This window comes from Semicossyphus pulcher, unplaced genomic scaffold (assembly GCF_022749685.1).
Source record: "Semicossyphus pulcher isolate SPU_LCO1_2020_fin unplaced genomic scaffold, fSemPul1.0.p SCAF_27, whole genome shotgun sequence".
NCBI lineage: Eukaryota > Metazoa > Chordata > Actinopteri > Labriformes > Labridae > Semicossyphus > Semicossyphus pulcher.
The window spans coordinates 6,809,131-6,880,891 of record NW_027211701.1 but is presented as its reverse complement, the minus strand read 5'-3'; the positions used below and the strand labels follow the sequence as shown (position 1 = coordinate 6,880,891).

General features: G+C 40.4%; 4 protein-coding genes across 5 annotated transcripts; 1 reads left to right on the top strand and 3 right to left on the bottom strand.

Annotated features, from left to right (window-relative positions):
* Positions 1-39,114: 39,114 nt before the first annotated feature.
* Positions 39,115-43,727, bottom strand: LOC138605005 (uncharacterized). Its single transcript, XM_069677074.1, has 4 exons — positions 43,039-43,727; positions 42,825-42,964; positions 42,582-42,696; positions 39,115-40,564 (listed from the first exon to the last, which is right to left on the bottom strand). Exons 1-4 carry the CDS (start codon positions 43,328-43,330, stop codon positions 39,357-39,359), a joined length of 1,755 nt encoding a protein of 584 aa, XP_069533175.1. The 5' UTR covers positions 43,331-43,727; the 3' UTR covers positions 39,115-39,356.
* A 1,567-nt stretch (positions 43,728-45,294) lies between these two features.
* LOC138605006 (zinc finger protein 271) lies at positions 45,295-48,573 on the bottom strand. Of its 2 annotated transcripts, none has more exons than XM_069677075.1 (4): positions 47,896-48,573; positions 47,263-47,381; positions 46,893-46,992; positions 45,295-46,698 (listed from the first exon to the last, which is right to left on the bottom strand). In XM_069677075.1, exons 1-4 carry the CDS (start codon positions 48,158-48,160, stop codon positions 45,527-45,529), a joined length of 1,656 nt encoding a protein of 551 aa, XP_069533176.1. In that variant the 5' UTR covers positions 48,161-48,573; the 3' UTR covers positions 45,295-45,526. The 2 variants fall into 2 exon arrangements, with proteins under 2 accessions (XP_069533176.1, XP_069533177.1); XM_069677076.1 differs by having other exon boundaries at positions 45,295-46,692.
* A 328-nt stretch (positions 48,574-48,901) lies between these two features.
* On the top strand, positions 48,902-58,341 carry LOC138605008 (uncharacterized). Its single transcript, XM_069677079.1, has 5 exons — positions 48,902-49,263; positions 51,744-51,919; positions 52,002-52,083; positions 52,242-54,895; positions 55,450-58,341. The coding sequence occupies exons 1-5, from the start codon at positions 48,993-48,995 to the stop codon at positions 57,403-57,405; spliced, it is 5,139 nt and encodes a 1,712-aa protein (XP_069533180.1). The 5' UTR covers positions 48,902-48,992; the 3' UTR covers positions 57,406-58,341.
* A 1,262-nt stretch (positions 58,342-59,603) lies between these two features.
* LOC138604982 (von Willebrand factor A domain-containing protein 7-like) lies at positions 59,604-68,836 on the bottom strand. Its single transcript, XM_069677034.1, has 17 exons — positions 68,654-68,836; positions 67,556-67,692; positions 67,324-67,468; positions 67,030-67,123; positions 66,545-66,673; positions 65,548-65,734; positions 65,227-65,396; positions 64,866-64,978; positions 64,638-64,754; positions 64,379-64,552; positions 64,143-64,275; positions 63,897-64,049; positions 63,056-63,148; positions 61,198-61,469; positions 60,933-61,066; positions 60,170-60,329; positions 59,604-59,984 (listed from the first exon to the last, which is right to left on the bottom strand). Exons 1-17 carry the CDS (start codon positions 68,834-68,836, stop codon positions 59,604-59,606), a joined length of 2,775 nt encoding a protein of 924 aa, XP_069533135.1.
* Positions 68,837-71,761: the final 2,925 nt, after the last annotated feature.

The following is a 71,761-nucleotide window of genomic DNA, read 5'->3' as shown; positions in this document are numbered from 1 at the left end:
GCCCAGCTCTCTGTGTCTCTAACTCGCACTTGGTATCTTACACCTCAAATGGTGCAGACAGAGACTCACAGTTCACTTCATCTACTGTGCTCTCTGACAGAACAGACAGTTATTTGCCCTCACAGCACATGGTTATGGAAGCTGCTTGCATGTAACTTCCACACACACTCTGACAAACACAGAGATGTGCATGGCTATGCGAAAAGCATTTCACACGCACAGATACCCAGTAGTGGGATACAGTCACTCAGTGTGTCACACACATGCATGCATTCAGCGAACACACACACACACACACACATACAGATGAGTCATTTATATGGGCAGCCAAATGGACTACGGAGTGCTGCTTCACCTCCCATAAAGCTGCCATAAACCCTCTCCGCCTCTGACAGTTGACTGATTGGTGTTATAACAAGGCAGGTATGTGTGTGGCTGTGGTCCTGTATGTGTGTGTGTCTGCTCTGGGGTGGACAAATGACTCATGCTGCCAGCAGTGGATATAAAGAAGCAGAAATGTTCTAAAATGAAAGGTTCATAGTGCTATTATCTCGAACAGAGTGATGCCACGGCACAATATTAACACCTTAATTATTGATCTAAGATGAATATTTCAGCCCAGGAGAGCCACATACAGAACAATGACAGGTGACGGTTATGGTTTGTGTTATTAAAAGTGGTGTGTGTTGCTGGCTTTTGCTTAAAATAAGTTCCAAATATTTTCAGTCTTTTTCACAACAAGAATGTCGAGACTTTAGACGAAATCCTTAGAGGGGAATAAAGTTTCACTTATTTCTGTCTGCAGTCAAAGATCTGCATTACAATGTATTTGTCTGCTCCATCCACATACACAAAGTTTTTTAAAACATTGCTGCAGGAATTTGCATAACCACACTGAGGTCAGACACAGATGTCGGGCCATAAAGCCTGGCTTGTAGTTGGCCTCCCACTCATCCCGAAGATATTGGATTGGGTTCATGTCAGAAAGATAATTTTTGGCCCTTCTGTGTAATGTCATGGTGAAACAGGAAGTGAATTCCCAAAACTGTTTATCTCAAAATCAAAAGTACATTACTGTGTGAACATCATTGTAATCTGAAATATATATAATTACACTGATCCTGTACTGTTCTGCTCCTTATTCCGTATCCTATACTAGCTCCCTATTATTGCATTGTGACACAGTGTTCCTCAAATAAAACTGCCTATTGTTACACTGCTATCATTTTTGTTTGAGTCATGGTTACAATAATTAACAAGTGGTTGAACGATCATGATAATGCTTCAAAAACAATGTTGCTGTTGGTTGGAGATACAGAAAGTGATCTCTCATGTAAAAGTTGAATGCTTTCTTAAGCCCTCCATTGACCCCAAGGGTAAAAGATTAGGCATCATTAATTCCTGTGGAAGCTGGAAAAGCCTCAGTTGGCTTCTTCATGCTTGTGTGTATTTGGGCAAAGAGCATGTGCAGTAAAGTCTTTTCTCCAACTGAGCTGAGATTAGGTGTATCAGAACTTTCTCGCCAAGCTGTTTGGCTTCCAGATGACTCTGTGCACACAATTGTTAGAGAGTTAATCTTGAAGCATTATTTTCTATACTTTCCGAATGTTATTGGACCAAATGGATCATGTGCTGAAATGACAGAAAATACGTATTTATCCTTTTACTTTCTAAAGTCCTTCTTATCCACCCATAAACTCTGGTGCTCTTCGCTGCTCCGCTGCAGCACATCAAACAACACTGAAACTTTCTTGCAAATGGCCAGTTTACATGATGGTGTGGTCTTTATATTTTAATACTGCGGCTAACAAAGCACTGTCTGCCCATAACTATCGCCCGTATTTGCTTACTTTGCCTCTTTGCCAGATGCTGTCAAACAAATCAGCACACTGTCATGAACACACTGATTCAAAGGCTTAAAATTATTTTGCCTTACATTTTGAGAAGACTGATACGCAATTACTTTAATAATATTTTGACATCATGTTTGACCGACAAATGTGATAACTAAATGTGATGTTTGAACAAAATGGACACGTTCACATTCATCAGTCCACCACAAATGGAACAATACTTCTCTCTGCTTCATATTCTCTCCTTTTCTCCCATTTTAAACTGGTACACTCATTCTCACTGCCTCCCTGCCTCCCACTCGCTCTCTTTGCCTCTCTCTTTCTCATACACACACACACACACACACACACACAGAGGCACACACTGGCAGCGGCCCACAGCAGTTGCAGCTCTCCCCGGTGTGGACAGCTCCATCCATTGTGTGTGAATAATGTCCAAGGTCACTGTGTACTCAGAGGGTGATCATAAAAACCATACTGCTGCTAACCACAGGCCCAACCACTGAATTAGACAGATGCTGGGCGAGACAGGGGAGAAGAAAAAAAGAGGAAAGGAGGAGGTCAGTGCAGTGTGTGCATGTGTGTTTGTACGGCGCAGTGAGAGAAAAAAGAGAAGGGGGGGGGGGGGGGGGGGGTAGGTGACTAGTGATGGAGTGGAAAGAGGGGGGAGTAAGAGGGAATGGGTGAGGCTAAGTAAGTTTAGAAACCCACAGCTGTCTCTCTCTCTCTCTGATCAGTCAGATCACAGAGGGGATGGCAGACCTTTCGCACTCCTGTCGTCACTCCTAATTTCACTCTTGTTGGCTGCTGGCCATTTTGTGGGAACTCGTGCGTCTGGTTCTGTTATATGCCACATCTGGAGACCAAATCTGGACTTTGCACCAGTTGACCGGAGACAACTTCCCAAACCAGGGACACGATCTGTGTCCCAAATTTGATTTCACTGCGCTTTAACTCAGCACAACATAAGACAGCTACTGTGTTAATTGGGGTTATAGTTAAGGTCAGGCTAAGCCCTCTGGGAATGAACGGAAGTCAGTGCAATGGTTGCTAAACTGTGTGAGAATGTATGTGTGTTCCATCTCAGTGGACACTAATGGTGGTTCTGTTAACGAATTTGAACACACTGTTTTCTGTCTTCTAACTAGATTAGTAGATTCAGAATGAATAAAGTTTTCCATTCGCATTTTCCAAAGTTAAACCAAAGTTAGAGTTTGATTATACGTTTGTGACTTAGAAAAAAGTCAATAGAGGAGATGTGACTTTGCAGAGTTTTCTTTGAACTGCGACTTTTTTTGATATCCTGACTGGTTTTTTGCAGAGCTCTTCAGTTGAAACTTGGGTCATCGTCGTCTCCTGTCTCATGCGCCGTCATTCAACCACATCTTTATCGAAGTTGCCTTTTCACCCTCATCCAGGAAAAATATCATCATCTGCACCCAAACAACGCTCACAGTCATCAGCTTGGTCCATCTTTTGTGGATTAAAATAAAAAAAGTTTTTTTTTATGCAATTACTTTCATTCCTTCTATTTGCCTCTTTTCTAATAACATGGAGGGAAAAAGAGAGAGAAACACTTACAGTATGTAAAAAATGGTAAATCCACTTGGTGTTAATGTAACATATTTAAGACATTAGTACACACATTGTATACACCTGTACAATGACGTTAGACATTTTCTGTTCTATTCTACTATTTTATGGACATGCACATTTCTTTGGCTACTTCCTGGATTTATTGAAAGGTAATCTGGTAACTTGCATGCATTATGCATTATTTTCACCTATTATAGGTGCTATATGTAACTTTCAGAAAATCCTCATTCCTAGCTACACGGTCGGCCATTGAGGGAACTGCAGTCAACCTTCTTGTACGCACTCGCCTGGACACTCGCACGCATTAACGAGCATCTGAAAGACACTCGAAAGCGATCATGCTCAATCTCGGAACTCATCGGCTTGGTTTACTTTTCACTGACGAGTCGTGTTCATTGACTGGTATCTTCATATGGTATCTGTCATAATACAATCTGTCGTAAAAAAAGTTAAAATCATTGTAGGTGGCGAAGTTATTTGTCAAGCTAGACTGACAACACTGACATACACACTCGGATAGTATTTTGATTGTCATAACGTCAGCGAGCATGCTAAGGTTAGCTAACTACACCGCATGGATCTGGTATTGTGCTTCGTAACCAAACGGCAAATTACTCAATTACCATCCAGATCAGCTCCCGGGAGTCTGCGTGAGTAAGCTGATGTCATCTACTCGACGATGTTTTGCTACCTTGCCTAACTGGCAAATCGCCTGCGATAGCAGACAAGCTAACAGTAGCTTGTTGCCAACTTACAGCTGGCTGGCTAACCTTAGCCTAGGAAGGTATTGCAATGATATTGGCTAATAGAAAACAATCGGTAGTTATACACATTTGCTTTGTTCTGCTACATAATTTGCAAAATCAACACCGTTTGTCATGTTAGCTGGCGAAGTTATGTGTCAAGTTAGATAACTGACAGACACACTCAGATAGTATTTTGGTAGTCATAATGTTAGCGAGCATGCTAAGGTTAGCCAACTAGCTCTAACATAAATACACTGCATGACTCTGGCATTGGCAACCAAATGGCAAATCACGCCGGTGAACCAGCAAATCATCACAAGCATAAGCGAACATTAGCCAGGCGGGGCAGGGCAGCTGGAGAGAGCTGGGATGAAGCACTTGTGCTGTGAGAGAAAAAATGCTGCACCCGGTGAGAGAACGCTGCACGCAGGTTTTGTTTCTATGACAACAATAAGTACCAAATAAAAGTAATGGTCTCCATGATTCGCATGCCCTGCTGATGTTGACTATAGTTTTCCCCCTGACGTCGGTCACATTCCTGTTTGACCAGACCGGCTGTTTTTTATTCATGTGTGTAGTTTGTGTTGTTTTGGGTGCTGTCCTTTGTTGGCATCCATCTCCATTTCACAGCTTTCGTTGTCTCGTGTAGCACACTGTTGACTGTAGTGGCGTAGAATGCTTTCGGCAGAGGTACTCGCGAAACACGCAGATACGTCACATCCTCTTGTTTCGCGGAAAAACTGTCCCGAGTGCTTTACATAAAAATCAACCCACAGGCTGTTAGAGGCAATGGAGGAAGTTGGGGAAGGTCTCAATTTATCAGTTCCTCTACTATCCCTTCACACATTGGCAATAGAAAATTATATTTGATTTATGAATACATGTAAAATCTTACATATAGCCCCTATAACATACAGTTGACTCATTGTGAGATACCAACACCCTAAGGTTTTCCATTTATTTATAATTACATCTGTTTTTACATTGTTGTCCATAAGTTAGGATGAATGTTCATGTATAAAATCTCCTCATCATACTGCTGTTCATACTGAGACAAACTGCACTGTTTTTAATGTGACAGATGAAGGGAAGGTTACACAAACCTTTTTTCCCCACAATACAATATACTGTAACTATTCATCAACATCAAACTTACTGTAAGAATCCCTGAACAGAGACCTTGGATTAAAAATATTGGTGTGTTGAATTTAGCCTTGAGTGTGAGGGTTCATACTAGACCTTGAAAAAAGTTTGTTTGAAAAAGAAAACAATATAATATAAATATAGCCCAAATTGCGCCGGCGCTGGGGGTCGCCATGTTGGAAAAGCCAGAGCCGGCTAATCCAGAGACAGGCAAAGAGGCAGAGCGTAACCGAGTTAAAGCCTATGGCTGCGCTCTATGGGTGGGCCGCATGAATCAGCCAGTTACGGCTATGAAGCTAGTCTATGTGCTCCTCAGCGTCGCTAGCGGTTATTAGCCATAGACTGCATAAATAATGAATGAGCTAGTTTGACTTTGCCAGGAGGAGATTCTGCCAACACATGGGAAAAGCCAACAACTCCTGACTCCTATATACTGGCCGACGATTAAATAAATGTTTGATAAACACTGAACAGGCTAACAAGCAGCTAAAGTGAGCTCAGTATACCTGCTACTTAGTTCTAAAACTATATCAATACATAACACTAACATTTAACTCACCGAAAAGCTGGAGCTCAGACTTCTTGCACGGCCATAAAGTTCCATAAGTCCCACCCACAGAGAGAGATTATTTGTCCAAACTTTGAATGAAAAATCCCCAAAAGGCCCCAACAACACGAACAGGTGAAGTTAAGCTTAGTGACTGTGTGTCTGTGTTGACGTCCATCAGACAGCCAGCAGGATCCACCTGTCAATCAAGTGATCCGGCCCCTATGATTTAAGGCTTAATATAATTAAAATGGGTGAGTTATAAAAAAAATTCACCCCCCATACAGTTATCTTGAACAGTAAAATTAGCTATTTATAACAAAGCTGTTTTTTGTACCAGGCTGTAAACATGATTATTTCTGCTGTAGAAAAGGGCATTTTCCCACCTGCTGTAACACTGGAGGTTGCCGCTTGGATGTAACTGAGCAACTGAAAGCTGCAAAGAACACTTTTATAAGTAGAGCCGGAGTTAAATGATTTTGTTGGTTTCAACCGAGTAATGACAGCGGCTATATCACAGTTTGCTTGGCAGCAGGAAAGTATTTCTTCCAAAAATCTCTAGAAACCCACTGTAAGTTTTTCAGCACCAAATGACTGGTAGCCACTTTATCTGGTACACATTGTCGCATTTAGCAGCAGAAGCTGTTAGTCCATCTTATATGCACTTCTGTTATGTCAGTGTTGTAAAGGGTTGAACGAATGTTTAGTTATTTGGAAGATATTCGATTCTTACCTCCAACATGGCTCTGTAACAAGGCGTGCAGCTGCTTGCACCCCACAGATTTTTTCACATACTGAAGGTGACCAACTCAGTGTGTGCCTTTACACATGAATTCATACTGATTTCAGAGTTTTTTCAGAGAGTGTTTTGTGCCGCTGCATATTTTCACACAGGCAATGAGCCCACACAGCAGCAACATGATTCACTGCTGAACCGTGTTTTGTGTGTGATATTTGTGTGAAAAAAGAACTGTGTGACGAGCAGGTGTAGAGAATGAGGAGTCATTTAAAGTGAAGTGAATTTATTTGAAGTTCTGAGCGCTGCATTGGTAGTTTTAGACCACAGTTGGCCGCAAAGAATCAAATCAAAGAGGAACACCATGAACCATTGTTCTGTGAAGCTGTACGGCGCACTCTACATGTAACTGACAGCAGCTGGATTATTTGATTTCTGTGACAATTGTGCATCAGCATGTATTATACAGTAAGTGGGGTTTTTAAATTCATGGACTCTACAAAGTGTTTCACAAAAGCTGTTTAGGGAGAAGAATTGTAGCAAAAAGCAGAGAGAAAGACGCCTCTACAAAGGAATCAGCATTAGTAAAAGCCTTGAAGTGTGTGTACATGCGTGCATGCGTGTGTCCACTCACTTTAAAATAAGTAGTGTTTATGTAGTGTGCATCTAATATGCATGTAGTAGGTACATACTTATTTTATGTTTAGTTGGATTCTACAGTTTGTTTGTGTTGTTTTGTTTTTTCCACAGGGTGTTCCCTACCCTGGATGTTTTTTTTGAGAGTTACTGTATTTTTCTGGATGTTTTTGTGTGTGTCCGTGTGCGGCCCGCTTCCCTTTCGTAGCACCTACATAATTAGTGTGTTCTTGGTAATGTAGTCTAATGGCTTCACGGGAACACTCTGAAATGCTGATGAACATCTGTTTGGCAGAAAACTCAACAAACACACTTTAAGCTCTGCCTCTTGCGTCTCATTCCCTGACAGCAACACACACTTGGACAGTCTGCCGTCCAATCAGCGATGTGCCTTTTTGAATCTATGTGAAGAACATAAATGTTATGTACCTGCAAGAATAAATCCAGCCAAAACACTTCAACACCTGTAATTACGGACATAGTTTTGCATAACATCCTGCTTCACATGGCGGCGTCAATTAGCATTTTAGACAGTCGTGGGTTAACACAAGCACACACGCACAACAAAATTCTTCCAGCTGTTTATCTCTGTAGTGAAACCTGACAAGCAGGTAGAGTTGTTCTTTGTCCCTTTTAACACACACCAAAACACACACAAACAAACCAACCTGCTGAATTTATAACAGGTCAATGACAACATGGAGTACCATTTAGGTAGGAGCAGGTGGCTTGTTAGAGGTTGTGTGTTTCTGTGAGCTAGTGTGTATATTTGTGTGCGTCCTTGTTAGTGTTGTACAGTTTGCTGCCCCTACCAAGGTCACAGAATGTCTCAGTGCACCACAGGAGAAAAAGCCGGCCTGTATTTGTGTGTGTGTGTGTGTGTGTGTGTGTGTCCGCGCGTGCGTTTGTGCGTGTGTTGTGTGCACCCTAGCCAGCTGGCAAAGACCCAACCTGCTATCAGTGTCGCCCCCTCTCCTGCTGGAGACAGATCTACTGACTAGTTAAGAAGGTAAGCAGAGAACTCCTCTCACCCTTGCCTCTCGTCCTCCTCCTCTCTGTCTTCACTCTTTCTTGTTGTCCTCCTGTCATCCCCTCAAATGTCGGAAAGGAACAAGACTAAAAAGTGTACATGTGTGAGCAGGCAGCTCTGCATGTTTGCACTTTGATAAAATCGGCCATTGTCATGCCCAACAGTTCTGCACGAGGTCCAAATCCAACAGTTTGCACACCTGTAACCTGAGGTGCATCATTAGAGCCGCCAAAACATGCATTTACTGTGAAGATATTCATTGGTTTTCCTTCCTTACTGTCAGACTGCAAGGTGGACAGATGAAGGAATGATGGGATGGAGCGATGAAAGGGAAGAGAGTTACCAAGAGAGGGAACCATGTGACGACAGCAACTCAAACGAGCTGCCTAATTGGGCACAAGAGGCCTCACAAGTTTGGTGGCGGAACACTTCAAAAATACTTTTCTAATATAAACAGGTTCAGGGGAGGCACATGACGGGGCGCAGATAATTACACACGATTGAAAACACACTCACAGTTACAAATGCAAAGCAGAGATGGGGAAATGATGGAGTCTTAAACTGGATATAATGAATTCTGTCAGAAACACAGAAAGCAGCACACACACAACCCCATTAACAAAGAGTGTTCCAAAGCAGGGAGAAGGCGGGTTTGTGTCTTCTAATGACACATGTACATGAGTAAGCTTCTTAGCGCGCACACACACAGAGACACACATAAGCTTAATATAATAGGAGTCCCTCACATCTCAAAGCGGTTGCATTATTTAACAGCAGGACTAGGATAGCCTGCAGTGTGTGTATGTGTGTGTATGTGAGACAGACTCTCCGTTTCCAGCTATAAATACACCTGCATCTGAGAATCCCCCTGTTCTCTCACTGTTTTACTCTGTCTCCCCTCTGCTTCCCTCTCCGTCTCTCTCCATCTGCACTGGAACTGTCGTACTCCACTGTGATTCATCCACCATTTGAAATATTTCCCAACTTCTATCTAAATGGTACCTGGCTTGAAAGCACAGTTCGATATTATAGGCTATTACACGGAATAGAAGCCTGGTGTTACAGCCTGCTGTTTTTATCCTAAACCAGCCATCAAAGTGAAAAGTATGGTTTTCTCTCAGACGATGAGGTGTGATTTCACCTGGTTCCTGTGAAATTGATTGTTATCTCAGCATTACAAATGATTGAGTGGCTTCGAGACGCAAAGCTTTCATTGTCATTGATATGAGACTGCCGAAGACTGCAAAATGAAATGTCCCACCTACAGAGTGACATCCCTGCTACAATGTACTTATATCACCCAGCTTGTGAATCAAATTCTTGTATAGACCGTATACAGCAATTCAACCATGATTCAGCTATACACTTTCAACCCTAACTGAAGATATTAACACCTGTTGTTTCAGGATTTCTAAGTATAACGTACAGGCTTTATACAAATAACTCTCTCTTCAAAGTTTTATCCAACAGGCAACTGGGCTTGATTGAATCTTTTGGATTTAACTTTGAATCACCATGACCTGAGTGACTGAGAACCTTCACAGACAAGCTCTCTTTTCCCTCTCGCAAGCTTATAGCTGACAAGCATGTTAACTTCAGCACATGATTTACACATGCTCTCTAACTGGACAGTTATTTCCTCCCACTGCTGATATACGGATTAGGGATGCATCATATTATCGGCATGTTTTTCGGATCTGCAGATTACGGCTGGAAAATGACATCAGCATCGACAGATGTGTAATTTTTCTGTCGATATTTTCCGCTGATAAAACAATGCTTTAGTTATGCCTAAACGCTCGATGATTCCCTAAACAAGCTTGACGTAATACTACGACATCAACTCATAAAAATTTGCCCTAGTTGTGGCTATTGTCAGGATTGTCTCAGGGAGAGCATCATCTAGGCCTGTCGAAGTTGAATACATTTTACAGTTTTATTTGAAAGAAAATGTTACATACAAATAAATATGGCATTTTGTACATAACTTAAGTTTAAGTACTTTTCTTATATTGCCCTGTATCATGTTATTTCTGCATCTGCCAGTGGGCCACTACAGGGGAGACTTGATGTTTCTGCAATTAAGTGGAAAAAAACACGTGCCTTATATATCAGTATCTAAAAAGGCAAAAAGGGTTGGAAAATATCGGCATATCGGATATCAGCAAAAAATCCAATATCGTGCATCTGAAAAACAAAGTGCAACAAAGTAATTTATTTTCCACGGAAAGTGTTCTTACACATCTTTTTCAGGTCTCGGTACCTCATTTAAATTAGACCACGTTGAACGAGAAAATGTAACTGCGATGACTGTTTTTTTCTCTGTTTATAACTGGTTGAGATTTTAACTTAATCTACAAGCTGCCGATCTCCCCATCAGCTCTAATAAATGTGGTTTTACTTTTATGAATGATAGTGAACAATGATGACAGTATAAGAGTTACTCATCAGGTCTCAAAATGAGCAACTCACTACTTTTTTAACCTCTCTTCCTCCCAACTCTGCCAGTTTTAAAACAAAAGTTAACATGGAAAAAGTTGACTGGATAAACATGAGCTGCAAGCCTGAAGACACAAACAAGCAAGACATCCTCTGCTTCCATCTCTGCATCCGTGGAAACACCAGACTGTTCCTGGCCATATGGTTTTATTCTACCAAATATTGTGCTAGCCTACAGGCGTTGGATGGTGGAAGGACTCGTCTCCATGCCTACATCCAGTGGCATATCGGAACCTCTGATGTCCTATATTTTACCCGGGCTTGGCTAAATCACGGAATACCCCATCTAATTGCCTGTATCAGTTTCCATCAGGTTCTCAGGGACTGTGCAGTCCTTTGTTTTACAAGAACTTGGCTGTATCCTGGGATGCAGGGTCCAGCCTTTCAAAAGATGTGACAGTTTTTGTGTGAACATGTCTGAGAGAACAGACGACTGGCAGGAAAAAAGTAAAGGTCTCTCACCGGCCGGAAATCCTTGAACTTCTCCCAGCTCTCTTTTTTCTTTTCTTAAACAAATATTTCTTTCATTCATTTTTATTACTACCCGTCTCAAACATTAAATGCCTCCCAGGAGAAATAGTCAGAAAATATGCACTGTTTCCCATACACCCTCTCTCTATGATTGCTGTCATGTTAGCCCAGCTATCCTGAGATGTTTCACTGCCGATAACATGAAATGTCAGGGACTAATCAATGTCATTTTTATTCATCGTCTAGGCATCATAAATATCTACTGTATGTGGAAAATTTTAATGCATTTCACATATTTCAGTCTGGGCCAAAGTTGAGGACAGGCTGATATTCCCATCCATTGTGCCGCGCTGCTAACATCTAAAAGGTTTTCTTTTTTATGGTCTAATTTTGAGCTTAGAACTTCCTTCCATTTTCCCTTTATTCCCTAATAAATATGAATTACAATCACAAGGGTACTTAACCGGCTTCTCTTTCTAGTGGAACATTGCCAGTTCAGTTCAATTTAATTATATTATTCATAACCTAGTGAGGCTCATACTTTGTTTTGTTTAATATTCTCTGAAAATATCTTGTTAGAATCAGTTCACTATGTCAAACTGAGAGTGACAGATTCTCCACCCGGGTGATCTATACTTAATGCTGCAAAAGAAAAAAGGAACCATGCATCAGCATTGGAGGCCATGCTGCAATTACAGCTCAATGATTCAAATGGGCTATCTTACTGATATGTCTTTTTTCAACCAATCCTGATTTCGAAAGTTTAATGCTTTAACCGTCCTTCAGACTTGGATTCCATTTACATCTTCATTTCAGTTCAGTTCAATGAAACTTCCTCACATGGGAGGCAATTAAGATAATGGCAAGTAGTGTACTTTAAAAACGTCCAGAAACACATCCGGCTGAGTAGAACCATCTCTGCTGATGTCTCATCTGCTGCAGCTGAAGAGAGAGCGGCTACAGAACCGTTAAGCTTCAAATATGGACAGATACTGGTTTTCAATAGTCATCTATATTTAACTCTATTTTTCATTAATTCAGAGAAATTATTCCACACACAGCTTCCAATAAAATGGAGATCACTATGGTATCTCAGTTCCTTGTAACATTGTTTTGATGGATAAGAAGGAAAACAGGGGGTGAAAATATAGTATATTTTTAAATCATTGTCTATTTCGAATAACATTTAATTCAATATTTTAAATGATTAGAATGTAAATCATTTTCTATCTATTTTGTTGATTACATCATTGACAACCACAGGAAAATCTATCATGAGTCCCTGTGGGTACCAATGTTTGGCCTTGATTATCAGTTAATGTGAGCTTTTTGCAAGCCAAGTATCAAACCTCCCAAATAGCTTGCAGAATCATCGGGGCCAACCAGATAGTATCAAACGTGTTTGATATTTGGAATTTAAAATCTGGATGATTACGTCAGTACTTTCCAAGCTGGACCACGATAGCCCAAGAGAGAACGGAGACGGGGCTGCTGACGGTTTTTACCAGCCTTACCGTCTTAGCCCTGAGGCTACTACGCTATTGTTGACAGAAAAACGAACGAGCACCATCTCTCCTTTAGATCTCACTGAAGAATAACAACCCACGTTATCACATCTCTCAAACGTTTCTCATCATGCTTTTGTTTTTCTTGCAGCAAAAAGTTATACAGCAGGTTGTAGTCTGTTGGTTTTGTTTACATCTGCATCTACATGAGTGCACAGTAATCTTAATACCATGCTGTAGCGGGCAGTAGTGCATTTACTTCCATGTCTAAAAGTGTTTGCATGTTCGAGATTACAGAGAACGTCTATGAACTGTGGCTCAGTGGTAGAGTCGGTCGTCTTTCAGTTGGAAGGTCAGAGGTTCAATCCCCAGCTCCCTCAGGCTACATGTCGAAGTGTCCTTGGGCAAGACACTGAACCCCAAATTGCTCCCGGTGGCATAGCCAATGGGTTGAATGTGATAACTGATTGACAGTTGGGCACTTTATGTATGGCAGCCTCTGCCATCAGTGCATGAATGTGTGTGTGAATGGGTGAAGGTGTAATTAGTGTAAAAGCAGCTTAGAGTGGTCGCAAAGACTAGAAAAGCGCTATATAAGTACAGTCCGTTTATAACTGTGTTGCAACCACATTGGTCAAGCAATTTCCCAACTTTCATCACCTCTTCCCACGATGATTGGCCAGTGTGTTGATTTAAGCAGCTTTTGAACTTCCTTCTAGCTTCCTTTTTTTTCAGTCAGGGTTAGAGCTTTATTCTAGAGCTTCAACTTCAGGCTGAGCTTCCCTGCTTCACCATCACAGTCCAGTCCAACGCCTGCATCACTCTGATGTCAACAAGTCACCCATAGATTTTCAAACCTGTCTCTAGGGATAATATGCATGTAATATCCATTTGAGCAAAATTGTTGCCTGCTAGTGCTTACATTTCACAAGTGAGGAAACTTGTTTGGGATAGATGGTGTGTTTAAATACGCAGCCCTTTGATACTGAACATATGCTTTCTGAGGCCCATATGGGGCAACTAAAATCATTTTTGCTATGGTGAGGCAAAGGCTTTGACTTCAGTAAAATGTTAATAAAGTAGAGCTGACCTGACTCATGATTCCTTTCTGTCCTTGTGGGCTCTTAGGGTCACATCATGATGAAGCCAACAGAAGCACATGATCAGCAAAGAAAAGAGGAGCGATCCAGAAGCCACCAAACTGTCATCACTTTGTTGCCCCGAATTGCAAAAAACTGTCCATGGAAATCACAAACAGAAAAAATACATAGAATGTGAATTAAATAGTCCACAGGACAAGCATATCATTCTGGGTCCCTTTTCTATCAACTAAGTTTGTGAAAATGGATCTAAACGGGACATGGTGGCTACAGTTATCTGCCCTTGATCAGATAGAAATGTCCTGCAGGATAATCTGTCAAGTGCAAATTATCTCCAAATGATTCCAGGACAACCACCTTTATTTTATTCTATTACGTGCTCATTTTTCAGACCAGAACCTAAAAAATGAGGTGAAATAGATAACTCACAGGGTGTGAAAATTCATCAAAAGAAGGAACTGTGTGACCTGTGTCTCTTACTAGCATCTTATTGAATCTTTCCCGACAGATTTCAGGCTGTTCTCGAGGGGAAAATGAGTTGTACCGGGCCACCACAAGGTGTACCTACTGAAATGGACATTGAGTGCACATGAATCGATGCTGATGGTACTGTTTGACACGATTCAACATGATGGTCCAGTCTCAAAGACCTTAAATCATCTCTTTCACACTTGGACAAAAACAAGTGAGAGAGACAGGGGCCATTAGGACAAAATGCATTTAAGGCACTTGCTCTATTGATTTTTGTTTACTAGTAAAAAATAGAACTACTCCCAAGCGTGGGACTTTGGTCAAACCATTATGTCGACTTTTATAGAAAAGTGCACATGCACACAGGTACACACACAAACAAAAGAACATTCTTGCACTTACCGTAGATGAGGGATGCAGAAGTCCAGAGATCAATCAGATAACGACACAGAAGACGAAAGAAAGTGAGGAAAAGGGGAAAAAAACAAAACAAAAAAGGACACAACAGCTGAGAACAGGCGGTCTGATTGGGGAGCACAAATGCACTTAAGCTGTCCACTCGAACAGTCCAGCTGTGGGAAGAAAACAGAAGATGATTAAAAAGGAGGACAGGAATGGAGTTAGCTCAGAGAAAGCAGCAGAGAGCAGAGAGGTGGTGGGATGTTTCACATGAATCTAATTTATTTTGCTGTCTCCTGCCACTAATTTTCCAAAGGAAGGAGTCTTGTCAAAAGGGTGAGATGTGAAGCTCTTCCGCTGACACAAGCAAGTGATGGTATTCATTTTTGAGTCCAGCTATAAAAATAAGTGGGCCCAGTGAAAGTTTCAACTAATTGAGAGGGTTGGGTAAGGTGGAAAGAACCGTGTTTGTGTCTTTTCAGGTCTTTGAGAGCATCTTACCTTTACACATTTTTTATTAAAGCAGGTGACTTGTTAGTGCTTGATTTTTCTAACTAATGCAGAGCTGTTGCACTTTCTACCACAGACTTCTCAGGACAAGATTTGCAGTCTGTGGATGAAAACTTCAGAAAATTCCTTGTTTTTTTTTCTTGTTTGTCCAACACACCCTCCCATTATTGCTGTCTTACTCATCTTGTTTAAAGGTGCGTTAGATTTTTCTTATGTTTAAATGTTCATTCAATATTGCAGCTGTCTTGCATGAGAAGACAGATGAACGTGGAGGAGACAAACAAAACATCAGCATCAGACATAAAAAGTTAGAAAAGCCTTGCCCTTCTTGTCTCATTTCTCATGTCTGCCTCTCTCTCAGGCTTTTCTCTCTCCCCCTTTCTTGCTTCCAACTCTGACTCACTGAAATCTCTGAAGTTACGGGCTGCTCTTCACAGCGTTTGTTAAAAACAGCTTTTTTCTTGCATTACATTGCAAGAGGAAAATAGTCTTAGAACTTAAAGCCTTTAAATAGTTGTAAACAACAAAAGGACAGATACATGGGAATATCAAATAAATAGACAAATCCCACATATCATAGCTCTCATAGCCTGTGTTTGTTTTACTGCGTTTCTTTAGTTAAAGGCAAGCGCTGCACGGTGGTGCAGTGGTTAGCGCTGTTGCCTCATAGCTAGAAGGTTCCTGGTTCGAAAGAAGTGGGCCTTTCTGTGTGGAGTTTGCATGTTCTCCCCGTGCATGTGTGGGTTCCCTCTGGGTACTTCCTCCCACAGTCCAAAGACATGCTCGTTAGCTTAACTGGTGACTCTAAATTGCCCATAGGTGTGAGTGTGAGTGTGAAATGTTGTCTGTCTTTATGTGTCAGCCCAAGCAGCCCAGGGTGTACCCTGCCTCTCGCCAAATGACAGCTGGATATAGGCTCCAGACCCTCTGAACAGGATAAGCGGTAGAGATAATGGATGGAATGAAGTTAAAAAACATAATTTAGCATACAAAGATATGAGACACAACTCAGACATTAATGGGAATTTGTCAATCTGCATAATGTTCTGATATTTTTGCAAATTATGACTCCTGTTAACATTTTACTCATCCTGTGTTGTAAAGGTTTTGGGTTTAGTCTCCAGCTTATTAAGAAACATCTTCCACACTTGTTTTTGAATCAGATAAGCAGTAAGCGCTGAAAGTAGTCCTGTGATTGTGTAACTGATGTAACAAACTACCTCCCAGGTTCAACTGGCCAGATTCATCCAAACAGACTTTACATTTGTCTGAGGATGTGGCTCATTTTCCAATTCAGTTACACAAGAAACCACTATTAGATTTTTGGAATTACCTTCATTAATGTTTTTGCCAACAGTCAGATAACAAAATTCAATATTTATATGTCTGTTAAATATGAAACTGTAGCCAGGAGGTAAGTCTAGCATTAAAACTGCTAACCGGGCTCTGATCAAAGGTCTGCATGTTACATCTTGTTTTTCAAAACCAACTGTTATATCCACTTCTTGGCGATTGAAGCTCGCAGAGTCTGTGCTGGTTTTCCAGCTCATGACCTCCCTGCCCTTTAAAATCACAACTTGACTTTTTTTAGACTTGTTTTTGTACAGTGTTAATTAGTGAGCTACAGATGTGTGGGTATGCATGTTTTTAACTTTGGACTAGATCCACTCTGCGTCTAGTCTGCTGTGCCAAGCTAATCTGCCCCATGGCTTCAGATTCAGATTGAACAAACATAAACACATTGATCTAATAGATTTTTCATGTTGGCTTCAGACTAGCCTGTCAATTCAAGCTGAGGTGCCCTGAGGTATTACTAATAGGTGACTGTCCAATGTATAATATATATCATGACACTTAAAGTGTATAACCACATTTATGGGCATTTACACAGGAAACCAAGGAAGGCTTTGTTCCAAATGCCATTAATTGAGTTTTTTTTTATTAAGGTACAGTCTGTTCGTCAAGGTAGAAAGCAGAAGTATTGTTTCACTGGTTATCTGCTGTTTACCAACTCATAAACAAACAATGCTCAAACTGTTGACAGAAACTGGTATGAGGTTTCATGTTACAGTTATAATGGACACTTTTTAACAAATCATTATTTTCTCTGGATATTATGTAAAAATAATTCTCTTGTTGTCTCCCGCCGTGAGACTGGAAAATAACATTTCTCTAAGGTCACTGGTTTCAAAACAGATTCAATATGACAACACATCTAACTTGATAACATCAAGCATGCATTTGATCTTGTCTGTACCTACATATGCAAATAAGCTTCATGTGCTCGATCTGAATATCCCATGTGCCCCACAGAGAGCCTGTGTTTTCACCGTGCGGTCTGTTTGCTAGCAGACCCCCTTTGGAGCCCGGGTCACTGTGTTCTATTACGGCGCAGTATGCATGAAGCCAAACAAACAGCCTGGCAATAGGCAGCACAAACAGTGGCTCAGTATCCTGCTGCCATTTAAGGCACAGTATGGGGTCTGTGCTGTGTGTGCATGTGCTTGGAGGGATTGGGATAATGACGTTTAGCATAAAATATTTCCAATAACTTGATGAAATTTAGAATTATGTCTGTTTTTTGTGTGAGAGGGAATATTGCCCAGGACTTTATGAGCATGTTTGATGTCACGTGTATAGGCGTGTGTGTTTTATGCATATTTGTACACATTGCAGATGTGCTGAGACCAATGATTCATTGTCCTTCTGCAACCGACGAGATCAGACTCTGTCCGCCAGCTCCATTGTGTCCCAATAACACCCTTGTCTCCGGCTGATAATTATCTGCACGGCTGCTCTTCTCTACTCCACTCTCCTTGCCTCTGAATAAGAAAGACAAAGAGCAAGTTTGTAAAAGAGCCTGAAAACTTAGTTAGGGAGTGAGGAGAGAGAAAGGGAGAGCGACATTCAGTGGTATGGGGTGGGGGTTCAGGGGAGGGGCTGGCGGCGGAGCAGACAGACGAAAGCAGAGGAAGGAGAAATGATGATGATGAGTGTGGATAGGCAGGGAGAATTGAATCTTTTAATCTCCCAAAGTGGGAAGAAAGCGACCTGAGGCATTTGTGATTGGATTTCCTTTAAGTCCACAAGTAGGTCAATAGAGCTAGCATTGCTCATTAGCAAAGAGGGAGGAGAGGGGTAGGGAGGCGAGCGAGGGAAAAGTTTTGTGTCGATACAGTGAGCATCATTCATTTGCCCTTTCCTCAGAAGTGTAGGAGGAGGAGGAGGAGGAGGAGATGCAGCAGAGAGACTGTTATGGGAAGTTTGGCTGCGTAGCTTTTTGTTGACTGTCTGAAAGGGGTGGACGAGAGGAAGCAAATATAGTGAAGTAGAGGAGACTTACAAAAGGGCACTCGCAGACTAAATATCAACTGCGAGGCTTGAAGTAAAGACTTCTCACTGTTGAAAACGGAGAGGCCTTATTATAGGCTACCGTATGAAATAAAAACTTGGCCAACATGATACATGCTCATATTTATCAACCCTTGAAATGACTGCCAACTACATTGGTATGTAAATGAAAGCAGCAGCCACTGGTTTTGGCATTTGACTGAATAATAAACAAGTTCTAAAAGCTTGGAATAATTCTTCCAGCCCAGATTCCTTTCTGCACAATTAGATCTTGCTCTTTAAGCACAATTAGCAATATGGTGCCAAAGGCAACTACAGCGAGAGGAAGCAAAGAGGTGACAGAGCTGGGGAAGAAATAAAAAGAAACAAAAAGGTTAAAAGGGGTGGAGCAATGTTTATATGGAAATGTCCCACTTATTAAAAATGTATATAGTGCCTGGGTGGGTTTTGCTTTTCTAATTGAAAGGGCGTTATCCAAATGTGATAGCTTGATGTAATGATTTAACTCAATTACATCAAAAATACTTCACAATGTAAGTATGGCTTTCATGAAGGAAAGACTGCAAGACTGACAAATCCAATGTCTTGTGAAACATAACTATTATTCTTGGCTTATTAAAGGTAGCAGGGCTATAATTGCAGTAAGTCATGTTGCCTTCTGAGTATTTTATTGGGTAGTCTGGCTTTGATGTTGGCTACTTACCGAGAGTTGGATGAGAAAATCAAAACAACTTTCAACTTCAGTTAGTGTGAAGTCAGAGCCAACGGGCATTAAGCTAACTGAAAGCAGGCAGATACAGCTAATCCAGACGGATGAAAGGTAAAAATAACACTCCAATCAGAACCACACAATTTTACTGATTACCGGTTTTTATCAAGTTTGTTTATTTCATAAAGACATGTTCAAATGGCAAGTCATGGATTTACTGTGAGTCACTGCTGTAATGTCTTAGTGGCTGGTGGAAGGGTAAATGCACTGCACTTATATAGTGCTTTTTCATTTTTCGACCACTCAAAGCACTACATGTCACATTCACCCTTTCACACTCACAATAGGTGCTTTTCGACAGCAGGAACTCGGAACCTTTTCAGGAACTCTGCACGATTCAACAGCAGGAACCAGGGTCTAAATTTAGTTCCAGGGTAGTTTACTTCCCCCCTGAAAAGTCCCTGCTTAGGGGGTAGTACTTTCCAAAGGTCCAGGAACTTTCAGGGCAGGGCCTGCAGTGCTGATCGTTTCTGATTGGTCAAGTACTCACAGTTTTATGAAAAGAAAACTCCTGTCTCCCACTTCCTGTCGGCACACAACCTCACGCCATGCACGTGCTGCGGACGTAACTGTAAACACTCCCCGGCACGTCCGGTCCATGAACCGTTTATGTAGTTCATGAAGCAGACATGTCCCGGGGAGTGTTTACTCCCGCAGCACACACAAGGCATGAGGTTGTGTGTGCCAACAGGAAGTAGGAGACGCAAGCTTTCATGCTCAATCCATTTGCAATGCAGTGAAGTACGATCAACCACAGCACAAGTTGAATCTCCTCCATGCTAACAGGTTAACTCTAGTGTCGCACAAATTATGATTCTGACCTTCTTCTTTGAGTTTTAATGGCGGTTGGCAAACCAGCTTAAAGTTGCATTACTGCCACCTTCTGGACTGACGGGGTAGTACAGTTACTTTTACTGCTTCTCCATACGTCATTGGCCTAATTTGCATAATCTTTCCGGGACTTAAGGTCGCTGTGGAAATGCAGACAACAATGGGCCACAGGAACCATGTAGTTCCTTGAAGGGAAGTTCCTGGAACTTTTGGTTGAAAAGCACCTATTTGCACACTGATGGCAAAGGCCTAAGTGCCACTCTCCAGCTAGGATCTATGGACCTTCATACACTGAGGGCTTCAAGTAACCTTCCCCTGATTATGATTGATTTTATGCTAAGCTAATAACCTGTTGTCTGGCTTCATATTGCATGCAACTGCTGCTGCCAACCCTATCTCTATAAGACCTTTTGCTTTTGGTAATGCCTGTAAAAAACGGAAAATTTCATCTCGTTTCTTCACAGATTTCATTTATGTTTAGTTAAGACATTTTTCAGTTAAAAAAATATGTCCTTATATGTGTTTTGTCCAAGTCCGTGACATATTCTACACAGACATTTTCACAGTCTATTTTTGCCGAGAACCGTGCACGGCTTGGGGAAGAAAAATGGAAAGCAAACAGCCGCAACTGACACACACTCCTTATGCATGCAGTGTGGATCAGCCTTTAGACAAACAGAGTGTTGGTTATTTTTAGGGACAGCTCATGTTTTAGGTTTAATAATTACAAATGTAGGTACGCTAATAACGAAACATATGTTACGTCTATTTTATTAGTTTGTTTGTATGTAAATGTTTGTATTCTTTTAAAAACTTTTTAGAGAGATTTAATGTTCTTGAATTCTTATATTGACTGCATCTATACATCAGAACAAAACATGTCTGATATACAAAAAAAGTGCATGTCAGTCAATAAACATGCACACAGTGCACATGTCCAAACTCAGTCTTTAACACTTTTATGAACACATATTCATAAACTTGTCTATGGATGTGCACAAGCACACATACATGCACAACACACACACATGCACATGCACATCATGTCGAAGGAGCTGGTGCTGATGAAGCAGTGGCAGCCTTTGGACTGAGGCAGATGATGGATGGAAGGGAGTTGATGACTGTGTTGGGTGGCTGCTCACACCCTCTCGTTTTCCCTATCACCCGCATACATCTCTCTCCCTTTGTCTCTCACTCCCCACTCCTCTCTCTCTCACTTTCCCTTCCCCCATTCAGGTCCAGTTCAAAGTCTCCACCCTTTTCTCAGGTAATGAGTGATGGAGGGAGGATCTCTTCTGCCTCTGCTCTGCTGTTCAGGGTGTCAGCATCACCTACATCCTTTCACTGTTTGGAAACTTTACAATTTACAGAACCACTGTGGAAAGACAAGAGTGAAGGAAGAGGAGACAGAGACACAAACAGACATGCAGTGAGACAGAAAGAGAGATTCAAAGAGAAAAGGGGGTGGGTAGATGGGAATCTGGACAGAGCTTGTAAGACAGATAGAAAGGGAGGAGGACAGTGGGAGACGAGGCGTTTGGAAAGAGGACCAAAGACCATAAAGCTCAATGCAAAATCTTTAGATAATATTCTCTCTGTCATCTTAAAGTCCACACTTTTAGTGCAAAAAATGTCTTCGCAAGCACAAACCTAACTTCAGCCTCATGGGAGACTTCATGTCAAACAGTACTGACGCTGTAGACGCTCCAGAAAGTGAGAACCGATTAAACTGTGTGAGATGGTTATTAGGACAGAACAGAGCAATTAAATGTTAATGATGTAATGAATAATGAGCCCCCACTCGTTCTCATTAGCAAACAGTTGTTAATTGTATATGAGCCTCTACCAGTTGAAGCAGGGAGGGAGTGAGGGAAAAAAAGACAAGAGAGATCAAGGAAGAAAAAAGGTAAGGAAAGGAGGAAACAGAATTACAATAGCTGGAATATTAATTGTGATTTTTAGATAAGAGCAAATTATGAACATCTCAATCCAAGTCCAAATCAAACAGGCCTGCCTCAATATACTTCATGGCACTTTGTACAGACTCAGGAGCAGGCTGTACTGTGCAGCTGCTCTGGGAGCACAAAACCTCTCTCATTTCCTGAAAACGCCCCGAAATCTGAGACGGCACCGATAACAAAAGTAGTCTTCTCAAAAACAGGATTTTAATAGAGGGTTAGGGCCTGTTTCTTAGAAGCATGTACTATTTTTTTTGCGAATAACCCTTTTATTTATTTATTTATTTATTTTACTGAGGAGGTGGTTTCTTCAGTATAACCAGAGTGCCCCCATGAGGCAACAAGCTAGAACTGCTGCCTGTCCGGAGGGATGAGCATCACTTCGGGGACCTGGCAGCAGTGCACTGGAGTAGATTAAGAGGGAAAATTATTTATAAATTTCCCTTCAATTATTTATTGAGCAATTCCTCCTAGTGTTTACTCAGAGGTTATTAAATATTATGCTGCTAAGCAACTCAAAAGACAGAATCGTCAGAGGACATCCCAGGATACTTTTAATTCCAGCGCTCGCAGAGCTCGCAGAAACGACGCACAAAATGCAATTAAAGGCGCGGCTGCTCAATCAATTTTCTCACTATTTCACTTTTTCCTCTTTGCTTTCTCTTTTCTTCTCTTTTTCATTTCAGCAAGGGAAAATTTCAGCCTCTGACCAAAACTGTGGAGAACTATGTGTTCATGTGTGTACACATACACTTGTGTGTTTGTGGCTGAGAGGTAATGGAATAACTGCAGCTCAGCTAATCCGATCTGTCTCTTTCTCCATCTCCAGCCCCTGTCTTCCTCTCTCTATCGCCCTTCGTCAGTACATTGAGAGACAGACCTCTGTCTGCTGGCTCGAAGACCGTCAATAGTTTGTTCAGATAGTGGCAGCAGGCTTAGCCAGGGAGAGGAAATGTAGCCTTGGATTTTGTCCTTTTTGGCTCCCATAACAAGCTATTTAATAGGTTTCGGTAAGAGGGAAAGAGAGAGTGAGTGAGTGAGAGAGAAAGGGAGAGAGAGAGAGAGAGAGAGAGCGGTAGAAAGACAGGGAGAGTAACGTTAGCCAAAGAGTAGATGAACATTACGCAGCTAAAGCAGTCTAAATTATCCTGGCTGACACTGATAACACACACATCCTACCTGTGTCTCCTACAAACACACGCGCACACACACACAGAGGAAAATAAAAAAAAGAGAGAGAAAAATTCACGTTTAAATGACCACAATTTCATTCCACGTAGAGAAATGCTCACAGGGAAGTGGGTGTTTGACATTTCTTCAGTCAGTCTTAGTGCTTGTTGGCCCTTGTAGGGATTCATTCCATCTGCTCTCTTCCCTCGAGAGCAAAGAAAAAGAGATGAGCAGTGTCTGTGTGTGTGTGTGTGTGTGTGTGTGTGTCCTTTGGCTTTGGGTGGCTCACTTTACCAAAAGAAAAAAGGAGAAAACACAGACCGTCGCTATCATCCCCCTCCACTCTCACCCACAAGCGCAGTCTGTCTTGCCTCTCCTCCCTCTTCTTGCTTTGCTATGGCACGTGTGTGTGTGTGTACATGTGGTATTGTGTGTAGGTGTGTGCGTGCGTGAGTGTCTGTGTGTCCGTGTGTGTGGCCAGAGGGTAGAACACAGCAGAAAAAGTGAGAGGAGACAGCAAAAATGTATCATCTGCTTGATAGCCATAGAAATCATGGTCAGAGACGTTTGTGTGTGTGTGTGTATGTGTGTGTGTGTGTGTGTGTGTGTGTGTGTGTGTGTGTGCGGTGTAATGTCCATTTATGTTGACAAGGTTTGCTCTAATTGACACTAGGGCACATGCACACAAACACACATACAAACACACACACAGCTCAATCAACACCATAGAGAAGGCTGGTGGTCTCACACATTTCAATGGAGCAACGCTGACCCCTACTGAATGCAGCTATATTTCAAATGGCTTCTATCAGTAGGGTGATGCTCTTATTCGCAGCATTTCATGTCAAGCCTTTGAAAGCCACAACTCAAGGATTGATAACATGTCTAGGATGTAGTTTCATGAACAGAAGTCATTCACTCAAATCCTCAAATTTTCTATCACAACAATGGGGGCAAAGCAGGTTGAAGAGGGATGCTATATATGTGGAATAGTTTAACAATACAGTATTTCTACAATCCCATTCAATTCCTTCTGATAAGAGATTCCAATGTAATGGTTTTACACTGATGTTAAATAAAGTGAGCCAATAAAAGGTGTGTGTAATCAGAACATACGAGGGGTTTCTGACTACCACAAAACATCTAATCTGCCGGAAACATTACAGAGAAAGTATTTAGGAAGAAAAAGAGTACACTTTTGAAATGATTGAGGGGTTCAACAATCCTTAAAGCCACTGTGAGGGACTTTCATTATGTGTTCATCTTGACGGCCACTGTGAACAAAGCAGTACCTCTTATCTCTTTGCTGATCTTGTCTTGGACGTGTGTAATTAATATTTTTTAAGAAAAATCTCGATTGTTCGTCTGACTCTAACCCGATGGCAGCGGTAACAGGCAATAAAAAGAACCATGTAGAAATAGTTAATATTCTTGCTGATGGTTTTGTTTGCTTTTTTTAGGTCATAAAGAGGCATCAGGATTAATTTCAGTCTGTTGCATAAACAGTGAATCCTCACAGGAGCGGCTGCTTGTCACGCGTGCCGCTGCTGTGCAGATGACCCAGGCAGATGGCATCAAAATGTGATCCAGTCTTGAGAAATGTTCCAAACCACAAAATGAGATGTTTTTTAACTACATTCTCTCAGAGTTAGTTTTCGTAGATGAATCACGAGACTCCCAACTACATTTATGCTATTTGTGTTTTAACCTCCTCTGGGTGTAGGTACATAACATATATGAAAGGAATATTGTAAATATGTATATGGTGAATTTATATCTACATCACATCTATTAGCATACATGTGGGTGATATACCTGAACGTACATATACACTATGTATAAATACATGTACATATACAATTTTAAAGCTGGTGATGGAAGTAGCTAACAATGAGACATATTGCATCCTTCACATCTCTGCTGACTTTCACATGTGCAGTACCAATCAATGTATTCTGCTCTCCTTTTTACATCCATGCATGGGACCTGTTTTGTTTGCCCGCCCTATGTTTCTGCCCCCCTCATTGACCTTAGATTGTTTCCAAAGTAGGCCACAGTTCACAGAAAAAACAGATTTAATGCAAACTATTAAAATGTTTGGATGAAGGGTTAACATGGTTATTAGATTTATAAAACCCCTTACAACACAAATGAATTCCTTGTGATCAGGCCAGTCTCTTCCTATTGAGTTTGTTACATGAGGTAATTTTATTCTCATTGGGCTCTTATACTACCTATTAGTGGAACTTTAATTTATTTATTTATTTATTTTATTTAAATAAGGCCCATAGAAATGAGTAACGACTCAAAAACAACAATTTGAGTGGCTTTGAAAGAACAATTACGAGCAATATGAGTGGTGTTCTTTGAAGAAGGCTCCAGCACTCACCTGTCTTTACTTTTCTCTTTCGTTGCACTCTTCTTTTTCTCACCAAACTGTTAAAGGCCACACTTGTCATGTTCGGTTTCAATGGTATAAACTTTAAATGACCTCCGTCCCTGCTCTCTTCAAAAGTAATTATTGTTCTGGAGCGTGAGCCGGTATATTTTTTCGTGCAGCGCTCAAGGAGCACTGACGACATTTTCAAATGTCAGTTTGGGAATTCAGCTGCTATCGCTCAGCTGATTGAACCATTAATGTCAGTTTGTTTTTGATTCTCGGTGATGTGCATCGAGTCAGACAGAAAGGCTGATCTGCTCAATACTTGTGCTCTCTAAAACCAACGCTGTGCTTTAGTGATTTCATTGATGGTTCATACTTGCATGTTAACAGAATGTCAACTGTAATAACAATATGACTGAAATATTTTCCTGACAGAAAAAAAGCTGAAAGGTTGGACCCTATTTCAGCCCTGAGTGCCGTGTCCCTCAGTCCTCCTCTCAAGCTTCATAATGTAGATTCCAAACAGGGGAGAATGTGAACCAGCAAACCTAGTTTCAGTTTTTCCCACTGAATATGTTATGTCATTGGTAACTCAACCGGGCATTGTACAGGCATTCATGGTCCCCAGAGGATAAATCCTGCAGACTTTGGTGATCCTTTGACTTTTGGTCGAGCGCTGCAAGAAGGTTGACCCCTATCTTGTTGAAATTCCAAGTTGTCCAATACTTCCATTTATGACCAAATATACCCAAAACTTATGTATGTTTACCAATGACTATAAAGATGGACAACAAGTCCACCTGCTTTCATTGTGAAGCCAAAATGCCCACTTGGAGCCAGAGTCTGCGCAGTAGGGATCGGCTTTTGGATCCGCGGTATTAACATACCGCCCCTTCAGCTAACCAAACAGACTGTTGTATTGGTGTTAGCTATGTCTCAGAGAAACATGTATTTGACATGTATTTTGATATTATATTTGACCCATGTCCTATCTAAGATAAGATAGGATAAGATAATCCTTTATTGGGAATTTGGGTGTTGCAGCAGTACAAAGACAAAATAGTGAGTAGATAGATACAGTATAAAAATGAATAGATAAAATAAATACAAATAAAAATACAAGGTATATACAACTGTTATAAGTGGGAGAAACTGACAATTAAAGTGACAGTTGTGGGATAAAGTGACATGGATGAGTTAATACAGTATGGTATGAGGTCTAAGGTTTACAATATGGTACAATATAAGGTGCAGTATAAAACTGCATTAGTAATATAACGGTACAACGGTGCAATTTTTACTGTTATATAACTTTCTTCTATTAACATGGGGGAGGTAGGCTTTAAGACCTTTACTGCAGCCAGTCAGAAAGGGGCATTCGAGATGTTTTGGCTTCACTGTTAGGGAACTGTCATGTCGTCCATCTTTTTATACAGTCTGTGGTGTTTACCATGACATCAGGACATCTCAACTGTCACATAAGGTTGTTATTAAAAAACTGAGTGTGGAAATATTTGGCAATATAATGAGCATGCAAAAACAGACACTTACAATGACTGTAGCAAAGAATACAGAATTGAATAAACACTTTGTGTAAATATATTTAAAAATCACTCAGTTTTGTGTAAATGCAGACACACAAGTGGCTTTTTCAGCAGTCTGACAAGGAGACAGAGAACATAGTTAAACAGAATAATAAAACTGCCGCCTGATGACAGTGGCGACAGGAGCTGCTGTCTTTGGGGAGTGCAGGTGGGTATGTGCCTACAGCTAGACGAGGGGAAATGACAAGTCAGAATGGCACTTTTCAATGTCTGGGTCCTTGTAGTGTGGCTGCTACCAGCTCAACATGAGTAATGCTATGCTAGGCTGAAAATGTGCACCACAGAAGGAGTATGCACTTATGTGTTGCAACTCAAAGACAATAAATGATTTGATCAGTCCCTTTCCATATTGTGTTTTCACCCTGTTCTTAATTGTCAATAAATATATCTTTGTTTTTGTGTGTTTGCATTTTCATTTGTGCAGATCCACCTCCATAGTTTCAATCAACCCTAACCAAACAGCCCCTCCATATTGAGTGAAGTGATGGCATAACATGTTGCTCATTTGGTTATTGTGTGCTGTGGATAGAGGAGAACAATGTAGAGGGGTAAATGAAAGAAGGGGGGGTTTCCAAAACGATGAGCGAGAGATAAGATTTTGTATGAAACGAGGTTGGGGGGTCTGCACAAACCAAAACAAAGAGAGAAAAACTACAGACACCATGAGATAAAATACAAAGCGTGGACAACATGACTCACAGTGACAAAGGCCACGTTTGCCACTTTTTGCCACTTGGGGTCAGCAGGACAAGCTGAACATGTTAATACACATTATACATGTATGATATGAATATGTGAGCAAAGCTACTTACAGTACAAATCTAGCTGTCACAAAGCAATAAAATAATTTGGATCATAGAGCAAAGATAGCTCTATTTTGGTCTCCACCAATCACTGAGGAAAAAGCTGGCTCTTTGTTAAAATGTTAAAATCTTAACAATGTTCTTCGGTGCCTCTCTACTTTCATTTAGTTGTTAACTTTTTCTGTTTGCTATTTTGTATGGACACAGAGTACAGTGGGTTCATCAGTGGTCTGCAGCTGGAAACAAAAGCCCCTTTTACACAGCCTGTTGAAGGTAGGACTGTTAAGCAGTTATAGCCTAACCATCTGTATAAAAGCTACAGAGTTAGAATAATGGGGTGAAGTAGTTTAGTTGTTAAGCCAGCAGCGAAGAAAGTAACACAGACGAGTCGACATTTGTATAAATGAGGGATCCAGCAAGAGTGGACAGCGCCGTCAGTGTGTGCATGTGACGCTGTTGCTCCTGCAGTTTGCTGTGTAAAATCACATACAGCGGAAGCAATATGAGATAATTGTTTGGTTCAGTGTAAGAAACAAAGCTGGCATTGTTTCTGTAAGGTGCTGTTGCAGAATCTCTGTATAAAAACTTCCAAATTTGATGAGAGTTATGAGACTGAGCCAAATAGAAAATCTTTGTGCACAAATGAGCTGAAAACAGTGAAAATGCAGCATCGAATTGGAGTCAGTTAATAAGCAGTGATGACCCCATATACTCATTTGATCCACTCTTTTCCTAGAAATGTATTATATTGGGACGATTTAAAGGTTAAGCATAGTGTTGTCAACAAATCCTAAGAAGAGACAAACACAGCCAATGTGTTTGTCTGTTGCTGAGTACTTTCTGATTTCCCACGTGTCTTTATTACTCAGCCTTTAAGCTCATGCAGTCCCACTGAAGACATAAATCCTTCATAACAATTCAAACAAGTAAGTGTTCGCAGCAGGATGGTGTTGAGTGAAATGAACTCAAATAAACTACAGTGACCAAGTTAATCATAGTAAAGGAAAAGGCCATTGTTCTGGCTCATAAATATGTTTTGGGGTGACAGTGGAGCTGTACTTTACAAAGCTATATTTGATTTAATAAAAATCAGAAGTCTTATTAAGCCTGTTTTCTCAACTCATTTCATTTCAAAGTTATATTTTATTAAAATGCCTTTAGCTTTTTCACAAAGATGGGGCCAGGTAGTATTCCAGGAAATACTTACACCTGACTTGTAAAGTCTACTGTGTATATTATGGACATAATGCAAAGGTGACGGTTTGAGATTTTTTTTTCCTCAGGCCTGTAACACATTTAACTGCCATTGAACCTAATAGTAACGTTTATCTGACTAAATATAGTTTTTTTTTACTTTTATATTATCCGACATATTCAAGGACAAACTAAATTACCGCACTGTGAGCAAAAGAAAAAACACTGCAGGCCCCCAAATCCGTTTGAAATACCACGTTAACAAGGATCCTGCCTGACCTGGTGCTGCTCTGATCCATGACAAAAGGATCTGTACAGAGAAGAGTATAATGAATCAAACATGAAAGGACCTTAAATTACTGGACCAATACCTACATTCTTAGTCATTATGTGAGTGGGAACATTTAGGCTTAAAGGTTTCCTCTTGTATGAAAAGTGGATTTTTCTGCTCCACTGTAGTGAATTGATACACAAATATCACAAATGGGTGATGTGGTTTCAGAGGCCTCTGCCAAACTCGAAGGACAAACAGTGTCAAACTGTGAGACTGGGAGGGGAAAGAGTCCAACACAGCTATTATTTCACACACACACACACACACACACACACACACACACACACACACACACACACGCAATGATGAAAGATGGGTGTCAGTGTGAACCCCACTAGTGTGCTTAACTCTTATTCCCTCTCTCGTTCTCTAAACACACACGCACACACACACGCAATGATGAAAGATGGGTGTCAGTGTGAACGCCACTAGTGTGCTTAACTCTTATTCTCTCTCTCGTTCTCTAAACACACACGCACGCACACGCACACGCACACACACACACACAAACAAGTGTCTAGAGAGAGACAAAAGTAATGCATTTCTTTTTCATAAATAAATCCCAATGTCCAGTGGCTGCTCATAATCTTGTTCACTAAGTACAGAAGAAAAGTGCTTATTGGTGTCCAGGGACTGTTATTACGGTGTTTTTTCTCCTGAATGGCACTTAATGTTCTGAGCAAAGAGTTTCCTCTTCAAACCTCTTCAAGAAGGTATCGAGGACAAGGTAGGGAATGAAGAGAACACTAAAGCTGAGAGAAATCGTGCAGGTGACCTTGTTGCTTTCTGTTCAAGACTTGCAAACAAAGATCGTATCCACAATAGGTTCATTCAAGATTCCACATATTGCATTGTGTCCCCCTTCACTCAGGATACAGGTAAGTAAAAATTTAATGAGTTTAAAAAATAATTAAAATATTTATAAATTGTAAGAACCACAATAACCGCCTTATGGTTTTATGCCTCCACCAACTAGTCAAAGTCGAGGTGAAATGAAAAATGTCATTTTAATCCTTTTAGATCACATCCCCGGTAATATTGTGTATATCTATTTGACAATATAAGCCAAAAAAAATACAGAAAATCAATTTCTTCGTATTCTTATATCAAAATCCAATCATTTTTTCTTCCTGTAAAAAAAATCACGTGTGCTTACCTAAGCTAGGACCAACCAATTTCAACCAATCAATCTGCAACATTTAGCCGCAGAGCACCAAGAACACTCGGTCAGTTAGCTAGCTACTGCGCTGTGGAGAACGTCTGTCTACGCCCACTTCTCAAAGATCAAATCAAATCCCTCTAATGATATGTCCCGCCTGCACGTCCTGTTTCACTCGGAAATATGTCACGATACGGAAGCTAGATACTCTCGAAATGCTGTTTCATCTCGACTTTAAGCAGATTACATCCATGAGTGTTTCCACATTAAGATAGTGTAATGTTTGCCAGGATGGGGAATATACTGTATATGTAAAACGAAAATATTTGAAGAGCATAAGTAGGCCTATTTTAACAGCAGTGGTCTCTCTACCATCACTTACAGGTGGTATACAGAGAAAGCATTTGGCTAGAGCACAAACAGAGGGGTAGGGCGAGGGTAGACTGTCCGGAACGCTGTTGTCTCAGGCAGATTTGTAATAACATTTCCTCCAGGCTTTTGTTAACGGTCAAGTTTATGGAAGAACAATGCAAAGAATAAAAATGCCAAAATCTCTTCTGCTGCAAAATTTTTATCTTTCTGTTTTCCAATCTATCCATTGTTAGTCAAACAGAGTTAAAAGAGCAATCAGAAGGTTGGGGGTTCGATCCCTGACAGCTACAGTCACATGTCAAAGTGTCCTTGTACAAAACACTGAACGCCGAATTGATCTGATTGGAGATTGGCACTTAGGCCTTTGCCATCAGTGTGTGAATGTGAGTGTGAATGGGTGAATGTGACATGTAGTGTAAAAGCAGCTTCGAGTGGTCAGAAGACTAGAGAAGACATTCATGGTGCTTCAGTTGTTATAACTTCAGTGACCCCTTGACTCTTCAACTAGCAACACTATCAGGTCAAAATTTGGCTCTGAATAGTACTTTGGTTTATGACCAAATACCTTCAAATTAATTGCCCTTTTCTTTACATTGCAATTTTGCAACAGCACCCTAAGCCGCCTCTTTTTTCTTAAGGAGGCTCAGATCTCTAGACATCTGCAGTAAGATGGTGCAGATGTTTTATCAGTCTGTGGTTGCAAGTGTACTGTTTTATGTTGCAGTCTGCTGGGGAGGCAGTATAAGACACAAGGATGCAAGGCTACTGGACAAACTGGTGAAAAAAGCTGACTCTGTGATTGGAGCCAGGTTGGACTCACTGGGGGATGTGATGGAGAGATGCACACTGAAGAAGGTTAAGGCCATTCTAAACAACACGGATCATCCACTTCATAACACCTTGATGGACCAAGGAAACAACGGTGGTGGATGGCTCCTCTCTCTTCGCTGCAGGAAGGAGAGATATAGAAGATCTTTTGTACCCACAGCCATCAGACTTTTTAATTCTTTAGTAAATGGTAGATGAGATGCCAGACAAGTGAATTTCCCTTTGGGGCTCAATAAAGTTATTGTTATTGTTAATGAAGCTCCACCGTTATGCCACCTTTTGCATTTTACATTGAACCAAGCAATGCTGGCGTAAAGCCGTCCCAGTGTGTGTTTTTACACAGCCTTCTGGTGTTGCAGAAGCAAAAGAGGCGCAAAGTGTAAACAAACAGTACAACAGCGCTGTTCCATCCTGCTCTGCCATTTAAACTCACACAATTACTTACAACTTCGCCCCACCTTTCTCTCATTTTACATTAAAGGTGAGGCGTAACAGTCCCACCTTCAACTGGGAATTAATGGCATTTCCATCAGTCTGACGTGTTTTGTTAATTGTTAGCATGCAAACATTTTAAACTAAGAGGAGAACATTACAGTACTAATGCCTATTAAAATAAAGCATTAAAGAGCCACTAACATTGCTGTACATTCTTGTTTTCTACTATACCTGAACCTTGCAAGCTCTGATAAAAAAAAAGCTTAATAATGGGTAAAGATGACTTCTGCAGTGTTGTTGGAGACAATGATGGGACACACATATACAGCAGTAGTAATGTGCACAACTCCAAACTTTGTTTCAAAATAGCGTTTCGGGTGCACGGTAGTTTAATGTGGGTAATGAACGCGTTTCGGCTCAATGCTTCAGCATAGCATAAGTATGCTGAAACACATAGAGCCGAAACGCGTTCCTTACCCACATTAAACTGAGTACTATGAATGCATTTGAACACCAAACTAATACATTCTTATCAGCAGTGTCTGTGTGCACTATGAGAACAAGGGGTGCTAAAAATGTAGGATTGACCAATCTCAGTATGAAAAAGGCGGCATCATACAACAACAGTGCTCCCCACTGAAATATGTATGAAAAGTTTCATAAGGCAGAAAGGTTAAGTGAAGAGGTTATTCTCTAGATGTCTGTGTACAAAGCCCCTGTTCATATTGTATCATATTGTATCAAGGAAAGTAGTGCTGACTTCATAGCCACACTTTTTCTTTCATACACAACAAAAAGAAGGTGAAACCCAAGGACTTGAGGCCCCTCTTAATAGATTTAGTGGACTTATAGCAAATGGGAATAAAAGTTAGAATGAAGAACACATCAAAGTTCAATTTCTTCTGCCTGAGCTGCTTTTATGAAATATGAAGGTGCTATGAATAAGGCACACTTGCCTCGCAACACTCGGCATAAATCTTCCGCAGTGCACTCTATGGCCTGTTAAGCACTGAATTTAATATTGCAGTGATTCGACACAGAAGAGAAAAGAAGATGTTTCATATATAGTATAGCTATCAGTTCAAGTAGGAAGATAGTCCAGTGAAGTTAATACTACTTATTGTCCAGTAAATTTCACAAAGAAAAAGGGACAATTCCATGTGACATCAGGAGCTTGGATTAAAATTACCATAAAAATGTAATTCTTTGTCTTTACCGTATTCAATGTGGCATTTTATTTGTCTTGCTTCTTTCCTGCCCCTTAAGTCATTTTACTTTGTCTCTCCCAGCTAAGAGAGACATCAACGGTCTCTGTAATGAAAGCCATTGGATAAACACTAGACAGCAATAATAAGCTGAACATGATACAGTTTTAAACATATTAAAAACAGTAGAAAATCTGAAGGCAGAGCCAAAAAAAAGTCTTGCTTGTTAAAGTATACACTGGAAGTTCTTGTGTGTGAGGGACAAGTATTACATTTGGGGCATTTAGGGACTGTACAAAACGTATGAGGGGAGGTGGGAAGGGACTGTTGTTTTGTTATTTTCATTAGGTAAGAAGACGCTTCTATTGGAAAGAGTTGCACTAGCACCAAGACAAGTATTGGAGCTGAAAAAAACTTGACTGACAATCAGTGTTGGTAGTTCCCTGTTTTGGAAAGCATCAACACTAATTATTAACAATTCAGCTGTGTGAGGTTCTATACCAGTCAGGGTCCCTCCCTCCTCTCTCTCTGCATACATTCATGTTATAGTTATGCATCTTACTATGTATCTTCCTTTCACATAAACGTTTGTAACCATATATATTCCCGGGAGTTCTTGAGCTGCCTTGTCTCGTAGGTTCCTGGGGATCGTTGCTGCAGACCACCTGCTGCCATGAACCTGCTCAACTCAGACTGCTACAGCTATTAATATTAGTGTTCCCCAATATCATTCTTCATAATCATTCAGTTGCTAATGGACATAATTTACCTGTTGACTTTGAGTGTTTCTTGAATTACTATTATCTATATCATTGTCTTTTATCATTACTATGCTGTTATTGCTAATATTACTCTTTTTTACCATTATTACCGTTATCTATTGTTGCTCTTTTTGGTCGTCTCTATCCTGCATCTTCCTCTATCTCATTTTTGGCCCATCCAGTCCAGGCAGATGGCTGTTCAACATGAGCCTGGGTCTGCTTGAGGTTTCTGTCTGTTAAAAGGAAGTTTTTGTCACTGCTGCATAATGTTGCTAAGTGCTGCTCACGGTGGATTCATGTTGGGTCTCTCTCTAAATAACATTTTTTTTAAAAACACATAAAAAAACCAATGTAGATTGACGGCGCTTCTCCATCTGCTATCATTGTACGAAATTGATGCCAAAATAGCCCTTCTGATAGCGCTGCCATCTTGCAATGGTGACGTCATTTGGAGCCAGAGGTGCGCAGTAGAGATCGGCGGGTGGAGCCGCCGTAGCCACTTCCGCTAACCAAAACACACTTGATTTACCGAAAAAGAACCAGCAAGGATTCTGCACGGCAGCATATTTAACAGCAGAACAGCTTCTTGTGTCGGTCTGTAGCACACGTTAACAGATGTGGGAACTACAATAACTGTAGTGATTGTTTTAGTTACGTCTCCTCTCGCCGATCCTCCTCTACTCTGCTAATCCAGAACAGGGGTCCGTTTCAGAAAGGAGGTTCAACAAACCCTCAGTCTAACTCCGGACTGTGGTTTGACTTACCCTGAGCTGAAAGTCGCTGGCTTTTTGGTATCAGAACAGCTGATGTGAGTTAGTTCAATCAACTCTGAGTAGGTTCAGCCGGAGCTAAGTGCGTGCAGGCTGACTATAAAAAGCCAGCATTAATGGAGCCCCGATACCACGATTCACCATGGCAACGGTACACAAAAAGAGATTCTCCTATGTCACACCAGTGGAGCTTGAAATCCTCATGCGATCGTTCAGCGAATACGTGCATGTTTTTAGAAAAATAAAGTAACACAGCTGCAGCTTCAAAAGAGAGAGAAGCGGCGTGGGGAGAAACTGCTTCTTGGGTGAACGCGCAAGTTTAAACTGGTCTATTTATTTAATATTTAATCAGGACTCGAATCTAAAATTTCCCGAACATAATGCTGATTTCACATGTCCTCTCACCTAAATCCTGTTTAGTTGATTAAACTGAATTGTGTTAGTTTAAAAAGAAAAGAAAAATTCCAATAATTAACGGCGGCTTTTGTATTCTTAGGAAATGAAGAGGACCAAATAAATGACTCATTTGTCTTATTTGAGTGCTCTCTGCAGTGGTGGTGGAAAATCTACAGGATGACTTCGACACACTCTTTTGATTATTTTATTATAATTATAAAAGACTTTTGCAAAGGGGTCAGAGCACCACAGAGACGCAACGTTTTTTTTTTTGTTGTAATGTTTAATAGAAAAAGAGCAGATGTCCCTCTAGTTCAAGTCTGATGTTTTGTTGACCCACCCCAACTTCCTCCCCATACAGACCTTGGCTGCTTCCCAAGTCTCTTAAATTGCATCCATGTTTCCTTCACTTGCGTCGTTCACTTGCGTCTTAGTCCCTCCCACCAGAATTGCATGGAGAGACGCGAGGAAACCAAGAGAGGAGAGAGGAAACGAGGGAATGTTTTTTAAGAGACATGAGACGTCCTTTTCGATGAAGCGTCATGTGCTGTGACGTCCGTTTGTGATGATCGCGTCAGCTGATCACCGCTGGATCAGCTGTCAGTCTGCTTTAACAGCTGTTTGTGTCTGCACACATGTGCTCTGTATTAATTCTAATAAAACACACAGTAACCATGTTTTCTCTCTGTAACCTGTTACCTGTGTAACAAACACCTGCACATGAAGAACAGGCTGCAGTCTGTGTCTCTGCTGCAGAGCCATACGGACATTTCCTACAGCACTGTGTCTTTATATTATCTGTTTATTATTTATCATTTTTGATCACTGATCATCTGATCTGAATTAATTATTTAAAAAGCCCAAATACTGTCTGTTCATGAACTATGAACATTATTGATTAGGCTCAAAGTTTCAGGATAAATGGAAATCACGTCACGCTGATCAAACCCGACCTCACTGATGATCACTCTCACACGTAAAAAGTGTTACCTGCTGACAGAGAGACTCTCCTGCTCCCTCTGAATTAATTCATTCATCTGTAATAAAAGTTAGCAGGGAAATAACTGATCATGACAAGAGGTATTTCTTTGGATTAAATGTAATAGAAATGAATCTGTTTTTGCCACTTTTGATTTTTAGACAACTTATTTTTACTCAGATGTTGACCCAGAAAACAAATCAAATCTGCAGTTATTCACTGCATTTTATATATTTTACGACAAGTTATGATCAATATTTCGTTCTAAACGATCTCAGCTTGTCAGATACCTCATTATACCGACGTTGTTTATAGTCGGTTTCAAGGCACCCTGTAAAGTCTGTTTTAAGGTCCGCTTCTTCCTCTCTGCGATATGAAACTTATGTTTCACATAAGTCCGATCTGCTGCAGCGTCCAATCACTAACTGATATCTAATAAGGGGGCGTGTCGGCCAGTAAAAGACTTCCGTGGAGGCTGTTCTCGTGTATCCTCGCTTATCGCTCCTCAGAACTCCCTCCTCTCTCCTCGCTCCTCCTCAGCGATAAGAGCTTTGAGACAGTCCTCAATATGGCGGTTCCGGAACTACTTCCGGTTCGGGCAAGGAGCGAGGGGCGAGGAGCGAGGAGCTATCAAATAAGAGACTTGGGAAGCAGCCCTTGTTTCTCTTTTTTCCTGTCACCTGACTTCCTCTCTTGCTCCCATCATAATTACCTCAGCAGCTAGCAAACTTCGTCTCTGAAGAGCAACCATACTGAGACCTTTTGAAACAACTGTTTTTGCAATATATCTTTGGACGACTTGTATAATTCTTATTTCATGAATTTGTTTTTGCTTTGTTTTTCTATGTACATAGAAGGGTCTAAAGAAAATGTTAACTCTGGAGAAGACTTCAATCCCTATAGTCCAAAAACCAATACATTTCTTACAGTCCTTGTATGTGCAGTACAACACTTAGGACCCGGGATCAGCATCTTTCTCAGGGATACTTAAAAAAAAGAGTCACGGCTGCTGCTGATGTTAACCTTAAGTCTAACTGAAGAGCAACTTGGTAGACTCTCGCTCTATTCAGAAACACAGTCTCTTATTCCTAATCAAACCATCTGGCTTAATATACAGTGAAGGGCCAGAAAAAGAGGATGCAGAAGGAACTGTCTTACCAAAAGAGGAGCCTAGAGAGGAATGGGAATAATGTGTTTTGCCGGATGTTGATTTTTTTTAAGTAATTTAAAATCTTCAGAAAAAAAAGCTAGAACCACAGCGGTCCAATTAGAGGAAATTCTGAGGATTCACAGGTGTTTAATTCATATGGCAGCTCATGTTTAAGCTCATCATTTTGAAACCGACAGACGCAAGGTGCATGCTTGCTAAAATATAGGAATATGTTTAGCTTATACATGCTGTGCACTCCCACACACTTATCTGAAAACCAACAGGCTGGTTTCACAATCCCCCGTACACAGCCACCAATATCTAGTATGCTCACTGCAGATTCTGCTACGTATGTATTTTTCAAATGCTCTTCATAGATAACTTATCCCATTATTTGGTTCAAACATCAGAAAGAAAAGATATCATCTACAACAGAAGCACTGCTTTAATCTACATTCTCTCTCTCACACACACACATGCCCACACACACTCTGAGTGAGAGGGTTTAGCCTCTGCTTGCTTTTACCTCATCTGAAAATAAGATTAAAATGTTATCAGTTGTACCACCTGCACAGTGCTGCTCTGACTCCGCTCCAGCTACAACAAATCAAGCTTAATCCTGAATTAGAAATATGTGCACACACACACACAGGCTTGGGCAAACAGATCAAGTAAAATAAGTGCATACACCCTTATAACCATGAATTGTCACTGTAATGTAGTTGTTTTCTGTAAGAGTTCTACTCTATTTCATTATTGCATTAGCAGCCAGACAAGAGGACTTGTTACAGGTGAAATCTCTGCTGCCGCCTGGGAATTTAGGCAGTTAGGTGAAAGGCTGACATCAGGTGGCCAATTTAGATACTACATTAATGTTGTAAAACAGTGAGGGATTTTTTGAAAGAGCCTTTTTTTTTAACTTGATCAACAAATACTGTCATCAGTAAGTGTGAAGAATAAAACACATCAGTGAAGTTATTTCGTGCTGGTAAGCGAGTGTAATAGTAATCTATTAGAGTTAACGTAGTTAATATGTACGCTCAGAGCAGGAATATTTAAACATTGTCAATTGTGCGTATATTTTTGTTTTTCGTAATTATTCAGATTGTAAGTTATAGTAAAATCATTTTAACCATAACTCAGCTTAAATAAAAACTATGAGATAAAATTAAAACTATTGAATTAACTATGGGTTCCTTTAATCTTCCATGCAAATCCAAAGCTTAACTTTTAGAATGATGATAATGTAGGCCGTGATCCAAGGTAAAAGAAAAAGTAAAATTATATATATATGTATATGTATATATTACAGTAAGGTCTTTTTGTGTCCATGATATGGAGCAATTCATATTGAAAATGAATGTAATGACAGAATAAATACTTATTTATTAAACAAAAGTGAGAAGTAACATTTCTCTGTTCATACTACATTTCACAACACAGCATTTTTCATAATTTCAAAGCACTTCAACACCTTTGTAAGTTCCTTAATGAATGCACAGAACGATTGGACAATAACTTCAACAATATCTATTTTACTATCAACGATAGCAAAAAACATTTTTGCAGGGATTCACAGCGATTCTATTACATTGTAAATGAAACTGTATAACCTTAAAACAACCTCACCAAACTTGTCTTTTTCTCACTGGCTGCCCATCATCATACATCCATATGGACCCTCTGATGTCGTTTCAGGTTACATTTTTGAGTGAAACGTTTGCCGCAAGCCAAGCAGCAGTATGGTCTCTCCCCGGTGTGCACCCGTCTGTGGGCCTTGAGGTTGCTCAACTTGGTGAAGCTGCGACCACAGAGGGAGCAGCAGAAAGGCCGCTCACCTGTATGAGTCTGCATGTGGGCCTTTAGGTTACTGGGGTGGGGAAAGCACTTCCCACAATGGCCACAGCGCTGAAGGTTCCTGGGACCCGCAATAGAGTGAGAGTCGGAGTGCGGGAAGGTGTTGGTGTGATGAGAGTTTATGGACTGATGATGCATTTTGATGCCCACCCATGGGGCACCATTTCGGTTATGAGCAGCGCCTTGCTTGTCACCCCGGTGGACTCGTTGGACTGAGAGTGGAGGAGGAGCCGCTTTAGACGTAGAGGGAATTCTGTTGATCTGGTTTAAGTTCACTACCTGAGAGTCAGCTACAGACAGTGCTGCACTGGTGCTGTTTGAGTGTGCTTGAGTAGGCTTTTTCATCGGCCGGTGGAGGTGCTGTATAGCTGCTTGCAATCTGAGACCTGTACCCACTTTGGAATGAAGCTTCATTACCTCCTGCACCGTGGCTTTATGGGATATGTGGTTCTGCTTAAGTGCTTCTTGACTGGCACTGTGCTGTTTGACCAAAGATGAGAAAGATGGCATCCCAGACTTTGCCACTGTTCTTTCCTTTGGTTCTCTCTCAACACACTCATCAAAACCAACAGTGACCTCCTGCTTGATGGTCACACCCAACACATCACTGTTTTGTAGTCCTGCCTCAGGGGAAGCCAAGGATGAAATCTGATCTCTGACTGGGCCAACGAGAAGATTAACATCTGCTGTGACAGAGTCGGACAGTTCGTGTTCTGCTCCTGTTAAAGACCTTTTTGTTTTGGCTGTATTACATTCTTTTTCTGCTGCCTGTCTGTGAGTCTGCTTCAATCCAGCAGTTGTGACAGTCAGACCAGCCCAACCACTGTCCACCTCTAAAGATGGATCTATAGCCATATGTGTTTCCTCCAGCTCTTCAGGAAAAACATTAACAGTTGAGACCTGCGGGTCAAATTTAATGGTATTCCTCAATAACTCCTCACAATTCTCTTGAGTGTGTGTTGGTTGTGCCTCATTTAGGTCACTAGCGCTGTGGGAGGTAGGTCCGGCTTCTCCTGGAAAATGAAAGGACACAGAGTTTATAATGTGAACTGTATTGGCCTTTTCAAGAAAGTAAGTTGGTTGCTTCTTCAGCTCAGTATTTTGATATGTTTGTTTTTCTCTGGACTTGTTCTTACAAGTGAATTTAGTCTTTTGCCATCAATGTGTCGTTATGCCGTTCCTGCTTGTGTTCTAAATCGTTAAAAGACCAATCAATCATGTTATCATGTTTGTTTATGTATCAGTGTATTTGGTTATCAGTATTGATTTTAGATCTTAATCCATATTTTGCTCATTTGTATAAGTTATTTGTATGTCACCGTGTTCCAGGCCTCATATATAGAAGCTGCTCCAAACCAATTGCCCCAGTTGGACTAATGAAGTTGTTTGATTAGTTAGTGATTCCGAACTAAAACATCATGTTCTAACAACTGGAAAAGTTTTTGAACTAATAGTCTGCCTATATAAGAAGATTCATTAAGTAATTCTATTCAATGTAGAAGCTTGAAGGCCTAATTTCCTTAGGGCTAAAGTGTTAGTTGATGAAAGGAGTGTCAATGACAAAGTATTAATTCGTTGGTTAGTTACAGAGAAAAAAGGCAACTCAAAATCCATTCCAGTCTGTTAAATCCATCTGTGTCAACTGCTGAGCCTTCCCCTAAACATACAAAGTGTAAGTTTAAACCTATACATGTTTTGCTACGTGATATTTGTTAAAGAATACTACGCATGCATGTAAGTGACAGGATCAGTGAAGAGATAAGATACCAGATAAGCACCACTTTGTCCACAAAGGTCACCAAAATTGGCACAAAATGAAAAAAAGTTTTCACAGTTGCTTTAAGGAAGTTGGCCTTGTGGGAGAAATAGTCTGGTTGGTTTTTGAAGGGGAATTAAGTCTCTCTTGTTTCTGAGTTAAAGGAAAGTAAGGCAAGTTTATTTATATAGCTCATTTTCAGCAACAAGACAATTCAAAGTGCAGATTGGTTCTCCATTTCAGTTATTTATTTATTTATTTTTATTATGTATTTTTTGGCTTTCTCTGAAATATAGCATGGTGCGTATAATGTTACAGCCAGTGACTGCAGCTCCGTCAATAACCCAGGGGTATCTATCTACAAGGGAAAATGTGTGAATAGTGTGTATAGTTTTTATTACTATAACTGTTATTATTTATAGTCATGTTTTTTTAGCCTTTTATTGCCCCCTGTATTTTTTCTATATTATCACTTGATTACTATATTTAATTTGCCTCTGTTCGTGAGCTATTGTTAGTAGATTTCCCCTGTAGGGGATCTAAAGCCTTTTTCACACATCCATTCCTGACATTTTCCATAGATTTTCAAGTCAGTCTGCCTCTGAAATTGAAAAGCACTGCACTCTGCACAACTGCTGAACTATTTTGGCGTCATCCTCACAGTCAGAATCTTTCGAATCTCTTCATCACTCCAATCTGCGCATCTTTGCCATTGTCGTCTTGTAAATGATCCTTCTTCGTCAACCTTGGATGTTTTTAAACATCCTGTTATGTGCCACTCTTCTGGTTTTGCACCGGTCGCACATTATAAACTTCATCACCCCGCCCACTCGCTTGTGGTGAATATTCCTTCCTATTCATGGTGACTTTTATCTGCTGCGTTCACACATCAGCTCTCCCCAACGTCTTGTTGAAATTTTACTCGGAGGCAGGCAGAAAAAAGACTGCATAAAGTCAGGGTGAAAAACAAGTTTGCGTTCACATGAGCAGCCCACTCGGACAATGTAGGAAAGTTTTCAGGATTGCAGTGGATGTGTGAAAGGGGCTAATCTTATCTTATCTTGATCAGCAAATGTATATCATAAATGTGTAACAACTTTTCAACTATGTTAGTAACTAAGGACTACAATTAGACAAGAAGCTTGCGATGTGTCTCGATCATAGTGATAGTAGCATTATTAGGACTGGCTGTTTTATATTTTTTCACAATATAGATATACAGACTTAATATTCAAAGTAAACAATGGATCTAGGGGACACACCACAATACTCACCTTCAATGGTGCCACTCCACCCTCCCAAATTCACAGAAGAACAAGACGGCTTATTCACTTCTTCCTCCTTCACATCCATCACTGGAAGCGCATCTTCTGTCACTTCTTCCGTTGTCTGAACAGCACAGAGAACAGAACAGAGAACTCTGAGAATGTGGTTTAAACTGATAACTCTCGGAACATCACTGAAAAAGCATCGCTGACTGCAGAGTAATTGTGCTCTGACACAGTCCTGTGACCAACCTGTAAGTCAATGTTGAGTGAGTGATGAGTGGCCCCAGGATTTTCTGTTTCCTCTGGCATATCTTCCTGTCCATGGTCTGTTCTTGTCCGCCTTTCAACATGGTCAGCCTCTTTTTTAACACTGAATCCCAGCAAAGTATCTGAAAAAAAAGCACTGAATAAGAGCATAATACAAGTGGCTTAAATACCATAATAAACAGCAAGTTGTCCTTACCATCCTGCTGTACTTTTGTGGCTTCACAGGACAGTTCCACACCATCCATGGCACGGTCTACACACTTCCCATTCTTCCTTCCTTCTTTCCCCCCAAAGTCTCTTAGTTTTCTCTCAACCCATTGCAGCTGCATCCTCAGGGATTCCACCTCCTGGTTCCTGCGCTTCACTTCCTCCAAGAAGCCGTCCTCCACCAACCTTGTGACCTCATACATGGCTGTCTTAACCACAGTCTCCATCACATCCGACAGCTGGGTCTGGAATGTGACAATCAGGGTGTCCAGATCCGACATTATGACTTTCAGGGTCCAGTGTCTCACAACAATTATACAAGGGATTCCCGTGTGTTTGTGAAGAAAATCAAAGTGAAGGAAAATAACTGGCTAATGCTACCACAGGTTACTTAGATCAAAGAACATTCTTGTAGCTGTGTTTTTCAACAGGCTAAACATTCAGTTGTTGTTTTGGGTATTAAAAATAATGCTGAAAAAAAAGACACCAACTACAAAGCAAACGTAAATGTTTTGGTGGAACGAACGGGGTACCTACTGATATAAATGATCTTTATGTCAATACGAGGTGTCAGCTAATGCCGTTGATGTCGACAAATCGTCAACAAGTCAAACCCAACTACGATTATATAAACCACCGTCGAGCGTAACGTGTTGATCTACTAACACGTGTCTTTAATGATTCTATGCATAACGATTTTGTTGAGCAAATTCATGTGCACTCACTCTGTGAGCGAGCTAGCTCGACTATCGCTTGTAATCCATGTTTTTGCTCGTGACGTCATTCGCGATTCAGTACGGTGGCCCTACCTGGGAATGGTAAATTACAAAACGCGTTTTAGTAAAGTGAAACCCATAGGCTGCTCCAAGCTGTCGATCTTCACAGGAGTTCCAAATAGGAATGGCATTACATTATTTTACAGTAAATTATTATACTATACAATTACCCTTGTCTACGATGCCTAATAGAAAAATAAGTAACATAATGAGGTTGTTTTTACTCAGTCTAAGATAGATCATGTCTGTTCTTGATTTTGGAGATCGTATGTTATTCTCCATTATTTCGACTAAAGTTCTGATAAAATCATGTAATCCAGCCACATCAAAAGTAGGCCCCTACATTTTGACATAGGTAACAAGTTTTAATTGGATATGTTGACTTAATTTGCCCTTGAGGAAATCAGATGCAGAAAGAGTACCCATTACTGTGGTCTCATTATGCATTTTGTAGTCATCTTACAGTAAATACCCAGACAAAGCTCATACAGCTGTGAGCAGAACTTGCAAAGACAATTTCTGCCACATAATGTTCCTTCAGGGCTTAAAATCCAGAATCATTATGGCACAGTTCACAAAAATGGTCTGGGATCATAGAATCCTGAGATTAGGGTTAGCTCTATTAATATATGGAGTTCTTTCTCTGACATCCCTTAGACTCACCTCTAGCTTCCATTCAGACTGCATTATATCCAACCACCCTTAATCCTTCTTTTGAAAATTGAAGGTTTCTCATCAACCCACTATTGAAAAAGAGAAACCAATGGAATGTAATGGAGAACTAATTTATCCTACAACACTGCTAAATATTTCCCTGGCTCTATTCCTCTTAATCATGCTACCGTGAAATGTCTTTTTTGTCACAAAACAACAACTGGGCTCTGCACTGGATTGGTATCTTTTCTCACATTGCAACATAAATCTTTGCCCTCTCATATTAAACACATGCTCCTCTATGATTTGGCCATTTGGCAAATAGGTCAAATTGACACAAAGACTTCTCTTTTCTAGATAAGAAAGACACTAAAACATGAAAATATTATTCTACCAGTGGTTTCTTTACTTGTGTCACTTATTTGGTGGGTTTCTGTGGTAAGGGCATTTACCAATACCCTTTGTTTTTCCTTCTGCGACTTGGTATTTACTTCATAGTTTAATTTAACTGTAGATTTATTTTTTTAAATTGGATTAAGAAAATGACCCTGACAGAAGTCTTGTAAAATACACACCCTCATTTGTGCTCCTTTATAGTTTATTGGAAAATAAAGGTTTGGTCCTTAGACCTTAAATAAATGTAAAAGAATGTTGACTGTAGGAGGTCTAATGACAAAAAAAATAGTTGTTTCATTCAGTTTAATCCAAGAGAAAGATCAAGTATTTTAAGTTTACTGACAAAAATGATGACTGCATTGAAGCACAGATATAAAGTCACTTACTCTTCAGTAACAAAATATGCAGCAGAGAATTGGTGCAAACAAGATGTTTTTTATCAACAACAAAAAACTTGTATGCCATGTTTGTCTCATGTTTTTGGAAAACAAACATGTATGGTATGAATAACAAATGACCTGGAATTGAAGAGAAAAAAAAACATGACTTTGGGTTGCTGTAATGTTAAAATAAAAGTATTAATCTTTAAATCTCACATTACAACAAATAATATTGTATCCTTTGCAACTTTCTCCCCAAACTCTTCTATTTTTATAGGTCTGTCATGTGTTTTCGTTGATGTGATTTCAGATGATCAAGGCGTTTGAAGCTGAGGCCACAGACAGCACAGCAGTAAGGCCGTTCCCCTGTGTGGGTACGGTGGTGAACCTTTAATATGTCTGCCCGTGTGAAGCTCTTATCACACATGGTGCAGCGATGAGGTTTTTCTTGTGTGTGAATTCTTCGGTGCAACTTTAGATTCCAGAGTCGACTGAACTTGTTCCCGCATACAGTGCAGCAGTAAGGCTTGTCACCTGTTTGGCCACACTTATGTGTCTTAAGGTCAGAGAAAGAAGGGAAACCTTTGCCACAGTGGCTGCAGAGATGGAGCCCCTGCCCCAAATGAATCCTCTGGTGGACTTTGAGGTTACAGGCTTGAGTGAAGGTCTTTCCGCACTGCGTGCAGGAGTAGGGTGGTACTTGTCCAGTGCCTTTGTGTATCTGCTTGTGGGCTTTTAACGAAGCTGTATCAGTGAAGGACATGGAGCACTGATTGCAGGTGAGTCTCCTGCCTCCTCTCACTCCATGCTGATGCTGCAACCTCTCACCCAGGTTTACGGTATCACTGTAGGCATCTGAAGGCCCGTACATATCCTCTGTGCTGTCTAAGGAAGGGTCAATACGAATACCATGGCCCCTGTGGCTCAACCTGCCGCCTGAATCACCAGACACCTGCTCAGGGTATAAGATACTTGGGTCCTGTAGATACCCTTCTTCGTTGATCAATAAACAGCTGAACTCTCCACCTACTTCAATGTTAGTCCTTGAGGGTGAAACTGCAGATGAACTGACCGTGCCCCTTCTATTCCGTTGGGCACCTGCTTGGTAAACTTGATGCTCAGCTCCATCTGTTGCTTCCACATCCCTTTCATAGTTTCCCATGTAACTCATATCCTCACCCAGGTGGGATGGTGATCCATGTAACCCATCCAAGTTACCCATGTCCATCATATTGGCATCTTCATAGCCAGTCTTGTCAAAACCATCCAGATCTTCCATTCCATACCTGTTTTGGAAAAGTGGTTCAGATGGGTCACCTGAATGTCCATCTTGGCCTGATTCTGGCCTCTGATCAAAGCCAGCTTCCCAGTTCACATGGCACTTCGGGATCTTCTGGTCACTGTAACGTTTACTGGGCCCTGGCAGACCGGATGCCTCTGTTTCTTAACAATGACAGAGGTAAAGACATAGAAACTGTTATGGATATATGATTTCATTACAATGATAAAATAACCACATGAACCCTGAAATTTATCAAATTGGGGCCACTGTAGTATACTGTATACTTTATGTTCCCTTCAAAAGTTTTAAATAATAATTATTTTCTGATTCAATCTGCATAAATGACAAGACTGACCCTCCAAACTGACTCCCCATCTTTCTTGGGGCTCATTGGTTTCTGGTGTGATTTGAAGGGTTTCCTCCTTGAGCAGCCTATCCAGCTTTTCATCTGGAGACTGGCAGCCAAGCAGAATGACAAAATTAATACAGAGATTTTAAGTGTACTCTCCTAAAGAAAAACCATAAGCTTGGCAACAGATCAACAGCCAAGACTGATTTGATGCTACAGCATTTAAAAGTTAAACTAAAATCAAAATATTGAAACATACTAAAAAGATTACTTGACAGCTGAGAAGTATATAAAAATGAAACTAACTTACAAATATATTTTAAACACTTACGCTTATTTTTTTTTAACTTAAATAGTGCCACAAACTGTCTTCTACCTGAGGTATCTTCATGGCATTGTGTGCCTCTTCGGCATCATGACAAGGTATCTCTCCATCATTGCCCTGGCAGCTACTTATTTCCTCTTGTAGCACACTCTCCTGTTTGAGACTTCTTTCTGTAGAGGAAGACAAGAAAATGTTAGTTTTTGGTTCGTTTGTTTGAAGCAAAGATGATTAGTGCGGGAAGGGTGAACAAAACGGAAAGAGTATATGATGTAAAATGAAGAGTCAAATAATAGGTCTTCGCATTACACATAGGCAGTTGATATTTTGTAAATATGAAAACATTGATTGAGGCAGCTTAATGCAGCTGTATGGAAAGATAATAATTTTCAGGGCACACACCAAACACACAAATAGAAAAACATGGGGAGATAATTAATTAAATCACCATAGTGTATTGGGTTCGACTTGCATTATTATGCACTATTAATCATTTTTGTATAAATATTTTATTTCATATATGATTGCTAAAGATGATTCTTATTGATCCCATCACCTTATTTTTCAACTCAAAAAGAGAAATCGCACTGTACTTTATAATAGTATTTGACATTTAGTCATCCATTAGACTATAGGCTTCCTATAGTAGCTGATTAAAAGATGACTAACACCACCAGACAGACTCACCTGTCGCTCTCGGTTCTTCATCACCAGAACCCCCGACTTTTCCGCAGTCAATACATCTCCCCCTCCTGTCTCCCTCCTTTTCTTTACGTCGACTCTCCGACCACTTCAGTCGCCTTTTGAGGGACTCAACCTGGTCCCTGCATCGCGTTACCTCTTCCAAAAAACTGTCCTCCACCAGCCGGGTGATCTCATACATGGCAGCTTTAAAGACTGTTTCCATGACCCCCGAAAGTTGGGACTGAAACGTTACTATGGTCTCTGCCATTTTGCCAGTAATAGGTCCGGACAGTTCTTGATATTTCCAGTAAATTATGGGTGCAACTTTCGACTTGCTCTTCCCTTCAGAGACTGTATCGGTGTGGTCTTTATTCGGCACAGCTAATGTTGATTAAATGTGGCAGTGAAAGTAGCGTTAAAAAGAATGTAGATGACATATATTGGGTGGTCCACATTCACCTTTTGGCTACTTCCTTGCACCAAACGCAATATAAAACAATCGGTACAGTTAACGTTAGCTTACTAGCTTGGTACACTCGTTTTGACTAAGAGTTTACGGTACTGATTCCGGCAACGTGATACGCATTTTTCGAAGACATGAAATAACCATATTATCATACATACAGTTTATATTTGCAAGATGGATATAGCAGTAAACATAATTCAGTCGCTTAGCTGTGACGCTACATATTGCTTCCGTTGAGCTGTTGCATTTCCTCTTGATTCCGTAAACAACCGCACTTCCGAGATTTAAAGTACGGGTCGTGAGTAAGGACAGTATTAGGGCTGTTCAAATATTACGCGTAGTTCTTAGTCAAGAAAGGAACATGTACTATTATTAATTGAGAAATAATTGCTCACATAACTACTAGTTTATTTTTTCTTTACCAACTAAAAAAAGATACATTTTAGGATTACAGGGTATTTTTCTCTGGTTCCTCCCTCCGCTAACGTGCGTCACAAAAATCAGACCGCGTTGGAGGGAAGGAGCCATGTTGGTCCAGCTCTATATACTATGTTGTCAATAATGTTACAACTATTGCACTGTTAGTGTACTCATAGCGAAACTCTAACCAACGGTAGACAATAACGCCACCAAAATGTCAGCGGACGATTTTCAGACGAAGTACGCCTCTGTCATGGAGGGCATGCTAAAGAGTGCTATCGCAGAGACGACTAAACTTTTCGAAACTATGGTCGACGAGCTGAAGGCAGAAATATCCAAAATCAAGAAGGAGAACGAGGACCTCAAAACAAGATGCAGCCAATTTGAGAATGCGAGAAGGCAAACACCGAGCTACATCCGAGAAAGTGAGCCTGTTCCGAGGCGAAACGACGGCTCTGAGAAACGTGACACAGCTGTTCAATGTGGTGAGTTATGATACATGTCACATACCACGAGCTCACTTATCATTACCAATGCACGTTTATTTTCTAAAAAATAATATTTTAAGTTTCAGATACAGCTAGGTATCTTATCGTGTTAAATGGGGTACATCTAGCAGCCCCTGTCTTTTTAATTTTTCAGTAACGTTTAAGCTAGCTTAGCATAGCTTTGTCTTTTCTAAAGCGTGGGATGCAAATAGGAGGCAAACCATACCATGCTATCTTAGCTTAGAGCAGAGGTTAGTAACATTGTATACCAATTTCGGGATGTGATGTCATGATTTGAGCCTATTCAATACTAAACGGTTTACAAACAATATTAATAAACTAAGTAATTTTACATCATGCTGTCCATTTTTATTTCTTAAAGCTCCTGTGAGCAGTTTTTTCGCTGGTTATAAAACAGACTGAAACTAATTCTGCTTACTCTGTGACTTACAAAAGCAAAGCAGACTATAAGCAACAAGATTGATTATTTCAATATAGTTATTTTTAATGCCTGAAACTGCTGTTGGTGTCAGACAACGCGATAAACTGCATGCTGCCTTTGTTTACATTTTCCAGGGCAAAATTTAAAGTGAGTGATATGACTGTTAAAGAAAGCAGAATGACCTTGTTTTGTTAAAAACCAACACTTTAAGCACGTACAGAACAAAATCCGCAAAGAGATAAGGGGTCGCCAAAAACAACACAAACTTAAAGTTCCTCACAGGAGCTTTAATTGGATTGCATTCCTAGGATTTACAACTGTAATTTCAGAGTAAATGTGTGTTAACATGGATCAAAGTCATGTGATGTTGAGTTGAAAATGGCATGACAGCCTCAAAGAGAAAGGCAGGAAGGCTATTAATTGATGCTGTGTGGACGGCTGTGGCTCAGTGGTAGAGTCGGTTGTCTTTCAATCAGGAGGTCGGAGGTCCGATCCCCAGCTCCCTCAGGCTACATGTCGAAGTGTCCTTGGGCAAGACACTGAACCCCAAATTGCTCCCGGTGGCATAGCCAACAGGCATGAATGTGATATCTGATTGACAGTTGGGCACTTTACGTAGCAGCCTCTGCCATCAGTGTGTGAATGTAGTGTAAAAGCAGCTTTTAGTGGTCGCAAAGACTAGAAAAGCGCTATTTAAGTACAGTCCATTTACCATTTACCATGTACTATGTGTTTGGGACTTCTCTCTGGTCAGCGGTTGGGTTGGGGTGTAAGGTCAGCCCACAACAGTGCACAGGTCAAGTCTATATAAAATATAAAAAAGGTGGTTACCAGGTGACTTTGCTCTCTTTGTCTTTAAATGGTGAATGTACAAGCAATAACCAACTAAACCTACCCATTCTGCCTCAACATGGTTAAATCATTATCACAATAGTTGGGGTGAAAATTTCTGGTGTTCAGCCAATTTTTTTTTTTTACCTTTTTAGAATTAAGCATAACCAGATATAAGTTAAACTATATACAAACAAACCTTACTTAACCTAAAAAAGGCAATTGTGCTAAACGGTCACATAAACGGTCACACACCGCTGGTCATCAACTTGAATAGTCAACCCAGGGTTTCTATGAGTGCGTTCACATAAAAGGGCCGTTGTTTTAAGCAAATGACCAATCGAAACACGAGTCTGCCGTCAGCTGATTGGCATATTTTACAAACTCAAGGCAAACTATGATTTTAGAAAGATATGAATAAATGACACATATTCCAGACTAAAATTCACTCAGCTGCAGCTGCTGAATACAGGAAGGACAAATGGCAAAAAAAAAAAAAGCAGACTGTGTAAATGCGCAAATAGAATAGTAGCTATCACTGCTCAATCATTAGAGCACCATATATTATAACACTAGTGTAGCCTAGTACATTTGATTAATACGTTGCACAGATGTATTTTCGTTGCGTTAATGACAGATTTAGACCGTATTCTCTCATCCCACCCGTATCAAACAGACCAATGGAGCAAATAAAAAATAAACAGCCTATAAAACCACAATTTAAAGCAGTATGAATGCTTACTTTTATATCTTATGAGCACAAAAGTACTTCAGCCTTCATTGTTTTTTATCAGTCGCTGTTGTGGATGTATCAGTAAAGCACAATAAATATATTTCATAAAATCATACGGTAAAGTGGAAGTGTTTTACCAGTCTCTTTCTCCCTCCTCCCTCTCACAATCTGCTCACAGAGCTCCTAAATCTAGAGCCCTGATTGGTCAGTAGGTGGTGCTTAATTCAGGCTGATCTCTTATCTCGGACATAACCTGCTCCGTAGCATGTTAGGTGTTCAGCATAATTTACCATGGTGATCTACACCGGTAAGAAGTGAACCAGCTTCGTAGTACTGAAAACTCAGAGTCAACCCTGAAGTTACCTCGATAACCGCAAATCCTGTCTCGTAGTATACCCCCCAGGTGTGTTAAGGGCCTTAGTCTGAAAAATATTATATAATTGTTTTTTTTGTGTGTGGTAATGTTTACAGACCTTGTTCCTTCCCGTACAATGCTGGTGGAGCAATGTGAACCATTGAGGCTGTCATCATTGCAAAACCAAGGGCACCAATGCGATTATGATGCCATGCAGTACGTTTGGCAGGAGCACAACTATGAGAATCGTGGAGACAGAAATTCTCAGATGGCATTAATACTCAAGCAGGAGGTGCGTGAGTATCTCAGCAGCAAACAAATGTATTTTTCCATTTATGTCTTCTTGAATTGGTGGTTTTGTCACCCTTCTGCAGGGCTCTATACACTCTCCTCAGCAGTCTGTCTTCCAGCCAGAGGAAGTTGAGGCCTATGGGCAAGCCTTTAGTGATAAAATGGGTGAGGAATCAAAAGTAAAATATTTCCAACACATTTCTTATAATCTGTAAGATTCTTCAAATCTTACAAAATGTTTTTAGGTTTACTACTTACCACTCCCACTCTTTATAATTCTTCTCACGTTACCCTATTGATTTCTTTATCACTCTTGTGCCTAGGTTTACCACGGACCTCTTGCGAAATTCAAAATGAAGGGCATTTAGTTAACCAGGAACGTTCATCTGCAGAAATACCCTTGCCTGTAGAGACACAAGTGGCCCTGGAACTGCCCTGTTTAGGAATGGATAGCAGTTTGCTAGAAGTCCATAACAAAACATCTGAACTGGAGCATGCATTGAAAGGTGACATGGAAGTACAGTCTGTAGTTGGTCCGAAGATATCAGAAATGGGGACACAGGGAGAACTCGTAACATCTGAAAATCACCCATTGGCAGTTGTTCCGCATCAGTCAGCAGGTGAACATGAACACGAAAATGAGCAGCAATCAGGTGGCAAAATATCAGTATTTGAACAAACTGATCAAAGACACTTGGCTGATGTGCAATCTACAGAGGAACTATTCTCAAAGCTCACAACACCCACCAAAAGAGAAGTATCAGATGAATTGAAAGGTGGTGTGTCAGAAGGTGAGACTAGTTTTCAGCCTGACTTACCAGTGCGACGTAGAAGAGGAAGGCCACCAAAGAAAGCAAAGCATCTGCAACAGCCAGCAAAACAAATATCTCTACCATCTTCTGAAATATCAACAGAGCAAGAAGTGAAAAATTCCTTTACAACAATGGTCAAAGAGGCTGAGGTCTCTTTTGCTATTGATTCAGTTAATATAATTTCATCCAAGCCTTCACAAGGATCTCTAATTCAGCCTAAAGAGTCTTCATCCATTATTGCTCTGTCAGTGCAGGAGAGGGCAAACACTACTCTAGAAGATGAAAAGAACAGTAAAGTTGGTTCTCTGACTTTTTCAGTGTCATCTTTGAGCAGTAGATGTTTCTCTAAGAAGGAAAAAGCATTTGAATCTCAACAGCTTTCCACTTATACAGAAGATGGGGCAATTCAGACTCCATCCACCGAAGTTTCTTGTACAGTGGAAACATCAAACACTCCAACAACTGGGTCACCACAAGCAACATCAGTTCAGTCCAGAGAACGCTGCACCTCTGTAACTCTTCAGGATGCAATGCTATTAGTTGAAGCCATGAATCAGTCAACAGAAGAAAATACATTCTACTCCCCACAAAGAATAGCAGCGAAAACCCACATCAAGTGTGCTCCCTGTGTGGGAACCTTACAAACTGTGGTCGAGGTCCCAGATGAACCAGCAACAGCACCAATTTGTGTTGAAGCTCAGGAAGCTGCAGGCAATGTACCCATAACAGAACTGTCCAAATCAACGCAATTGACAAAAGAGGAACTTATTGCCAATTTTCAGTCTAGAGATGCAACATCAACTGATGAAGCTCTGGCCAAGAAAAAGGTTGTCACACCCAAACAAGAGCATATGGTCACTCTGTCCGATACCGCTAAATCTTCAATTCCTACATCAACTGCTGCAACTCAAACAAGTGTAATGTCACTTCAGCAGCACCCTTGCCATTCCCTGGAGAAGTCAGTAGCACATAGGAAACAGGGTCATGCAGTACCTCATAAAATAATTGTCATGTCAAGATCACTAGCCTCATCGATGCCTTGTAAATTTCCAACTCAGTCTCCCACCCAGCTTTCCACTATGGTTTCAACAGTTGTTGCTGCAACAGATAAAAGTGAGCTACCAAGCTCGACCCCCACAGGCATACCTCTCAGGACAGGGACACCATCACACCCTAAAATAACAATTATAATTCCAAGACAGCAGTCAGCTGTGGCATCAAAGAAACAGTCACAGATCCTTGATCTAACAACAAAGCAAGAGTCAGCTAAATCAGCTCATACTAGTATGTTGTCATCGTCACAGTTGATGTCTTTGTCACAGGAGTTAAGCATTTCTGTTGATGCACAAACCGCAGTAGATGAAGTGGCCACAATATCATCTACAAAGCAGAATAATAATTCTGACATCCCGGAATCTCCCAAACAAACTGCCTCATTTACTGAATCAATAAATGAGTCTAAAGACATTTCATTTGGGCCAGTTCCAACTTCCATGTCTCTGGCAGAACCACAAAAACTTGCTGTCATCAGATTAACCAGGCTCTCATTTCCAATGTCAACCAAAGAAGCAGTTTTACTCCCAAGTGTCCCCACAAATGGATCATCTGAAACACAATCCATTTTGAAAGAAGATATCTCAGTAGAGAAACAATCACCTTTCGTCATACCAACTCAGCGATCAGATATGCAAGCGTTATCCTCTGACATTTGTTCCAATTCAAAAGATGTGAATGTTGCAGTACCTATCAAAACCTCTCAGATGTCAGAAAAAACAAGTGATATTCAAGAGAAGGTATCATTAACCTCTGAAAAAGGCACCATTATGGATGAATCAACTTACAGTGGGTATGTACAGCAATCTACACTATCCGAGATGTCAGCACCGGTCTTTGAGAACTCAACAGTAGCTATCAAAACAACTAGGCCCTCAGCTGTAAATGGCATGGCTGGTGAACCTACTACTTCAAAGTTGGAAAAAGAAACAAGCATTGCAGTGCAAGACTATGCGTTACCTAATGACCCACCTCTACAACAACGATCACCTGACATCATTCATCTTATGTCCATCAAATCCAAGGACACATTTGACCCTCATATACAGATGACTAAAACCCAGTTCCTGGCACAGCTTGCTGTGTCACCTGTTGTGCAAGACCCCAAAAAGGTAATGTGGTACCAAACAAAACTCAATCGGTTTGCAAATATGATTGCCAATGGGCTGAAATAATTTTTTACTCTTTCAGACAGCCTGAAGTGGGTACCTTACGTTGGAACTAAGTTCTAGGGCTTTGACAGTTTCCATTGTTTTTACTCAGCTTTTTGATAGAATTGCACACCACAGGGATTACTTGTTGTAACATTGTTTGGTTGTTTTTTTAATACATGAAATATGTGTCCTATCTGTGATTTAAGAAAAATGACAGTAATTCATATTTTCTAAGGAAAATGTAAGGCAAAATGTTACGCCCTTATGAGATTTTAAAGTGTATTTTGATTATTATCAGTATAGTAACTTAAATCATAATTGTTTTGGTCAGAGTAATAATGGCTTCTAATCTTTATGTTGTCCCATGCTTGATTTGTACTTACTATACACACAATGTGCACACTGATGTTTGATTATTTTCATACTACACTGAAATTCCTGCAAAGAATATTGTGATTGCTCTGAATGCATCTTTTTCTAACTGTATTTCTCTCCTTTCTTTTTTGACATAGACCTCCACCAGTGACATTGTAGATGCCAACTTTTCTTGTGCTGAGACCAGCACCAGTGACAAGAAAAGGTTACAAAACAATACCCTTGTGGCCAAACTTAGAAGTCACCTCAAAACCCACATGCAAGCTAGGACTGAGAAAGAAACTTGCACAGAAAAAGAAAGCCTCACTGCAGGCCCTAAGAAACCTAGATTAGATAAAGACAGTCCAGATGATAAAAGCATGACTTGTGAACCCATAACCCTAAGCCCAAAAAACCCAGAAACAGTTGTGAATGTTATATATCCTAAAAAGACAACTAATGACCCCTCTTCCATTTCTACTCGGAGATCTGGAATTTGTAAAGAGAGTGCAAGATCCAATAGGTTGAAGGGCAAAGATAGTTTGCGGTCAAAAAATAAAAAGTCGACTTCTGTGAGTCCTAGCAGGTCTGACCCAACTAAAGAAAGTGCTAGTCCTAAAATGACCAAAAGCACTCCTGTTAGTTCTAGGGTGTCTAGTTCAACTAAAGAAAGTGCTAGCCCTAAAAAGATCAAAACTACTACTGTGCACTCCAGGAGGACTAGTTCAACTACAGATTGTGCTTACTCAAAAAGTACCAAAACTGCTGGCTGTTCTATAAATACTGAAACCCCTAAAAGGACAAAATCTACTTCTGTTGGTCAGAGGAAAGCTGGTTTAAATAAAAATAGCACTAGCCCTAAAATGGCCACCAATGAATTAACTTCTCTTAGCCGTAGGCAGCTTACCTTCTCTAAAGAGAGTTCTAGCACTAAACCAAGAAAAAGGGAATCAAATCTAATCCGTTCTAGGAGTTGTAGCACAACTGCAGAAGGTTCTTCTACTAATAACACTAAGAGGGGAACTAATCTCCAAAGAGTTGGATGCCCTAAATTTGCTGAGGGTGTCAGCTCTTGTAAGACTGGGGTATCCACTGCTGCTAAGAAACCCAAATTAATTCAAGAAGTTTCTGGTGCAAGTAAGAATTTAAGAGTGATGAATTCCAAGAAGTTAGCCAAATCAGCAAAAGCCAAAACAGTAGCTAAAATGAAAAATTATCAATCGAATCTGCAGAATGGAGCCAAAACAAGCCAGTTATCAGAGAAAAGTTCTAGCTGCGAGACTGTGAAGACATTTACAGCTAAAGCTGTGTGGACTCCTCCTTTACTAGCAACCAATAAAACACCTCCAGCAGGGGGAAAGAGGTCACTGCACTCATTCGTAAAGAAAGAAACAAGATCCCAAAATCAGACTCCCCCATTAGTTTACCCCCCTAGTGTTTCCCTCCATCCCATACCTGTCAGAGCACCACCTGTTGTATCACCATTACAGCCTTTATCTGTCATTGGTTGGCGTCTGCTCAAGAACCAGTGTGGGGAGTGTGGTCGGGTCCTCAGTAGTAGTGCTGCCCTGGAGAGCCACGTTAGTCTCCACACAGGTCGCCGACCTTTCTCCTGCACGCTTTGTGGAAAGAGCTTCCCAGACTCCAAGGGTCTAAGACGGCATGGACGGGTGCACCGCAATGGAAGGATCCATATCTGCCCGCAGTGTGGGAAGGGTTTTGTGTACAGTTTTGGCCTCACCAAGCACCTCCAGGTAGTGCACAGCAGGATTAAACCTTTTGTCTGCCACGTCTGCAACAAGGGATTCTTCGCAAAGCGAGATGTTGAAGCCCACATACGAATCCACACGGGAGAGAAACCATTCCATTGCAACCTCTGTGAAAAGAAATTCGCAAGAAGGACGGAACTAAACGTGCATTTGAGGTGGCACAATGGGGAGAAGAGACATTGGTGCCCATACTGTGGAAAAGGTTTTTTAGACATCAATAATTTAAAAAGGCACAAGTATACCCATACAGGGGAGAAACCACATTCCTGCCCACACTGCCCCAAGCACTTCACACAGTCAGGCCACCTGAAAAAGCATGTGAAGAATGTACATAAAATCCAATGAGGGAAAGACATACAAGAAGCCGACATGTCGCACTTAGAACAGATTTTTTTTGTATTATTGGACATACAGTATAAAGTCTTTTAATTGAGAATAATTGTACCAAAAGGATCTGTTTGTTCATTCATTTTTTATGCTGTTTATTTGTAAAGCAAAGTGAATATAGGTTTGCAATAATGTTTATGTTGTAGATGCACATTTTTTTGTTGCATTTTAAGGAAATTAGGAGTACAGTTTAATATTTGGACAGGGAGATCATTGTCATATCTGCTGTTCCAATCTTTATGTGGAGCTAAAATGTTTGGGTGTGACAAAAAAAAAAAAGCAACTTTCATGATATAAATGAAACATCCATTTTGGACACAGGCTTCAATGCAAATGGCTGCATACCTGAATTGTCACACAATTTTCTGTCATACTTTTCTTCTGTTTTTAATAGAACTATTACTTGAAAAATGTAAATAATTTGACGGCTTTTACAGGGTGACTTTGGGAAAAAAAGAAAAATTATAGTGATTGAATTGTAAGTATTGTTATTTATCTGTAAAAATGTCAATAGTAAAATTATTGACAAAATTTACATTTTAATATTCTCACATAACATTGCTTTTCACTGCTGTTACAAATTTTCCATGATAGTTAATGTTTCTGCTTGTGCAATAGTTTACGTAAAGGTTTGTTCACACTGGAAATACAGTAATTTGTCAACTTATAAGAATTTGACATTTTGAATATTTTTGCAATCTTTTTTTAATCATTGCTTGGGTTAACATTTCTGGCCTTAATTGTTAGATTTTTCACATGTTCCCTTCATTACACATGGCTTTAAATAAAATTCACATCTTTACATTACTTTGTGGCCCCTCAAATTGTTCCTTCATGTGTTGCCCAAACACACCTTCATTTCCAGTGGTGGGTCACGTTACTTTTAAAACTCATTACGTTACAAGATTACTGCCATGTATAATAGTAACTTGCTGCATTACTGTGTAACCTACTAAGAAAAGTAATGCGTTAGAGCACTTTTGCGTTACCAAAAATGTAAACCCCTTTGCGACTCGTAACGCATGTCACTTATATTGTCAAGATAGCGTGTAGCTTCCTGTACGTCTACCTTTCAATGTATTGACTACTGTCATTGCATAGCCTAGTTTACAGCCCATAGTCTGTAACTCTGCAAACTAAACGCAATATGACCTTTTACAGCTCCTATTAATACTAACAAACTACAGGCATACAGTATTAGACGGAGCTGTTTCACTGAAAATAATACAACACAGTTCCTTAGTTGCCACCAATGTGACAGAGCTGACATTTCCACAAAGTAAATGCTGTCCTCTGCCATCTTGCTAGTTTAATTTGCTAGCTACGCATGTGCACTGACAAAACTGTAGGTTTGCCTTCTGTGCTTTGGGGATTTCTATTTTTGTGAGGACAAAACTTCTTTTTTGGTCCAGTAACAGATTGCTTTTTATGAAAAGGAACTAAAAAACAGAAATACAGAACTAATGTGTTACGTTAGGCTACTTATCACAACCAAAAAATAATCCAAGTGTTCTAACATATTACTTTGTATCGCATGACCTCCAACAATGTTCATTTCTCTCTGCTCCACTCGCATTGACCATCACTCTGCCGCTATTTCTTTCTTACTTGATTGACCACTCACTCACTGCACACTTCCTGACACAAGTTGCAAGGAGAGGAGAGATGTGAGGTTGAGGTAAAAACAAGTCAAACTCAATAATGTTTTGTTGAACATATATTGTGTGTGCACAAAAATTGCATGCAATACATAAAAAAGCATTAAGTGGCAAAAAACTGATATTATATAATTTGCTGTGTGGGGCACCAAAATGGCAAGAGCAGACCATGGGTGCCCCTTTAGCATCCTGTGTTTGTAAAATACCTGATACCAAATACCAAATGTCTCATTCAAGCTCAGTTTATTTTTTCCTGCCTCCTGTAAAACGCCACCTCACAAAACAACATTGCAGACATGACAGTGTGCATTTATTAATAGGTTATTCTTTCCCTGCTCTCAAAGACAGAAACAACCATTTGTTGAATTTTGTTACAAGCACTAGAGTAATGTTAATGAAATACACCTGATTGTTTTTATCATAAATATTGACAACTGAATCATACATTATTCATTGTCCAATCAGTGCTGATATTTTCAGGTACCTCACCTTGGCAACTCAAGGCCTTCCTACGAGGGCAGATAACAGCAGGCACAACCAAAGTGGCAGAGAAAGGCTTAAGGCAGGAGGGCCAGCAGAACGTTCAATGGAGTGATAGCACTTGCCCACATTGCCAACTTTATCTACAGCTGTAATCTCAACAATCTGAGAGCAGCAGGAGGCTCTGTAGTGCGCCTGAACAGAAGGGGCGCTCAGGGAGGTGTATGTAAGGTTTCCATTGCCCTGTTGCAGAGTTATTTTCTCTATCCCAGTGCCATTTCCATCGGTGAGGTTGGCCAAAAACTCCCATTGGAAAGGTCCACATTGAGACACAGCTTGAGGGCAGTCATCAGCCAGCACACTAACCACTTCACACAGAGGTGGAACAAAATCTGTAATCTGGTCCAAAAAGAAAGACATAAAATGAATGCATGAAGCATCATTGGGGCAATTTAGATATGCTGATTATATCTGTAACTTTTAAAGAAGTACACCTGTAAAAGCCCCTTTTTGCAGCAATTTTCAAAAGCTTATAAATGTATTCCAATATTTGCAACTCTGTAATCCAGGGTGTGTCTGGTTACCTTGGTGACAACAGATATTCTCAGAACTACGTAATTGGAGTCGACCCCACTGGCTGACTTGGCTTCCAATGTCAGAGTGACAGCAGTGCCTGAAGGTGTGCTGGCAGGTGGTTTAATGGTCAAATTAGCGTTAGCATATTTTCCAGCTGTCAAGGTGAGGCTGTCGAAGAAAATGAAAAAAACACTCTATGATTACAGGAAATAGGACTTTGATTAATCAATACATTCGACTTTTTAATAAAGTTAAACAAGACTCTATATTCAAACTTAAATTGGAAAACATTTATGATGATCAGGCAGGTTTTAGGCCCTGATTGGGCTATGGCAATGGACCATGTCATAAGGCAAATATACCTAAGGAGGAAATAAGAAAGTGAGCACGCATTATCAATTAATAAGAAAGTCTCTGCTTGAAGACAGTCATGGTGTTGAGAAGGTGAAAACTGACAGAAAATGGCTGTGTAACAAAACTCAGCACAGTTGAGGAAAGAAGTTCATGCCCTGATTGTTTTCTCACATCCATTGCAGGGGGAGAGGATGTAAATGTATGTTTCAGAAAGTTACAGATATTTTATTTTAAGCATAATGGTGCCTTAAGCTGGACCCTAACCTTTGCCCCAGCTGATGGGTGGGGTTGCACATTTTACTCCACCTAGATGTAACTCCATCGGAGACAGGAATGGGGACAAAAGATTTATAAAAGAAATGTCAGTGTTGAAAATGATATGTAATAAAGGAATCATTTTGAGCTCAGTCCCCTCACCTTTCTGGATAGGACATGTGGATGTCTCTGTCATTTTTGGCTGTAATAGAGTATTTGCCACCAGAGCCCTGGGTCTTGACACTGAAGGGGAGCTCGAAGGCTTTTCCTGGCTCTGCACTGCTGTCTACCACAGCCTAGAGGTACATGGAAGAGAAGAAGAAAGTCCAAACTACTCTGCAAATGTGTACATAAACTTGAATCATACTTTAACAAACAAAACCCGAATGGGTCATCGGGGTTGTGAAGAGGAAGTAAAGAGACCAACCTTGATATTCACTTTTGAGACAGACATCTGGGTGGTGGACTGCCTCTGAAATACATTGTTTGACACTTTGTCAGTTCCATTCAGACTGACCACAAACTCCCCCTCAGGGACTGCATCAACAGTCACAAGGATGTCCCCGTTGCCCATGTCAGTTGCTGTACCATGGCTTTCAGTTTCAGGACCAGACACAGTCACCAGGCTAACAGCCCCTACAGACACTGAAGATGGACCTTTCCTACCAATTAATGAGATCATCAGGGTGGCTGGCTGGCCTGCATTTTCAGGAGACAGAAACGAAGAACCAAGTTACAGGGAAGAACAAGAGGGTATTAATGCTCATGACAAAGCGTGATGGATTTATTAAATAGTAAACATTGAAAAGTTTTAGACATGGGTGGTGGAAGGATGCTTATAATAGGCTTAAGTAGTTAATTTGCCAACAATAGTTTTATGAAAATTATTATTTTGACCACTCCCTTTGGCCATTAAAATGAAATGACTTGAAACGTTTCTGAATGCTTAAGATTTTGTGTAATTGACTAATTTACTTCTCAGTCAAGTTTAAAGGTATAATAAGTAGATTTTTCCTTGTATTTTGTAACCAACACATTCAAAGTGGGCCCCTATTCCTGGGCTCTTCGTCACCAGAAGCTCACTCTCACTCTCTCGTGCAAGAACACGCCCACTCCGCCGAGCTAACACCGACAGCATCATGGCTACCATTGCGCTAACATGCTAACCGCCGGTTACCTTTGCGTTAGCATCTTTGAATCGCACTTTCACCCCATAAGTGATGATTTATATTATATTATATTTGTAAAAGTCTAGATTTTATTTTTCTCGGAAAATCCTACTTATTATACCTATAACCTGTATTCTTTGATATATTGTTCTTTTTTTTTTCAGACTGGCAGGGAGAAAGGGATAACCTAACCTAAAAAGACGCAAAGCAACATTCTGATTTATTAAGAGTCCTGTTTCTCAACATCTCGATGTAAGTCTAACAGCCACTCTTTTTTAGCTGTGTTGTGGACATTATGAGAGTATATCTGGCTCCTTTGCACTCACTAGCTAAGTGATAGCTTTGTCGTTTGCTGTTAGGTTATACAATGTGTTTATAGGCGGTTTATTATTCCAAAAACAAAAAGCTAGCTGCATCTTGCATCTGGAAACAATGCTTACAGAAAGACGTAAAACACTCTGTAGAGCTAGGGTGAACTGCAGATGGTTGATTTTTGTCTGTGGGTTTTACATACTTTTACTGAAATGTATTCATGTGATCGATTTTAATTTAAAACTATGAATTATAACAGCTTTTAAGATGATCTTACTAGCTGTCTGAGATAGATAAATACTGAACAAGAAGGCTGTCATTTGTGTCTCAAAAGACTTTTTTTTTTTTTTTTTAATCTCTTGATTTTCTTCAACATTTAAAATTGAAGGCAGAAGGTGGCTTTGTTCACCTCATTATTTTCACCACTAGATGCTGTTGTATGACAGCGACTGTCCATTGTGGTACCTTTCTCAGACAGCATGCAACGCAATTAACTTCACTGTGATCACAAACTTTATTTTAGCCATCACAGAATAACTCAGAGACAGTATTTGGATGCTTTGTATTTTGGGTAGGAAATATTGCCAAAAAAAACTGAAACATGCCATATGACTGGATAAAGTGTAAAGAGATATTATATGATTTGAATACATATGCCTACAAGCAAGTATTCAAAATGTCCTATAAAAGTTTGGTTATAAAAATGCACGAGGGCCATTACATTAACAATTTGATTGTGCCTATAACGTTTTTACAGTTCATGATGTGCTACTGTTGTGTAACACTTCATTGCATGAGGTGTACCTGCTTGTGGGCGCCCACTGAGTACAGCATAACCTGGGTGAGGTCCCTCGAAGCGTTCCACAAAGTCATAGATAAAGGTAATGATACTCTGCCCTGAAGGGACAAGTAAAGTCATACAGTAAATATAGACACACCTGAAGAGAACTTGGTGAACGCATCCAGACTGTTTTGAAAATGTAATGGAGAAATTATTAGTGTTGAATAATATAACACAACAGTTTCATGGTTTCATGGACCAAACATCAGTGGAAATAAATATGAAATATGCTGCTGATTAAAACTTGGGACAGCATGAGTATGGGCTCAGATACTAATTACTACTAACACTTTGCATTATGCTGGAAGTAAGATGAGAATATCAATATTGCTCTCATCTGTGTCTGGTAAATATGAAGTAAAAGCATCCAATTAGCTCAGCTTAGCAAAAACACTGGAAAGCAGGAGAGACAGAGACAGCTCTGTTCAAAGATACCAACACATCTGCAGCTCAATAATTCTCATGTTATATAATGTTTGTTAAATTTGTACTATGAATCTTTAGACTGAAGTTTAAAAACAGCAATTATGGTCATCACTGGGATTTATGGGCTGGACTATTTCTTTGTCACTAGCAGTAACTTTAGTAACAGTGACGACCACTTGACAAAGCAAGGGTACATCTTTCCCCGGTCTCCAGTCTTCCAAGTCATGCTAAGCTAAGCTAAGAACTGCTAATGTAGCCTTACAGGTAAAGGACAGATGTGAGTTTTATCGATCTTCTCATTTAACTATTGGCAATAAAGCAAACAGCCAATATTTATACAGAAGAGGATGTTTAATATAGAAATGTAAAGTATCTGACCTGTGACTTTAAGTGTGTATGGATGGTTGGAGTTGAACTTGATCTGCCAGGCTCCTGTCTGTGAGTCAGCATTGAGACGAATTCTATTCAAGTTGCCTGCGGTCTTTATGGTCCCCAGTTTACCGCTGGCCTCGTTATGGCTTTGGCTCACACCTGGCATTTGTTAGCATTCATATTACTCACAAATGGTAATTACACTGACATTACTAGCATCATCACTGCAGACCCTGCAGAAATGTGTGTTACCTGCAGGGTTGGTCAGTGTGAAAGAAATGGATGTTCCTGTGATGTAGATAGTTATATATGTCAGAGATTCATCCAACATGAACGTGAAAGTCTCCTGCTTCCCAGGGTTCCTTGCTCGCTGAAGAACGGTCACCTGAGGAACAAAAGGAGCAAAATGGATGAAATATGTCTCTATTTTTACTGGTCTAACCACAAAATGCTACAAGCTACAGAATGCACAGAATGCACAGGCTCACCAGAGCTGAAGTGGACGTGTCGAGGATGATGTCTGTGGCCTGAGGCAACTGCCCCTTCGACACCTGGATGGCCTGGCCTCCAGAGGCCAAAGCAAGCTCCTTGTAGTCCTCAAATGAGCCAGCTCTGAGGGAACGACGGCGCCTCTTAAGAACTCTGGTTATGAAGAATGTCACCTGCAGAGATCATTTCATGCGCAGCTTTTAACTTTAAATTAAATACACTGAGTTAAGATATTGCATCTTGGGTATCAATATTTACTGTTGACTTGGAAGTCCTGATTAATGCAACAATAGTGTCCTTGAGTTCGATGTCTTTGGCTGTAGCATCGGTGAAAACGTAAATGTGGGAGGAGGCAGGGGCCCCGGTGAGAGCCAACTAGTGAAATGAAATAATGAACTTTGTCAGTTCATCTTAAATCACAACAAGTTTTAAGGGGATCTGCAAAAGTATCTGGAGAAGATTTGATAATATCATATCATAACGTACCTGAAGTCCTGACAGGCACATCTCAGGGGGATCAGCGCCTCCCTTTGCTGTGAGCTTTGAGATTTCTCTTTTCATAATATCAGCATCTGTTGTCCTGATCATAGGCCCAAATTCTAAATACAAGAAAGACAAAACAGGCTAAGCACCAATAATCACCTGTAGTCCAAAGAATTTGGAACTTAATGGGTCTTTCTCTTTTTATCCTAAAGAACCACTGTGACTCTATGCTGATTTACCGCGTTTGCTTACTCTATGTGACATAAGATCACATTTGTAATCACAAACTAAAAACGAGTAATATCGAACACCATGATTCTAACTTCATTCTTCAACATGATCAGTGAGGTAGAAAAGTTCATACCTGGGTCATTGAAAGGCACAAGAATGTATTCAGATGGCTCGTCCTGTGTTCCTTTTTTGCTGTCAATGAGTTTATGAAGAACCGCCTGGACTTCATTGATGTCATCCCTCATACTGCCAGTTGTGTCGATAACGAAGCACACAACAGAGGAGCGGGCGATCCCCATCATTCTGTTAGCCAAAAGAGAGGGAGCAAAGAATATAAGGTGAGGCACATATATTCTTCCTTTTCAGTCTGGACTCTAAAAAAATTATAATGAGCAAACGTCATATTCAAGAAAAAAAATGAGATGGACTCATTTATCAAATATGAACATCACACCTCAGGAAGTCTTTGTCCCCAGCAGCAAACCGGATGTCCTGCAAAAGCTGGAGGCTGGCGGCTGTAGCTGCATTCACGGCAGCATTGTGGAGGGCCACGTTGTCTGAGCGACACTCATCTTTGCTGATACCTCCGCGAGGAACTGCTGTGCCAGTCAGGTCACCTGCACCTCCATGGCTGCATTTACCTGGCACAGGACAGAAGGGATATGTAAAGTGGACTTTTGCCTTTTTGGGGGGTAAAAGAATTCCCTGAAATAATTTAATCATGTTTGCCTTGTATTGCAGGTAGTCATAAGGTTTTAAGTAACTGGCATATGAGTGTTGCATCTGGATTTAAATCCTTTATAAAAACCCTTTCAATAGAATTGAACGATGAAAGTTATGGAGCAGAAGTGTGTTAGTTATTTGTTAAGCATAACATTTCCTTTCATTATTTAGCATTAAAGGTCCACTTTAACATGTTAAGGTAAACTCTTATTTGTTTTATATTTGAAAAAAATAACCGCTATGATATCTGTCCATATTATATGAAGACATAGATTACAAGCGGGCATCACTGCATGAACAGCATGTTAGCTTAGCTTAGCATAAAGATTGGTAAAGTCCACAGGTCCACCAGAAAACATTCCAACCTTCTAACATTGAGGCAACAGTGCAAACCACTGCACCACCATGCCACCTCTAAATATATCCTCCTATTTAAATCAGCATTTTAGACAAATGGAATCATATTTTTTATAGTTTTATATAAAGTGAAAAACATTGTGCAATATTTTTTTTCTGCTTTTTGTTATTGTGGTATGTGTGTCAAGTCATGTATTGAGGGCTCATATCTTGACACGTTGTGTCGGTAATTTCCTTCATGACTGTAAAATCCAGTGCTCAGGCTTTTTTTGTAAAACTTGGTGTCTATGGCTATTTTCATTCCTTGTGAGAGTGATGAATGTGAATGTGCACCTTTGTATCTGAAAGTAGTTTGGAAATATGTTTGATACCTTTTGGCTTGGCAGCAGAGAAGATTCCCATGTACCCTGATGTGAGCTTCTTCTCCTTCAGGATGTTGGGGAGGATGGGATTGGGGCATGTTCCACGGGAACAGTCACTGCAGGTGGCAGTGTCCACATCTGCATAAGCAAAAGGCACATGAGATGCACAATGAGTAAAACACATAACTCAGTGTACATCACCTCATGTCATTAGGTTTACTTTTATTCTATGGTATATATCAAAACTTGGATAGATGTTTAGCTGTATTCTTATCAGTAAATAATGCACAGTCATCCGCCAATTAAAAGTACTCTTTGTAACCATTGCATAATGACAAAAAAACTCTGTGCTCTTTGATATTCTCCTTTGTGGAGTTTTACCCAACCTATGCTTATATTATATGTCTTATCTTACTTCATCACACTTTACCCCACCCATAGAACTATCTCCACAGTCCTTCACGTGTATGACTTCAACACACGCACGCACGCACCTGCAAGGTTGTCTAGAGGAAGGTCTGGGCGTATGAGATTGATGTATGGCTCTGTGTATCCCAGCTCCACCCAGTTACTGTGGATGTAGAAATCCTGACAGTGCATGGAAACACCCCAATAACATGATTTAAGAGTCATGATTCCATTTTAAGTATAAAAACACTGTAATAAACTTCAGAACCTTTCCTCCTTTCAGTCTCCTTTCTCAAAAGATGAGTGTTTGTTACCCCATGTTGTCCTCATTATTTCCTTTAACCTCCCTTTTCTAAGTCGTTTCTTTCCACCTCTCTCACCTGCAGTGTGTGAAGCACTCTCCCCAGTGTTTCCCTGGCAGCCTTGAAGTTCTGATAGCGAATGTTTGCCTTTATGGCTAACACACCCTCTGTGATTAGCCTACGTCCCTCCAGAAAGGCCTCTGAGTTGAAGTGGTGCGGAGCGCTAAAAGAGTGAAGGAGAAAATCAAAATTAAAGCTTTGAAACACATGTGAAGTCCAATTATTTTTATTTCTTCTATCTTTCTCACACCTGTTGACAAAGTCACGGTCTACCAGTCCGCTATGGGTGTAGATCTCTTGAAGAGCAGAGTGAAACTTTGCACCAGAAACTTCTCCTGTTGCTGTAGGACCTAGACAGGCCTGGACCAGTTCCTCTGGAGATGAACCCTGTAGTCAGGAGTCAAAGGCTAGAGGTTACTCCCAGCGTTTCTCTCCTGTGTTACCTGCTTCTGCTGCTTTTGAAAGGGATGAGAGGAGCTCATGTAATGGGCATCTGCTGATTCTTTATTCCTTGTACTTATGATATACTGAGTCTGTCTTCTACATTGCACAAAGCTGTGACTGGCTACGTTTGGTTTGCACAAATGTGGTCACCAAATAGTCAGAGTTTTGACTTCTGATTTCTTCTGATTTCTGCATCCTGCTGCAGAAAAATAGAGAGTAACTAAGAGTTAACAGCCGTGCTAGTGGCTCTGTGATGCACAATGGTGCTTTAAGCTCATTGCTAATGTTGGTAAAGTGTGCTAACAGGTTTTCAGAAGTGGAGCAGTGGTTAGCGCTGTTGCCTCACAGCTAGATGTTCCTGGTTCTAATCTCGGTTGGGACTTAGAGGGCCTTTCTGTGTGGTAGTCTGGGTAATTGCCCGTAGGTGTGAATGTGAGCGAGATTGTTTGTCTGGCTGTTTGTTTGTTTGTTTCTTCATAAATCTAATTAATGAACAGATTCTAATTTGACCTCGCAATAACAGAGTATTAAAAGTGAAAGGATCCTGTGTTTGCAAGACATCTTGAGATCTAAATTCCATGGGAATCTATTCAAAAGTGGATGAGACACTTCCCTTTAAACTATAATGACGACCCCATGATGGCTCTAAAGTGTGAGGACCCCCAAAATGTATAGGTTTCCCCCTCTGGGCACAATGAATGTCATTCCTGGAAATCAGTCTGATGGAATACTTCAGGACTAAAGTAGTGGACTGACCGTTCAGCAGGGATGCTAGTTATTGAACTCATGACGGCTGTACTGAAATGAGGGTGAAATTATTTGAGTATTTTTAAGTGTGTGTCTGCATGTTGTGTGTGTCTATGTTTGTGCTGCATTGCCCGTTTTTTTTTATCTTTCATCCTACCGTGGGTTTGAAGTCATGACCAGCTGCAACAGCCACCGCCTGACACGTTTCTGTCACTTCCTGCAACAGAGCTGTCCTGGTAATGCCGACGTGAGTGGATGCCCCTCCCCCGATGGGGACAAAGACCACGCTGTGCCCTGATAGGCCCAAAGCCAGCAAGGCTACAATCAGCACTAAAGTCATGACCAGACTACAGGGAGAACATATGTAGGACACCTCAGTTATCAGGTTAGTTTAATGACAAGACTGTTAATACAACTGTTTGTAATTTTGTATGCTCTAAATGACAAATTCTTCCAAATATCCTGGTATTTTTCACAACTATAATAGTTTAATGAACTGAACTGTATGGGTCATGAGGAGATCATATTTGCTATTCACACAGATTTCTAAGGGATTATAGAAATAGTGAACTCGAAGCCATCAGGACAAAGACTTTCAGCTTAAAATTGAAATGTCATATTGTGACTTTACTGGTGCAACAATGTCTTATTTTAAATACTAATATATAACAACAAATGTACCTTACAATGCAAATTAAATTATATTGCTTTTTTTTCATCTTAAAAATGTTTTTAGCAACATGGTAGAAAAAATATTTGCAGTGTAGTTCCCTGTTAGTCAAAGACAACACTTATAAGGGGCTTGGTTTGTTTGGGTGGGTTCATGTTATCTTCATTCTCTGTCATAATCAGTGGTACCCAGAAGAGATGTGGACTGGAGTCATGGTGACGTTCGTCACCCCAAGCCACTTCACTTCACTTTGCTCTTATGGAAACTCTGAGCTGCCAAATTAGATCTATTTGAATGTTGTTCAATTAATTTAAAGTAGATTGTGGTAGATTGCAGTTTTGTTTACCACACTGATGGCCTTTTTGTGAAAATGTGTCAATGTATAATACGTGCTTTGCATTGATGTAGTGTATCGTCATGGAAATGACAGCTTAGAACGAAGTGTCAGGGGAACTAGTTCTCTCAAGTCCAGCCCAGCATGACTACATGTAGGACAGACAACATCTCTCTGATCCTATCTCTCAGTGTCTGCTAACTCAGTTTTTTCTCTTTTTTTCATATGGGACTATCTATTTATCTATTTTGCCCTTTTTGTAATTTCGGACAAATGTACATAAATGTTCACACACTGACATCAGAACTCTCATCAACATAATTTTATAAGGCGGCCAGGTATGTGTGTGTGTGTGTGTGTGTGTGTGTGTATGTGTGTGTGTGTGTGTGTGTGTGTGTGTGTGTGTGTGTGTGTATGTGTGTGTGTGTGTGTGTGTGTGTGTGTGTGTGTGTGTGTGTGTGTGTGTGCGTGCGTGCGTGCGTGTGTGTTTGTGTAGCAGGGATACAGTTGGTGTCTCCATAACAACAGAGCTGCAGAAAGTGACAGAACTTGAGGGATGAGTGGATGTATCGGAAAGATGAAGAGAAAGACAGAGCAGTGAGGTGAGAGATCACATTTCTTCTGAATTAAGTGACATTTTAAAACACTATATTGCTGTATGTAGTGACTATTTCACAAACCATAACTATTTTGATGTACTTATAGCCTTTTTTAAGTATTTGTTAATGTTTGATTTATACCATTTATCAAATTATATTTTATGCTTATTGTTATACAGTTCTTACTGTTTTAATAGGTTTTGCTGTTGTTGTTGCAGACTTATTTTTTACAGTACAGTACAGGATACAGTAAAAAAAAAACCTTGGCAATAAATCCTTCTTTCATGAAGGTCACAGGTTTTTGTTGAAACAGTTTGATATTAATTAAACCTAAAGATGAATGCTCATGAATTGTACTGATACATAAGAAGAGATCTGTCTAATACTTTGTCCACCTCATTGTATCTATTATGGTACACTACATTAAAATTAAAAAAAAAATTTACTAAGTTTGAGTAACATCTTGAGTTACAGATCAAAAAGAACCAAAACAGCAGTTAAGAAGTGAGACACATTAAACTGTCGAGCCAACTGTAATTTCAGAAATAACTCCGACATGAAACTATGAGCACATAAGCCACAACACTGGCCCATATTACACAACTCTGTTCTCATGAAGTATGAGCATATTAAGGCGGTATTAGGACAACCATGAGCATGTTATTCTGCTGAACCTAGGTTAAACAGTTTGCTGCTAAGAGTAGCTCACTTTGACCTTTAACTGTCAGCACTGTAAGTCCAGCATTTCATAGATCATCAGCCTCAAACGTTGTTTTTCTGGTTCTTATTATATAATTTTTAAGGCAGCTCTCACACCAGGACATTCTTAACTAAAAAATAAGACCCTATGATTAATCAGCAGCAGTATACACTTGAGGGGGAAATTATTCACACCACACGTCATGGAAAATTTGCATGTGTGGACAAGGTGCTGTGTTTACCTCATTTACCTCATAATTCTTATCATTATCAACTTAATTGCAGTTTTTAAAGATTATCTTATGATGGTAAAATATAACAAGCCAGACAATAGTGCTCATTTCCTGTAGTCACTGTATATGTGGAAAGCGAGTAATTGACTGTATCAGATGTCTACAAGCAAGGGGAAGTCTACTGGTCATATCATCATCAGCATCATCATCAGCACCATCACTGCAGCAAATTGTTCTCGGAAATCTTTGCCACTGTAGACAACCACCAACATTAACATTAAAATATCAGCTAATCCAGAGGGTGACCAATACAAGTTCAAAACAAGAACAAGCATGGGTGCAAAGACACCTCCTCACCTTACATGAACTAATTGTCCCTGATTTCAGATGAGGATTAAAAGGAAACCCTCTGTTATCACACACTAATTTCACTTCAGAGTGATAGTCCACCACCCCAGGGTATCACTCAGAAAATACCAGGTCATTCTGATGTGGAATTTCAAAATTAAAGCCCACTAAAATGGCAAAAATGAGCACATTTTCCCCTGATTTCAGATAAGGATCAGAAGGAAACCTTCTGTTATAACAGACTAATTTTATTTCAGAGTGATAGTACAACAACTTACTACAAAAACTTGAATTCACAATCGAAGCGGCCAACACTTACTACCACTGTTGGTGAGCAGAGGATCTGGCAAAGAGTGGAAGAAAGGCCAGAGTTTTGAAACAC

Coding starts and splice junctions, on each gene's coding strand:
- LOC138605005 (XM_069677074.1), bottom strand. CDS start 43,330: ATGTCGGATCTGGACACCCTGATTGTCACATTCCAGACCCAGCTGTCG. Junction 42,697..42,824: donor CACTCAACATTGACTTACAG/GTTGGTCACAGG, acceptor TGTGCTGTTCAG/ACAACGGAAGAAGTGACAGA. Junction 40,565..42,581: donor GTGGAGTGGCACCATTGAAG/GTGAGTATTGTG, acceptor TTCATTTTCCAG/GAGAAGCCGGACCTACCTCC.
- LOC138605006 (XM_069677075.1), bottom strand. CDS start 48,160: ATGGCAGAGACCATAGTAACGTTTCAGTCCCAACTTTCGGGGGTCATG. Junction 46,993..47,262: donor ATGCCATGAAGATACCTCAG/GTAGAAGACAGT, acceptor CTTGGCTGCCAG/TCTCCAGATGAAAAGCTGGA. Junction 46,699..46,892: donor ATGGGGAGTCAGTTTGGAGG/GTCAGTCTTGTC, acceptor GTCATTGTTAAG/AAACAGAGGCATCCGGTCTG.
- LOC138605008 (XM_069677079.1), top strand. CDS start 48,993: ATGTCAGCGGACGATTTTCAGACGAAGTACGCCTCTGTCATGGAGGGC. Junction 49,264..51,743: donor TGACACAGCTGTTCAATGTG/GTGAGTTATGAT, acceptor TAATGTTTACAG/ACCTTGTTCCTTCCCGTACA. Junction 54,896..55,449: donor TTGTGCAAGACCCCAAAAAG/GTAATGTGGTAC, acceptor TTTTTGACATAG/ACCTCCACCAGTGACATTGT.
- LOC138604982 (XM_069677034.1), bottom strand. CDS start 68,836: ATGACTTTAGTGCTGATTGTAGCCTTGCTGGCTTTGGGCCTATCAGGG. Junction 64,050..64,142: donor CACACTGACCAACCCTGCAG/GTAACACACATT, acceptor AACAAATGCCAG/GTGTGAGCCAAAGCCATAAC. Junction 60,330..60,932: donor CACATGTCCTATCCAGAAAG/GTGAGGGGACTG, acceptor TTTCTTCGACAG/CCTCACCTTGACAGCTGGAA.